General features: G+C 47.4%; 1 protein-coding gene and 7 non-coding genes across 8 annotated transcripts; 4 read left to right on the forward strand and 4 right to left on the reverse strand.

The window, feature by feature from the left end:
• Positions 1 to 804: 804 nt before the first annotated feature.
• LOC144138699 (uncharacterized) lies at positions 805 to 38,009 on the forward strand. Its single transcript, XM_077671100.1, has 6 exons — positions 805 to 992; positions 5,198 to 5,313; positions 10,595 to 10,723; positions 22,440 to 22,570; positions 31,832 to 31,983; positions 37,448 to 38,009. Exons 1-6 carry the CDS (start codon positions 974 to 976, stop codon positions 37,510 to 37,512), a joined length of 612 nt encoding a protein of 203 aa, XP_077527226.1. The 5' UTR covers positions 805 to 973; the 3' UTR covers positions 37,513 to 38,009.
• A 10,084-nt stretch (positions 38,010 to 48,093) lies between these two features.
• Positions 48,094 to 48,166, reverse strand: Trnaa-agc (transfer RNA alanine (anticodon AGC)). The gene has a single exon. It is a non-coding gene; the product is annotated as a tRNA-Ala (tRNA).
• A 169-nt stretch (positions 48,167 to 48,335) lies between these two features.
• On the forward strand, positions 48,336 to 48,408 carry Trnaa-agc (transfer RNA alanine (anticodon AGC)). Its single transcript has one exon. It is a non-coding gene; the product is annotated as a tRNA-Ala (tRNA).
• A 1,430-nt stretch (positions 48,409 to 49,838) lies between these two features.
• Positions 49,839 to 49,911, reverse strand: Trnaa-agc (transfer RNA alanine (anticodon AGC)). Its single transcript has one exon. It is a non-coding gene; the product is annotated as a tRNA-Ala (tRNA).
• An 8,104-nt stretch (positions 49,912 to 58,015) lies between these two features.
• Positions 58,016 to 58,088, reverse strand: Trnaa-agc (transfer RNA alanine (anticodon AGC)). Its single transcript has one exon. It is a non-coding gene; the product is annotated as a tRNA-Ala (tRNA).
• A 170-nt stretch (positions 58,089 to 58,258) lies between these two features.
• Positions 58,259 to 58,331, forward strand: Trnaa-agc (transfer RNA alanine (anticodon AGC)). The gene has a single exon. It is a non-coding gene; the product is annotated as a tRNA-Ala (tRNA).
• A 2,044-nt stretch (positions 58,332 to 60,375) lies between these two features.
• Positions 60,376 to 60,448, forward strand: Trnaa-agc (transfer RNA alanine (anticodon AGC)). The gene has a single exon. It is a non-coding gene; the product is annotated as a tRNA-Ala (tRNA).
• Positions 60,449 to 65,712: 5,264 nt separating this feature from the next.
• On the reverse strand, positions 65,713 to 65,785 carry Trnaa-agc (transfer RNA alanine (anticodon AGC)). The gene has a single exon. It is a non-coding gene; the product is annotated as a tRNA-Ala (tRNA).
• Positions 65,786 to 71,090: the final 5,305 nt, after the last annotated feature.

Genomic DNA, 71,090 nt, shown 5'->3' on the forward strand with positions numbered 1-71,090 from the left:
CGTTTGAGGACACAGACCCATCCTTCCCTATTGAGCCACAGCAGATCAAACCTGATGGCGTGAGATGGGGCGCGCACACACCTTCCAAAATAAAAAGAAAGAAAGAAGTGCAGTTACAAAAGCCGGCGAATTTAAACGTGCAACACAATCCTCCGAATCCTCCACTCGGAGTGGTTTTGCCTTGCCCGCAGGTGCGCCGTAGATAATACAATACCGAACAACAGCCGATGTACCAAGGAGGAGAGTTATCAGCCTGAGCTTACGGCGCGTACAATAAGCGCGTGCTTTTCATCGTAAACAATGAAAAGCATAGCCGACCTAAACATGAGTGCCGGCACGGCCGCTTTGCACGGCCGGCATGGTACTTCGTACTAGTTTCGGCGATCAACAACGACGACCAAATCCAAGAAATAACAACAAAAAACAGGTGACGTCACTTCCGTGGGGCGCTCCAGCCGGCCCCGATCGGGCTAGGCTGGAGCACCCCGGGGGAAAGGATCCCCGGGGTGCAGCAGCCTTTGCCAAATGAATTACGCGTGCAAATTCTCGATAAATATTCCAGAACGCACAAAGTGCACGTCTGGTTGTGCAAACCATAGAGTTTGTGCAGACGACACGTAAAACACTAAAAAAACGCAAATTTAAAAAAAAATATCTTTAAATTTTCTTTTCTTGAAATGTAGCTTATTACATTTAATGAGAACGTTTGGCCTTCATTAGCGCTAAGAGTTAAATTTTGGCTTCTAAAACTGAGCCTGCGTGTAGCGCCGCCTATGCTTCGTTGCAGATTTGCGTTGTCGCAGCCTTCCTTCTATCATCCTGGGAATTCGTCCGCCGCCATCGCGTCTCCTCGAGCCTCCCGTGCGAGCGTTTTCTTCGAGAGTTTTCACCGATCTTCGCCGATCTCGCTGGTTGCGGGTTGTTCGTGCCATCGTATCGTTTCGCCTAGCTTCAGCCGCGTCGGACTGTCAAAATGCCTCCCCGAGGAAGAGGTAGGTGGTGGCAAGCCTAGGGCTACGTTGTGGAGGTCCCGAGGCGTGCTGCCGCGTCCTTTTATTTCACCAGTCGTTTCTCGGGGCAAAAGTTGCACAACATCTCTGCCTAAGCCGGGCGGAAGCTGATCTGGCTGCAGTGCGTACTTTACTTAGCTCGGTAAAAACTTCAGCACTGCGCCGTGGTCGTGGTTTAGGAAAAGCTCGGTTACCGCGGCATATGTCGCCGCGCTAACAATGGAGACACGCACGGGAGGCAAAGAATTGAACGAGCGTTCACTCTTTCGTCAGTCGCTGGCGTCTTCCCGCCTTTGGGAAAGAAAACTTTCCAGCCGTCGGGCTTTTTTGGTGCCGTGACGTTGCCTTGCGTCTGGCGCAGCGGTGCGAGTTTGAATGCCCTCGAACCCCCGGCCGTTATATCGAGCTCCATATATATGGAGCGATATGTGTATACAAAACGTGATGCTTGTGTTAAGCAATGAATTCATCATTCACTAATCTCTGTGAAACTCGAGACATGTAGTAGTACTGACCGCAAGTCGCTCGATCGCTTTCGGTTCTACGTTCACAAGTAGACCCTCTTACGTCATCCCGCTACGCGTTGTGTGCAAATGTGGTAGGTTATGGGAAGCGATAGGGAAGTGTTTTGTGCTTCGTCGTTAAAATTGTACTTTTGGGCTAAGCGCACAGGCATTGCCTGGACTGTTCCCATCGCCGTCATAATGCGACGCTAATTAGACCGTTGCCGCTTGGATTTGAGGGATAATTTAAACTTTTGTAGCTTCTGAAAACCAGAGGTTTTCCATTGAAAGTGTCGTAATTACCCGAGCAAAAGGAAAAACAAATGTTTTAGGAATCACTACGGCGGGGCGTTAAAAAATTGCATTATTTTGTTCATTACATAGTAAAGAGGGTCTTTAGGTTGTACAATTTGTGGGGGAACTATTTAAAAAAATTGCCAGTACCAGCTACAAGTCATGTAGAGACCGCTGAATTCCAGGTAAAAGGAAGCTAAATTCCAAGAACAAGTCGCGTGCTACTATCAAACACACGTTAGCGTGCATATTTAGGTAGAGACTGAGAATAAATCGCTTAAACATGAAGAGAGTCGGTCATCGAAGGCCTATTGTGCGTGTGGTCAGAGCTTGTGGGAGGTAGCTTACCAGAATTGGTCGAAGGCCTGGACTTGTAAACGTTGACGTACCTGCCTGAAAAGCACGCAAACAGTGCATGTGACAGTTTTGCATAGCTAGCGTAATCGGTGTTGCATACACATCTCCCGTGCTCGCCATTTGTTGCAAGGAATGAGAGGTCGGGTGAAATTTTGGCTTTATTGTGAGATCGCGTAGCGGGTGTAATTCTTCCTTTCAAGGATAGCAAGTGTTCAGGTTAAGATTCAAAATATTGTTCTAGAGGGTTGAATTGCTTATTCACCATTGCACATTCGTGCATCGTCAGACCGCAAAAGCTTACCCAGCAGCTTGTTTGCTGCTAAACAATGGTCCACTGTTCCGTGATGTTTACAGAGCTTCTCTTAGTCTAGTCAACAATAGTGGTTGACAATGGCTAGTTGCTTTCCCGTTGCAGCAGTGTTAAAGCGTCACAGCTGTTTTTGTCAGTTTTCACGAAGACAGTGCAGACAGATTTATCCGTGCATGCAAATCAGAGGGTCCTGTCCTTCAGGGTATTTACCAATTAGGAATTTCTGTTTGTAGGCAGGTTTTATAGAACAACTTGGCCGTTTGGTTCTAGCTGAAGCTTCAGTGAAACTTGTGTGATGGTCCAAGCAAGTTCATAAATTGTCTGCTCGCATCCAACGTTTGCGCAGTCTTTTGGTCATTCTAAAACAAATAAATAAAAGAAGAGATACGACAAACATGCTGTGGGTATGGTGCTGAAGCACAGTCGGCGTGCAAGTTAAAAAGGTTTTGATAAGCCTTGTGCACAGCTGCATATCGACGTATACTATGCCCGTTGACAACTTAAGAACGGCACCGGAAGTTGCCGCTGTGCCTTATCACCGTAGCCGGATGTTTCTCCGCGCGGCGCAAGTAGGGCGTTACTGGGAATATTTTGAACGTGGCGTGAGACGTTCCCGTGATTTTTTGTACTTAATATGCTCATAAACGACTCCAGTGAGGACAAACAAACTGCGTGAGGCAAGGCAGACGATGTCACGCATTCATAGCAAACCCCATTGAAAACGCGCGCGCACTGACGTCACGGGTCCGGCGCTTTGGCGGAGTGATACACTACATGACGTGGTGCCGTTCTTGAGTTGTAACCGAGTATAGAGGGAAATCTCTTGCTGCAGCTGTGTGCCGTCATGGAAGCCGCCATAGCAGGCCGGAAGCCTTTCTCCTGTACTTGTCTTGACTTGCAACGTGCCTGCTTGTAGCCTGGGTGACAAAGGCAACAACAGGGCCAAAATTTTTTTTCTTGTTCAGGTTGCTTGGAGCTCTTGAACATTGCTGGCATATTTTTTTTGCAAGTTATAGTTTTATAATATAAAACAACTTTAACCAGTCATTATGGTTTATGTGGCCGCTGGCAACTGTTGAGCCAGTTTGCGAGCTAATCCAAGTAACGGAGAATGCTTCTTGTAGTCACATAAGGACATGCCCGTTGAGGTGTGGCTCCTGTGTACACTAGTGCCAGGTTTTCCTCTAGTATAGATCAGTGCGAAACTTCATGCTTGTGTCATGTGAAATATTATGCATGTGTACTGCCAGAGCTCATTATGGTAGGTCTGTTTAGAGTTAGAGCCGGTTTTACCTAACACAGTGACCTAAGTTGTATTGCGTAATGAGGGGTTATCAAAGGTAGCATCGCTATCTGCCCTGTTTGGATTAAGGGGTTCAAGTGTAATATGTGACAGTTAAACTGCAATGTATCTAAAGCTGGTCGTGCATTGATATGCAGTTGGGGGCAACTGTGTTTTTTATTACAGGCCAACGGCACTCAAAATTTCAACCTCCTGGAAACGTTATAGTCCGTATAGCCTGCCTAAAAAAATGGCATTTCACGGGGATACCAGTCATGTCCCAGTTGGTTTGGTGGTGCGTACTGTACGTTCAAAGTAAATTTGACCCAGGTTAAGTGCAGTTGGCCTTTAAGCCCCTTGAGAACAACACTCTGTTAACCAGCTTTTTCTGTTTGCTTTTGCAAGTCCACAAGTATTTTTATTATAAACAGCTGAGTTTCCCCGATGTCAGAAGTACGGTATCAAACTTTTTTTTCAATCTCTCGCTGCCGAAGACCTGTTTGGTGTTTACTATTTTAAAAACCCAGGCACAAACAGGTTAGGAATATATTTAAATGTAATCCTTTTATACCTGAAGTGGAGCGTTCAAATTTATTCAACGGAACAAGTACCATTGAAAGGAAGAAGGATGTTTTCTTCAAAGCGTTTGGAAAAAAATTTTGCAAAGAGTATTTTCATTGGGAAACTGCAGCTAATTGGAGTTTTGGGGCATTCTTTGCTTATCGTGGTCCGGCTACACTCGGGTACATTTTAAAAGATCTGCGCCTCATCCCGACAGCTGGCGGTTCCTCTGCGTGCTGGCACAGAGTGCATTACTGTGGGGGGTACTTTGAACGTGACGCCAATCGTTTCCACGATTTGGACTTAATCGACTTATAAATACAGCTATGATGAAAATGGACTACAAGAGCAAAAGTGGGAAAAGTTACGCATGTTGTTTTCAACCGGGTTGAATTGCTCTGGCGACCCGCCGTGGTGGCTCAGTGGCTAAAGCATGGTGCTGCTGAGCACGAGGGCGCGGGTTCGATTCTCGGCCGCGGCGGCCGCTCTTCTGATGGAAGTAAAATGCAAAAACTCCCGTGTGTACGAGATTTTGGCGCACTTGGTTAAAGATCCCCGGGTGGTGAAAGTAATCTGGAGCCCTCCATTACAGTGCGCCTTATTGCCTGCGTTGCATCGGTGCATTCAACCCTACAATCAGTCAATCAATCAATCGCTTTGGCGGAGTGATACACTACATGGGCCCTTCTTAGGCCCTTCTTAACATGTACAGGGGTGTAGTCGGCTCCACCACGCTGCCACATGAGTGTTCTCACCAGCAATCCTGTCCTACCCAAACTATGCACGTTTTTGCTCTCCTTTAAGGAAGCGAGGGCCTGTATAGCCAGCCTCTTCCTTCCCTTGTCCCTGAATGTGACGAGGATGCTCTCCTCCCCCTCAGGCCGTGGGAGCAGCAGCCGTGGAGGAGGAGGCCACAAGGGCCAGCGGAGACACTTCACCAACCTGGAGGAGCTGGAGAAGGAGAAGGAGAAGGAGGAGAGGACCCGCCTGTGGAAGGTGAGGAGAGGGAACACTCTCGTACCCGTCTGCCTGGAGCGAGCGGCTATCTCGCCTGACGTAGTGGCCTCGAAGTGCCACTCTGAACAACTAGACTGATTGCGCAGTTGTGTTCAGAATTACACCGACCGACATGAGTTCTTCTCTCCTCGCCTGCTTGAACTTGGCAGTGTTGGGGAGAATGGGCACAGTGCTTGTGCCGCCTGATTGAGGTCTGAGGCTGCGCTTTTTTTTCTTTTTACCCACCTATCTTGCTTGCATGTGCAAGCCGAAGCATTGATCAGTAAGGCTTCGGAACCTCGGACCTTACAGATCAAGCAGGGAGAGGCCGACTGTGTTCACCGGCAGAGTGGGATTTCAAAGGCCGTGAAACTCAAGACGCGTGCTCTTGGCTTGGGTGTGGCACACAGGCACTGCTGCTGCCTTTCCGTCTCGGCCCGCCTGAGCGTTCTTGTGATTTCGACGGTAGTGGAGTTGTCAGTGGCATTCGTTTTTGAGCGTTTTCAAAACCCTGCTTCTTGTGGCGAGTGTGGGGAAAGGAAATGTGTTGAATGTGGCTTACCTGCATTTTAAAGGAGCGCTGAAGTAGGTTCCCAATATTGTTATTTACAGTACCAATTTAAATCCTGGAATGTGTAGGCCATAGTTTCTCAAAGTGGGTTCCGCCGAACCTAGGGGTTCCGCGAGCCACTGATAAATTTTCCCTGGTTCCGCAGTCGCAAAGTCTTATATGGTGAACTTGAGGTGCGATCGATCTAAGGAACCTCCATTACTCACGCCCGAGTGTCAGTAAGCACATCTCGGCGCATAACAGAAACGCGCGAGCTGCGCTATAAATCTCGCCAGCAGCTTGTAGCCAGCCAGACTCCCAAAACGGGCCACGTGGTTAAACTATTGCACTTGAATCTCGGTCTTATATTTCCCCCATGCGCATTTTTCCTGTTTGGAGATAGGTGCCGCTAGCGTACGCATTCGCGTAAAGTCGACGGGAAAAAAACGATACCATTGCTTCCTTTTGAATTTATTGCACGTTAATGTAGCATGAACAGAATGAAAAATGGTGGGAGGGGGGGTTCCTTGGCACTTAACGGAACTTAGCAGGGTTCCCTGGGACCAACATCCTTGAGAACCCCTGGTGTAGGCAATGATCTGAGATTTTTTTTCTCTTGTTTTGGTCGGTTCTGCATGTTATGCTTATGTTATGCTTATTAGTTACTCACACAAACTGTTATTACTTGTAGTGTCTTATAACTAAACTAACTTACAGTGTATCACAAAATAGGGTGTGGCACCGTAGAAGCATATCCAAATACGCTTTTTTCTTGCCAAACAGAAGATGAAAACGTCAAGAGGCAAAAGATGCTTACTCAAAACCTTGAGATGCTTGGCTGAAACAAGCGCAGAAATGCCTGTCTTAATCACCTGATGGCGTTCCTATGGGACTTGATAATTCATGACCCGCGGGCTTAAAAAGCATCGGGTACTCATAAGAAAAGTTTTACAAGTGCATAGAGATGTTTGCTTCTTCTAGAAATGTATCACTTCTTTACTGAAATATACAATAAACGGGAAACGTATTTTGGTTTATGGAGTTTTCACCAGATGGCGCTAGCAGTCTAGCAAGCAAGACTTTTCTTTTTTTATTTCAGTACAGAAGTGACATATCTTTAAGATAAGCAAACTAGGCCATTCTGAACATTTATATGTATTTGTAAAGCTTTTTGTATTGGTGCACGATGGTTTTTTGTTGTACGTGAGTCATGAAGTAGTTACTCCCATTGGAATGTTAAAGGAGTACTGACACCAATTTTTGGCGTTAATATTATTGCAAAGTTCGCTTCCTTTACTTAACAGAATACCCTGGCTGAAATATGAGCGGCCTGCAATGCGAAGAACATACTTTAATTGGATCTCATTCATCGCGCCGACGGTACAGCACGCGGAGCGGCAGTCAGCAAATGGACATCAGTGTGACCTCATCCGGTTGTAGCCAAAAGAAGTGACGCGGACAATGCTCGTCAAAAGCTCGTGACGACCCGCCGCGGTGGCTCAGTGGCTAAGGCGTTGCGCTGCTGAGCACGAGGTCGCGGGTTCGATTCCCGGCCGCGGCGGCCGCTTTTCTGATGGAGGCAAAAAGCAAAAACGCCCGTGTGTGCGAGATTTCGGCGCACGATAAAGATCCCGAGGTGGTCAAAATTGATCCGGAGCCCTCCACTACGGCGCGCCTCATCGCCTGCGTTGCGTTGGCGCGTTAAACCCTACAATCAATCAATCAATCAAAAGCTCGTGACGTCACTTCACGCAGCGAGCGAGTGCTGGCGCATTCACAAGTGGTCGCACGTACCCCAACCTACAGGCATAACCACTGCCCAGAAAGGCGCTGTTTGCAAACACAAAGTTCCACACACTGGAAAGGAAGCGATAATAAAGCTCGGAATCGCGATAGAAGTCGCCATCAGGACTTTCATTGAAAGCGGTCATCGAATTTCCGCCGCAATGGTAGGCCTAGCACCTTCAGGCAGCTCAGCCGTTCAGCTCTGGCGGCGGCGCGGTCGAAACAACGCCCCCACCAGCCTCCGCAGTGTTTTGACGTCCTCACAAGGCGGTGTGGTCATGCCGGGATTCTGTCATACAGTCAAACCTCGATATATCGAACACGGGTATATCGAATAATTGCCTGTATCGAACACTTTCTATATCACGGGGAAAATCACATGCATTTTTAATTTTTTATTTCGAACTGGGACGGACATGAAATGGGTATATCGAACTCCGCCACCCCAGACTGCCCAGACCGCTCGCGCTTTGTTGACAGGCGGCGAGCTATCCCGCAGTACCCTGGAGGATAGTGGTGGTGCGATGTGCGTTCCCGACTGCTGCGCATCGGTTCCACCGAAGCAGAATTGAACGGTGCAAAAGAAGAATGCGAGCTTGAAGAAACCTGGGGCCAGCTGGAGCGCTTTGTTGGGGCTGAGCCACGAAGCATGATGTGCATTGATGACTTTGTTGGCGCTTGGCGGTCACGACAGCACCGGAACGACGGCGGAGTTGACGGACGTGGAGATCCTAGCGGAGGTTACTACTGAGCGCACAAACGAAGACGCAGCCGAGGTTGTACCCGCAAGCGCTGCTAGTGCCCCGCTTCCGACTTCGACCGAGGCTTCAGCGGTTTTGGCCCTACCGCATCGCTACTGCAGCGCTATAGAAGGCACCGGCCTGTCGCTAGTGGAACGTTTGGACTACGTTGAGGAAGTTGTGTATAACACGCCAGGCTACCCTGCTGTAGTACTTTAAGCCAAACGAATAAATACTTTGAAGCACCAAATAAGTATTTACGGCAAAATTCGTTCATTTATTGATTTGCACCAGTTTATGACTCGTTTTTTTACGTGATTTTATATATCGAATTATGGTTATATCGAACTATTTCGCGGGCACCGCGCTGTTCGATATATCGAGGTTTCACTGTATACGCCTTTTGGGATGAAAACGCGGGAATTTGAAAGAAACGATTTTCAGGATGTAATTAATTATCGCGCGCTGAATTGTTTAAAGTGCCGTTTCAGGTTCGCCAGACCATTACGCATCGATAAAAACAATAAAAGTGGAACATAAAATCTTCGTTTCAGTAGTACCTTTAACAAGCGAGTCCTCCTTAAGTTCCTGCAAAGGGGCGATTTCCGTATTCGATCAGAAAGGTTCTTCTGTCATTGTGCTCTACAGTAGGATGAAAAGGTGCTTGCACAAGTAGGTGCTCCCAAACATGGCAATGATATTCGCCCCTTTCCAACTGAATGCAGCATGCTTCATCCAGAGACTAGTAGAATTGCCGCACTCGCTTGTCCTGAAACGCTTACGTCATTGTGGCACTACGCTGCAGCTCGAGAAATTTCGTCATCGGCTTGCATTGAAGAGGGCAGTGAGAAAACTAGGCAGTCCTTGGCGGGGCTGCTTATGTATCCGATTTGCCTCTCAAATTCTTTCTGAGATTGCGTAGAAGTCTGGAAAGCTCAGAAAAGCCGTCTGTGCTAAGGCTATTGTGTTTTTTGGTGAAGTGGATTGTTTTTTTTTTTTCTTTATGCCGGAATTTGTAGGCTGCGTGTTTGAGACAGTGAGTGTAGGGCGTATTGTAGAGAATTCAGTGTGGGCTTTGGCTCGTTTTATAGGTTTTTATCTTCACGCATACGTAGCTGGTTCATCCAGTGGGCGTCGAAGCCTCATCACAGTTGAAATGAACACTGGCTAGGAGAACTCTACAAAGACAAAAGTGGCTTTGGATCCAGTACGAAATTGTTAAGCAAGGCCTGACACCCGACATTTTTGATGGTTTGAAGAGCGGCAAGTGTGAATAACAGTGAAAGTTTGCTAGGAAGGGAGGGGTGGTAACAGCTGTTTAACATGAAACAAGATACCAGCACAAGGCAGGGCCGTAGCTTGGCCCTATTGCATGTTGCAAGCTTCGAAACCCACTCTCTGCATTCTGCTCAGAATTTTTTCACTTTTAAAGGTAACGGGGACGTGCATTTAGAACTCGGGTAATGCTGGCAAATGGTTTACATCAGTGGCAATGATTGGGGTGTAACAAATAAAAAAGGGGTGGTTGCATTGCACGAGCCACATCTGTATTTCCCTGACCTACTTAGTGTAGTTCCGGCAGACCCAGTTGTGTCATATTGAGCCAAAACATGCACCAGTTAACATTTCACAATGTTTTCTTCCCTGAAATGTGCCCAAAGCCTCAGAAGAAAATGAGGGTGGTGTCGGGCAGCTGAGGTTGTTGTTGGCTGGATAACGGTGCGTACACTTGCGAGTGTAGTGGTCGACACAGCCCCTACTTGTGGCTGGGACCGCAGTGGTCTTTATTGGCCACCTGCATTATTTGCTTATGACGATCAGTTGTGCCTCTTGTATGCGTTGAAAATCTTGTCAAACGTGCAGGCACGAGCCGGTCTTTAATGCCGGCATGCTTCGGCGCTTGCCTTCTTGAGGATGCCTCCCCTTTTTGCTTTGTTTATGGAGCGTCATTTTCTCACATGTTTGTCTTTTGGTGTGGCGCGTCAGTGTAGAAGTGATGTTAAAAGTAACAGGCAGGAGCGGTTCACTAAAAGAGTAAAGTTTGCCAAGCTCTTAAAGTGTCCTGCTGAATCAAAACAGCTAAGGCTGCATGTAGCATTACGTGAAACAGAGTGAATGCCTTCCATCCTTGTTCTTTTTCTTCTTTTTGAGGGGTTGGGTTTTGCCTCAAAAGAAAACACTCTCAATGCGATTCTCTCGATGCCAGGCCCAGCGCGGCGAAGGAGACGACGACGAGAGCGGCTCTGGGAAAGGCAGCGGCAGCAGCAGCAGCAGCGACGACAGCTCGAGCGACGAGTCTGAGGACGAGGGAAAGAAGGGCGCCGGAGAGGACCAGGTGGGTTCCCACGGCCGCTTACGTCTCATGGGCATGGTTTTTAGTCCGTCACAGTTGGCCAAAGCATACTCTTATGCTAATACAGTAGAACCGCGTTGATACAATCTCGGTTCGTATGGTTAGTGCGCTTTCAATTGTGTACACTATAAATTACCCGCAGTACGTTTCTTACCAGATAGTACGTTTTCGTAGCTAGTACGTTTTTTTCCTCACATTTTTTTGGAACGTATCAACGAGGTTCTACCATACATACCAGAGGGAAATCTGGTGCTTGAGTCCTGATGAGCCACGGTTTGGCAAGTATGCCATTGTGCACCGGTTAGGAACGTTCCATGTGTGCTTGGCATGGCTCACAAACAGGCTTAAAAGTAGACGTCTGTGGCTGCAAAGGGGCAACAATATTAGTTAAAAAAAATATTTAAACTCAATGAATCATTAGAAATATGAGTTCCAGAAAGATTTTTTTTTTTTTTTTGTCGGGGACTATCTGGAAGCTTGATGCGAGTCTGAAACAGAGGAGAAATTTTACCTTGTTTTGTAAATTTTAACTTTGAGAACGAAAAGCAGCCATATGGCTAGCCAAGCCAAGCCAATGGAGAAATGTTGCTGGCTGCTATTGCAGCCCCCACAACAGCACGCGATTGCAGTGACAGATTTCCCTGTTAGTACACATTAATATGAAACGTAGTCAACCATAGTGCTTGTGTTTGTCGGCTTGGAACGTGCACTCTGGCTGTGTCATTGTGTTCTTCTGTGGCCAAACTTGTATGGGCATTTTCCACAAAGATCGCTTGTTAAAGCTTGCATCTCTGTGGAAGATTTTTGCTCCCTAGGTGGAGTGTTGTTTTCTTCTGTGGAGAGAAAGAAATTTTTAACGCCTAGGCGCAGCTTTTGTGACCTGAGCTTCGAACTTCCGCCCAAGCATCTTTGTCTAAGTTTGGCTTGGGCCGTAATTTTCTTCTAAGCTACTACTATGTAAGGACTGGTGGGATGGTTAGATCAGAATTGTAGACTGTCAAAGCTTTGGGACTCTCATTTGTGGGTGGTGTCCTTATTATTGGCAGCCGTTCAGAACCACACAGTGCAATTTAGTGTCGCCAACTATTTGTGAACTGCTAGTATTTCATCATTTATAAAGCTACTCTTATTCTCAGTGACGTTGCTGTAGCAAAAAAAAAACAACTAACATTTGTGTTTTTTTCTTAACCGAATACATTACTTCATTATTTCTGTCGCCTGCAACTTGGCTTGCGTTGACCACAGCTTCGAGGTAGGAGTTCCTAAGTGTTGCACAAGTAGGTACTCTTACTCATTTACTCGTTCATACCGAAAACGTGTGACAGCTAACACTTCCCCACACCATCACCAGCATCGCCAATCCAACAGTTTTAAAGCCGCCATAACTACTAATGTCGCACACTCATCTCTGAAACTCATCTCCGAAAGTGTTTGGACAACTGACTAAAACTAAAAATCATCCCTGCTTTGTAATCCTCTGCTCTATGGGTTCTTATCCTCGGGCTAACAGCATGGGCATTTTATTTAAATCTATGACTGCCCAATTTTTTTATGGCGAGATCTCACTTCTTACCTGGATTTTTTTGTGTGCTTGTTAGGGAGAAATTTTATGCTAGTAAAGCGCCATGATGCTGTGCAGGATGTGTAAACACCTTTTTCAAGATTAACTTATCGAGCAGAAAAGTTCTACACAAATCAAGCAAATTAGTACTTAAATAATGACAAAACCTACGAACTAGAATGTCCAATTGTTAGGGAGACCTTTTTAGTATGGTGTTCTTCAACACAATGAACCGCAGAGGCAGCTGGCAGCTACACCCTGCCAACATGGCCCAGCATCTGAAATAAGACGGAGCTACGCAGATGAAGAAATATGCACTGCACCTGTTGTCTAAAACGTACTTGAGACGATCTACACGTTTCTGTGTCTTGCCAAAGGATGGCTCAACATGCCCACAATAATCTTTTTACTCGAGTTGTCTCGGGAGTGGCAGGGAACGTGCGTGTATGGTTGTTCGAGTTACTTTGGGACGAGCAGTGAAAGGGCATAACAGAAATGCTTGTGCTGGCTGCAAATGTCCCCTCACTGACAAATCTTAAATGTGTGTTCGGCAAAGGAATGTGGTTACAAACTTGTACAGAGGGTCAAGACCAAGATTGGGGCTGGTGTGCAACTAGCTTCTGTGTGTTTGGGGTAACTGCCTTATTGTTTGTTAAAGGAGCCATGAAGACAAAATACAAGTTGCGTTTATTAGAAAGACTGCTTAGTCCTGATAACAATGATACCAATATCATCGCAATCTTCGAACAAATGACGGAGATGTTGAAGAAAACGTGTGAAGCAGTCGCGACCCCCTAGCCAATTTCCCGCAACTTTTCTATGACGTCACGGAACCTTGTTTGTGCGATTGGCGGCTACCTAACTGACCTGTCACGACGACACATGACTGGACGTCTGTAATGGGGCCTCTATAGTTCCATTTGACTGCATCACTTGAATGCTAACGTGCAGTTAACGCACTGAAAATTATGCTTTATTTCTGGCCCGTATGACGTCATTCTTGCTCATAACACGTCACTGTGGCGCAAAATTTGAAAGTTTTTAAATACTTCTTGCTTTTTTTTTTTTGTTAAAAAACATCTTTTGCGGCTGTAATGGAGCTGAGTGAGATACTGAATTCTAGTTCTTTTAAATTAAACGAAGTTGTAATTTCTCTTCATGGCTCCTTTAATAGCATTATCTGGGTTTCCAGGAGCACAAGACTAGACAGATTGTTTTCCTTATGTTCTAGTACCGTATTTACTCGCATAATCCTCGCACTTTTTTTCCGGAAAAGTCAATGCAAAGTTAGGGGTGCGAGAATTATGCGGGAAAAAAAAAATTCCGGTGCACAGGGTTGCCAATTTGCCTTATGCCAATCCCGCTAAATGTAGCGGTCGTTTTTTGTATAGGTAAGCTCAGTGTTGCCAACAGCAGCCATTTCTTTTTATTTTATTATTTACAACGTAAACATTCTCCCGTCGATCAGTGATCATGAAATTGCCGCCTTTGCTTTCTGGCGCGCGCCCTATCTCGTCGTCGTATGTGCGTGCCCTACTCCAGTAACGCACGTTGAAGTCGGTGACGCCGAAGTGCCTGCCTGCGGCACGTTTGCCGTGTTCGATAGCGTACTCTTTCGCTTTCAATTTGAAAGCGGCAGTGTAGCTGGCGTTCCTCCCCATGGCGAAGCGGCACCAAGCACAAAACAATTAGATCAAAAAGTTCTCAAAACGGCAGCGAGCTATCCACCACTGACGCGAGTGACTCACTGACTGAACAGCGGGACCACGACTGCGACACGACCAACACGACGACACGACAGCGGGCTGCGCGAACACCGACTAGTTGCGCGCACGCGAAACATGCGCGAAACCGTCTAAAGGACAGTGTGAGTAGCGTGTTAGGGCGCCTGTTAGGGAGTAGCCATGCAGGTTGTTAGGGCGCCTGGATGGCCTTGGATACCGAACGGAGAGGCGGCGGGGGAGGGCGCGCGTTGGAGAGCGCGTGCACCATGCGGGTTTCGCGAGCAGGCAACTTTCGCCGCTGCAAAGTTGGGGGTGCGAGGATTATGCGAGGAACCAAAAAATTCAAGTTTTGGTGGCTCACATTAGGGGTGCGAGGATTACGCGAGTGCGAGGATTACGCGAGTAAATACGGTAGGTAAAAGAAAAAGAAGAATGCAGGTTTAAAAAAGTAACCAATCTTGTGCGTCATTTGACTGTGTCAGCGTAAAGCTAGGCTTTGTTACACGGAGAGTGTTGACAGGGGCAGATTGAGGCAGCCAGGTTGTCGGGATGCAAAATACAAGCACAGAGGTGGAGTTGCCTAATTGCGGGGATAAGGCACTCCCGAAAAGCACCTGTCCTCTTGCCCTTTACCCACGCGTCACCGGTGTCTTGCAGGAAAGCCCGTAGCCACTAGAGGAGCAAGCCAGTGCATATTTGCAACAGTCGATCACAGCTGCTCATAATGAAATGCACCGAGAGGCAACCTAGCTCAAACTTGTTGCAAACAGTATAGTATTTGTATGTGTGTTCTTAGTGTGGGTTTCTTGTTTTTTTTTTTTTTTTTCTCTAGTGTTTTTTTTACCAGAGCATTTGTTGTTTCCGGCGTACATACCTCGGTAAAACTGGGTGCCACTCAGTCGCACTCGCACAGAAAAATGTATTTTTCCTCACGCATGCACTCACTCACACTCGCGCTCACTATGCGCCCTCCACCACTCGCATCCACTTGTGCTCACACTCACCACTCGCCATCGCCACTCGCACTCACTTGCACTCGCACTTGCCACCCATGCTCTCCCCTCGCAAGCGAATATGTGCAGCTGACCTTCCATGAGTCATGAAAACGAACAGTATCAGTGCATTACGGGGTCAGAAGTCCGTCCAAATCATATTCATAAATCAACATGCCACCGGAGAATTAATTACAGGGTGCCCCATAGCAGCAGCTCAGTTACGACATATTTCTGAAGCTAAAACCAATCTCGCCATTAACCAGCATCACAGCAAGCAGCCCCTGCACCGCATATCCAACAGCAAGTGCAAGCGCAAGAGTGGCAGTCACCGTGCTAAGCCCCGCAAATGGTGCGAGTGCACTGGAGTGCATTCGCGAGTGGTGAGCGGGGCTCACTGCGCATGGGGCTCGCACTCACTCGCACTCACACTCTGTCCAAAACGACGGGGAGGCTCACTCACCAATCACTCATGAGTGGTGAGTGGGGGGTGTGTGAGGCCACTCGCGAGTCAGCCTGCCGACCTATGCCCGGCATAGCATAATTTCATGAATGCAAGTTCATTGAAACAACTGCCTGTTTGCGTTTTCAAACTTTCAAATGTTTCCCAAATATTTTTCTGATATGGAGCGGAATCAAACACCACATTATTTGCTTTGAAATTCAGAAGTCCCGATTATTCGCATGCCGGTTATCATCAGTGCTTGTTGTTTGGAGTTGCATGGTAGGAGGAACTTTCTGGAAATAAGGTTTGTGATGGCGTGTATTATGCAGCTAGCACTCAAGTACTGTCAATGCCCATTACAATAGACCTTCTTCGTCCAGAAAGAAAATGTCTGCTGTATCCGCAGTATGCAGTATCCAAATAGGGAGGAGGGGGTATTGGCCGCGAGGCCCACCACTGGAGAGGCTGGCGCTGCGATCGTTTTGACGTCACTTGTAGGATCACCGTTCCTACCTTGCTGCACAGTTGGCTTGCAGTGCGTGACACTTAGCTTAGGACGCGCGTTCTAAAAGTATTTTCGTGTTAATTTCCGTCGTTTGAAGTTAATTCTCAGTGCGTCAAGCGCAGTTTGACGTCATGGAGATTTTATAACCGTATCAACTGTGGTACATTCTCCGCAAACAACTTGAGCGTGGTGGCGTACGTGTGCGACCGAAGCATAAACTGCGGCTCGTTTCCCCGATCAACAATGTAGACTACGATGATTGCCAAGCTAAGTTTCTACATTTCCCTTGTTTGCAACAAATGTGTAAAGCAAGAAATCATGAAGCGTTTACTGCTCGCAGAAACGCTCCGCGCACACACCGCCGTGCCTGCCCGCACGGCCGACGGAGCAGCTCGAACCGACGCAGGTTGCGGCAGCAACAACTCGTCGCCACTTTTTAAAATCACGCTAGTTGTGGAAAAGTAATTCGACAGCGGTGAATGTGGATGTTAGAGTGGTGAAAAATTGTTCTAGGTAGTGTCATCAACTGTGGTTTTCAAAGCGATGCTCAAATATCTGCCGCGATCTACGCCGACCGTCCCCGAAGGTCGGTCTCGGCACCGCCGGCCCGTTCACGCGCGGTGCGGCGAGCGGCCGAAGGATATGTGCCTGCGCGCAAGCATCGGCCGAGGCCGTGGCAAGTTCTTGATCATCGATCGCTTAAACGGACGCGGATACAAAGTTACGCATACAAGAAAGAGGGTGACAGTGAAGTGAAAAGTTGTATTAGGGACTCTCATTCGCAACTGTAACGATAGCGGCGAGGAAATATCTGCCGCGACGTTAAGCCTAAAGTTCCCAACATTCGATTACGTGCACCCGAAGCCGGCGGCGAGCGGTTCGAGAAGACCCTTTCGTCGCGCGCGCGCGTGTTGCGTTTGGGTTCCCCCATCACTTTGGGTGGGGCCCCCAACGCTCGGTTCTCCTATTTTAAAACTCCCAATTACCCGAATTCATGAACGACGTGTTTCGCCTCGTACACAGCCTCGCCTTCTGTGAGCAATCGTTAGGTTCATTGATGCTAGAGGAAGGCAGGCTCACTGTAAACATAAAAGAGCCCACGTTACAATTATACATTCCTACGCCTTAGTCCTAATGAAAACTAAATATAGCCATGTCCAAACCCGCTCGCAGGCGTTGAAAACTCGCGTTCGTATACTATTTATACATTGCGGACAAGTTGTCGCGAAAAGTAAACATATCAGCCGTGCAGAGTACAGGCTACGGCAGTGATCGTTAATCAAATCCGGGAATAACTATGTGCGCATCATAGCAGTACTTTTAAGCATGCGCGGTGAAGCAATCCGGTCACCGTTCTCACGTACCGTATAATGCGGAATATAGGTCGAGATTTTTTACAGAAAAATTTGCCGAAAAGTCACCCCTCGACCTATATTGCAGTCATTTGGCAGTTGTCATCTGGCGAACAGGCAGCCCATCGAGCCCATGCAAACCCCAAAGGCACCATCGCCATCGCCACCACCATCAATCGGACGCGACGCCATCTTTGTTTTGTTGCTTCTCTCGCTGTCGGCGAATGTGTGCGTGCTACCGTAAAATTCCGAGCAAGCGCCCCCCCTCAGCAAGTCGGAATTACTGGCAAAGTGGAGGGGGGGCGCTATCCCGGAACGGCACGAAAATTCAAGATGGCGGCGACAATTGTTTTTACGAAAAAAAAACGCAGTGCGCGTGGTTTTAAACTTTCATTAGTAAGATGAACTTTATTACGCAAAAGATGTTACTGTTAGTTACTTTGGAAACCATTGCAAAACTTAGCAGCAAAAAAAAAATTGTTCGCAGCACTCTGCTGCCCCAGTCTTCGGGTGCCACGGCTTGATCTTACTGCTGTTCGTCACTTTCGAAACCATCGAAAGACTCCTCAGGGTCTGTAGCAAAAAAAAAAAAAAAAGTTCGGCGCACTCGTCTTCGAGTCCGCCCCGGTCTTCTGGCACCACGGCTCCGACATCTGCCAGCCCGGCGTGCAGGTCGCCATCCTCGGAGCCATCGAGTGCGTTTGCAATGCCGCGCCCCTTGAAGCAGCGCGCCACTGTTTCCGGTACAGCAGCCCACGCCTCGGCAGCAAAATCAAGGACCTGCTGCCACGACGGCTTCTTAAAGTTGCCTTTTGGCGTCGTTTCGCCATCGCAGGGAGTTCGCGGCAGTCCGGAAGGCGCTTACTGCTTCCGCAGATTCCTCGGGTGTCCTCTGGCTCTCGTTCATGGCGCGGCGCATTGCAACGCCAAATCGCTGCTTCCACCTGCTTATGTAGTGGCTGGAAGCTACAAAGTTACCCAACTGCATGCTGCTTGCTATTTTCACAGCCTCTTCAGACAGCAGCCGGTTGCTAACGGCGCGTCCCGCGCTTCTTTCGCGCTCTAAGAACTCGAATAGCGCATCGTCCACGTACTCGCTGAACAGTGGGACGCCGTTGCTTAGCTTCCGTTGAAGTTTTGCTTTTCCGAAGTTTTGCTGAAGGAGATTGTCGAAATTCTTCACCCATTCCCGTATGCGCTTTCGGTCGAGCTTGAACTGTCGAGAGGTCTGGTGCACGTTTTTCCCGTGCTCTAGGTGCCATCGGATCACCTCGATTTTCTTTGCAACGGTGTAGGAATGCATGACCTACCACTGCCAAAACAAAGTAACAAATGGCGCATAGCGTTCGGTTGAAGCAGGATTGGATTGGATTGGATTCTTAGACTGGCTCCGGCAAGCCAGTGTTGCCTGCACGCGGTGCGTGATAACTGCGCGGAGGGAGGGGGGGCGCTTTCCCGGAACGGCGCGGAAATTTGAAATTAGCCCTGAAGTGGTGGGGGGGCGCTTGCACGGGTGGGGGCGCTTGCTCGGAATTTTACGGTATTTTCTTCTTGCTCAAAATGAGTTTAGGCACTTGGTGCCAGTTCACAGCAGCATTTAAAAGAAAAGGTGGGGGTTTTCCAAGGCCAATGACGTGTCCGCCTTGCGCCAGTTCGGTATCACCAAAAGAAGTGTTGCTAGCGGCGTCAGCTGAAGGGGCAGCTCTCGGTATGCAACACTCAGAAGACCTCGCTTCATGAGCGCTGCTCTGTGCACTTGTGGTGCTGTACAAAGGGGCAAATTTTGTCCGCTAGCGTCATGCGATGTCTATACGAATGGATACCCCACCCCAAGATGTTTGCTGACCGCCTGCACAGACTGGCTGTCGCTACGGTCTGCACACGAGTGTCCCATGCTTTGCGCTCGCTTCACGATGACATGGTTTTGCGAGTGTTTAAGAAGTGCTGCATAAGCAATTCCCTGGACTGCACCGAGGACGACCTGCTGTGTGGGCGACTGCGAACCAGAAGCAGTCGTCCGACGATACTTCAGGAGTTTTAAATGAGTAATCTGAGACGAAACAAGTTATAGTCTCAATAAAACAATGGTTGGTACCCACTTATTTTTTTTTAAATTTTTCGGCTACAAGGTAAGGGGGTCGACCTATATTCCGCCTCGACCTATATTCCGCATTATACGGTAGTCATTCATTTACCAGGCAAGGCGAGCAGTAGGCGCGGTGAGATCACAAGTGAGCGACGCGCTTCCGTTGCTGTTACAAGGTGTTTCCTTGCACACACAGTCTCGTACATGTCCCGTCGCAAGTATTTCATAATGAATTTACAGTGTACTTTTCTCGGCATCAGTTGCATCGTCCTTGGCGTTAGCTGGCTGCGTACGAGCTGTGGGGCGCGGCGGTGTCGCCGGGAAAAAGCGAGTCGCTGATTGCTCGCTCGGATTATTTGGGTTGCAGACAACTTTTTGGGGTAATTTGCATCAAATCCACAAGGAGCGGGGAGGGGGGGGGGGTACGGTGGCCACACACACACGCACACGCACACACACACACACACACACACACACACACACACACACACACGGCCGCTTGCGCACAGGAAATGGGTTGTAGCAGACGGCAACCCGACCCGGCGTCCAACAAGTGACGTCATTCGTAGGTGGCGTCACGGTATGTCCTCGGGGCCAATATGGGCATCAAATGGGAACCGTGACCAGTATTGCTCATAAATGCTACAGACAATCAATTCTTTCTACGTGCCTGCATCATCTGGGACACCATTCACACGAGGAGGAGATCTGAGCAACACTGTTTTTGAAGCTTAGTGCTGGCGCTTGGAAAAGGCCTAAGTAGAGATGCATGCTAAACTGGGCAAATAAAGCAAGAATGTAATTAGGAGGAATTACTAACCGGCTGTAAAGATCAGTTGTGGCCAGCAGAATTAGCTAAGGACTTCATGATGAGTTAGGCTTACCCGAGTCTCGTTTGTCAAGCAGTTCAAATCGCTGCCTAATGTTCGCCAAGTCTCTTGCATATTATGACTAGAAAAACAGCTGGTACAAAATATCCTAACAGCGTACATCAGTGAAACCAAAAGTTAGACCAGTTGGATGCTGCACGGCCAGTGTGCGATGGACTGCAGCTGTGTCCTTGCTTGAGGCAGTCCTTACCTTTTCATCGAACTGGGACGATGTATGTGTGGGAAGAAAAGAACGCCGAAGTTCACTGAACCTGACCTTTTTATTACACAAAATACTGCGCGATGAAGGAAGACTTGAGCTCAGACCACATCAAAAGAGCAGACCTGTATGCTGGGTGCGCTGCTTCACACATTTAAAAGTGCTTTTTTTTTGGGGGGGGGGGGGATCTCACCGGAGTCACATTTTGTGGTGGCATCCTTGTTGGTGACTGTGAAGGTGACCGTCTGCTTAGGCAGGCCATTCTTCTGGTGTTGTCGGCCTTTTCTTTGCCACTTCTGGCAGTGTTAATTATGCTCAGTTTATCCAACAGTGAAATTACTTTCCAGTCGCTTATGGCACGGAAAAAAACAGGCCACAGGCACTGACAAAGCTCTGCTGTGCCAGTGACCTGTTCTATGCTGACAATGCTGGCAAATATAGCAGTTTCTGCGTCAAAATTACATAAAAAGCATATGTGGTGTCAGCACCGCACAAGTCCATTATTCTTGCCCGAAATTTGGCCTGTTGTAGCCGATAGTCTGCTGCAGTTGGGTCTGTTACAAGCACAGTTGATCCTAATGGGAGACCAAGCAGACCGACAGAAGTAGTCTGTTCTTGCTGGATCCACTGTAACGAGCGTAGGCTGTATTGCGAGCAGTAGGAAGGCTTGCAAAATGAATTGGTTTACGTACAGAAGTTGGGAAGCAAGCTAATACCATGTGCAATCACCAAACCTACCAGGAATGACTTCTTTAAGCCGCCATGAGCAATTTCTGTTGACAGGGTTTAACACTTTGATGCTTGTGTATATGAAGTGGCCTAGTTGGACTCCTCAGTGATTTTAAAACTTTTGGTTACCAGAAGAGGCTTGCTGTTGAAAACTTTCCTGCAAACTTTTTATAACACCGGGCTCTAAGCCTGGATAACCTCTCGGCCTTTCCTTTCGCTTTTCTCCTCCTCCTCTCCATTGATTGTGCCTTCTTGTGCATGTGAAATTCATGTTTCCTTACTACCTGTCCACAAGTATTCACTTGCTTTTGGGGCTGCCAGCCATTTCTTACTGGTGTTTTTTTTTTTTTTTTTAGATTATGGTGTTAACATGCTGAAGCTGCAGCCAGACTATGAGGCGCACTGTAGTGCTCCGGATTAATTTCCTCCACCTAGAAGGTGATCTTTTAACATGCTCCTAAATCTCAACACACTGGCATTTTCGGTTTTTGCCTCTATCAGAAATGCAGCCGCCACGGCCAGGATCGAACCTGTGTCATTGGGCTCAGCAGAACAATGCCTTAGCCACCGAGGCATTTTTTTTTTCTTCTTTTTTTCATAATTGAGTGGGATGTTTGCAAAGCAGCAGCAGAAATTGGTGCCTGTCTACCCATGTCCCGAGCTAAGTTACAACAAAAGTGCGGCTGACAGCTGGGCATAAATCATAGTACGTTACTCGACGAAATCACTTGGCTGCAATAGAGAGCTCCGTCACCAGTGCTGCTGTGTACCGGCTAGAGGAAGAGAGTGTTGAGAAACTGTGCTGGAGGGTTTGTGCTGCCGTTGTAGAACCGCAGGCGGGACCTTGCATGATGATTGTAAAAAAAAAAAAGAGCAATCATCAAGCAACACTAGAATACAATGTCAGCAAATAAACACTCAGCATAAAACAGAGAAAGATGAATACAAGAGCCAAAGAAAACCAAAGAAAAAATATTACACGAAGAAGCAGGAACACTAAAAAACAGAGAATACAACTGCAACCTGTTTAAAAATGGGGATATGAATACCACATCAACAACAAGACATGATACTACAGTTACAATTCAATCAAACAGAATGGTCTAACAAGAAAGTCTTTAATTTGGATTTAAAAATGCAAAGTGAATTAGAACACGTTACACTGTTTGTTCCTGAAGTGTTTGTTTAAATTGGCCCCCCTCCCTGCGCGTGCAGTCCAAGGCGAAAGGAGTGGAGCACCTGATTGAGGTGCAGAACCCAAACCGGGTGGAGAAGAAGCCCAAGAAGGTGGCCCAGCTCGACGAGAAGGACCTCGCCGAGGCCCCGCAGCTGTCGCGCCGGGAGAGGTGAGGGGGGCATCCCTTCTTCTCCGCTTCTCTTCTGTTCTATCTGTCTGCTCCCTTTTGGGAGGTGCGTGCACTTCTACTTGGGCGGAGAGAATCTGCTGCTACGTGGGGCTCCCCTGGTTGAGGGCTGGCTCCTCCCGGTTCGAAACAACGCGAATACATGCATTTGCGTGCCAACACTGCCTTGCTTCCAAACGACGGTAATAATTGGGCAAACGACGGTAAATGACGGGGCACGGCGGCATCTCAACTTGGCTGGTGAGCTGTGCACACTTGAATTTATCGCGACCGCGCACTCACCAGTGTTGCGGAATGGGCATCCCCATTCCATTCCAATTCCATTCCGAGGAATTAAATCTTGCCGTGATTCCATTCCTTTCAATTCCTAGGAATTACAGAATTTAGCCCATTCCCACTCCTGGAATGGATGGGCAGTTCAATTCCATTCCTTTAATTCCTCAACGTAAAAACTGCCTCAGGCGCTCTATCGAATTATCGAGGAATGCAACATGAATGTGACGTTATAACAAATGCGTTGAAAACTGCATAAGTATGCAAAAGGTGTCACTCGTCATCGATTTGGGAGGTGGTAGCAGCTTGGTTACCTATCTGATATCTCGTGCAGAACAACCACCCTTTTGATGCAAAAATTTACCATACTTTCCTTAGGAAAGTAGAGAGAAGCGCGAAAGCTAAACGTGCGTCATCAAACTTTAGCTGAAAGTGCGTCCAACTCCAAATCTTCAAAGACCCAAATCACAAATGAAGAACAAACCCATGCGACGATTTTTCGCGCACTAAGTAAACAAATCTACGAACGATGTAAATGCACGCGGTTACGTGGTTTATGAGTTGAAGGTACTCTTGTACTCCTTCATGATCGACGCGTGTATTGTCTTATTTAGAAATGTTCTTGTTTTGTGATTTTCAAGTAGCCGTTTTGACACAATGGAAGCACGGTTTCAGAGAGAGAGAGAGAGAGAGAAATACTTTATTTGAGGTACCCTGTTTCACGCTTGCGCCGTGTGTCCAGAAATGTTATCAGAGCTTTTCGGTCGAGCAACCGGTCTATGGGAAATGCATTAGTTTTTTTTACAGAATGCCATCGGTCCCACTAAAACAGCTTTTGCTTTAAAAAAAGGGCAGTGTCACACTGCCCCTTTTTGCATAATAAGTAGCAGGATACCACCACATAATATAGTATTCGCATGTTAGCATGTTCTAACGGTATGTTCTTGTGTGACGCGAGATGAAGCAGCCATTACGTTGATGCCTGCTTTTTCCGTTTCCTTGCACAGTCTGTCGCGTTCTATTTTGCTATCTGCTTTGCGTACCGTCATACCAGTGTAATTAGTACATGTCGATAGCTCACAGGCATGTCGCGCGGAGCTTTCTCACATATGTACACGCATTCTATATGTTTACGAGAATGATTTCAAGTGAATTTGCAGCAGTGAGCACTAATGCTGCTGGGCAGCGTCACGTAACACCGTTAAGTTTTGAATTCACCGAAGGAAAATGGCCACCGCTTCCACGTTGACCAACATTTCGCTTGTTTATTGCACTGGCCTTACCTCAGCCCAATCCGTTCAATACAAGAAATTAATTAACACCCTCTCGCCCTCATTTAAAGTGACAGAACCATATCGTGACAGGAGCCCTGCAAAATAAAAAAGTATGGTCAGACAGTTTGTTTCCATGAATGTGCAACCAATATGCACGAGGACATGATGAAAATTTTGAAATGAGGCCTTCCTAGATGAATAGCTGGCGATTCTCCAACTGTCAAGCCGACGACTCAGGCTTCACTGATCAGATACGTTTGTACCCAGGCGAAAAGGCCACCTGCACAGAAACAGAGCAACCAAATCACGAACCAGTTTGGCACAACTGGAGGAGAGGGCTGCACTTTCGGATCGAAGTAAATCACGGTGTCGCACTGCTCAGAGCTGCAAAGACACTCGCAAACAAGGACGCTGCAGCCGGAACTGTGAAAAACAAACTCCCTTTGGCAATTGTGACTTCTGCATTGTCGTATTTAATATCTAATGTAATCGTACATCCCAGCCGCCGACTACCGTATCAGAGCGTGAAGGTAGAAAGCTCAGTAACACATCTGAAGCTCGCTTCTTACGCCAATGGCGGGTGCCGGGCCAGGCATGCACATGGAGCCCTCACCCACAATTTTCTTTTTCTGCCTTGGTTTTGATTTTTTGGGGGCCCCTGGGCCCCGCTGCAACAGACGGACGGAGGGTCGAGAGGTTGGCACCATATTCGTTGGAGATGCCTGCCGCGTCGGCTTACAAAGTAACGGAGGGTGGGAGGAGAACGCCAGGCAGACTCGTTGTTTCATGTTTCATGCGCAAACGCATTGTAATGGTAGCTGCAAGATTTCGCAGCATCAGCTTGCGGTGAGAAACACCGTGGCTTCGGATGCGCGCCGTTCGTATCATCCCCCCTCCCTGCTTCTCGATGCTATTCCCCGCCTGCTGGCCTGTGCACGCAGCGCGTGCCACTGAGACGGCGGTCTGCCATCGGCGCCACGGACAGTTGTACAGGGAAAGCTATGCCGCAAAAAGCCTCCCAAAGTATAAAGAGCCGACCTAACGTCGCCATCGGCAAGAAGCGCTTGCACAGCTCGAAGCTCATTTCCCACACGCTGCCTCAGGCTACGCGCATTTGGTTGCTCGAAATGCAGGGTATGCGTTCTTGTTTTCGTCGCTGGTGGTAGCTTTCAGATAGACCGACACAGCCGTCGCCACAGACTAATTAGGTAGCCGGAAGGGGCCAGCGATTGAACGCCGTCGTCTAAAAACCACCATTCCATTCACATTCCATTCCGGGCAAAATGCACTTAATTCCATTCCCATTCCATTCCAGTACCTCGAAAAGATGGAATGAATCCGGAATGATTCCAATTCCGGAGTGGTAACTCCGCAACACTGGCACTCACTTATTAAGATAGGATGATGCCGGTTCAAGGCTAAATGTGAAAACAATATTTTTGCTTTTGACTGGGAAGAATGGTAGAAAAAAAATGCGACGGCTGCTGCTCACAGTGCATACAAGATGGCGGAGCGGCAGCAAGGGCACATTCGTGCGGCGGGATTTCAACTGGATATGAATTGGCTGTAGGTCTGGCTTAGCCAGCCGGGCTTGTGCCTCGTGTAAGCACGGCCAGCCATGTCGTTATCACTGGCAAACAATGGCGTCTACTTACGAGTTTCTTTTTGTTTATGGGTGGTAGTATAGGGCCACTACACATGTTTTTGGCGAAAGTAAGCGCCCTGAATGTATAAGAAGTTGCGGATGGGTGGCATTTTGCATGCTTTGTTGTAATATAAATGTTCAGCCCAGCCCTACTGAGCGAAAATTTCGTTGAAGCGAAAGCAAGCCTGACAAATGGTTCGTTGTGGCGAGGACTTTGTTAAATTGACTTGTATGGCTAGCCGACGGGGAATTGGAAATATTTCATTGCAGTGGAAATTTCGCTGAAGCGGAGTTCTTTGTAGCGGGATTCAACTGCAGTATGAGGCAGAGATGGAAAAAGGTGGGAAAGAAGGAACAGAGCGACAATACGGCCTTGAAAGACACTCATAAGCAGAGAGCTCAGAGAGGGGGGGAGAGAGAGAGTGTCATGAAAGGAAGAAACTTGGATCGAGCAGGCGAGGAAAAGCGGGTGTCTGGTCACTGCCGTGGGGTTACATCGTGTGTTTTCACATTCGTCGGCTTGATGGGACCTTCACATTCACGGTCCGCCGGCCACCTGGACTTTGACTTGTCGCAGTTGGAGTGGTGGCGTTCTACTGCCGCACGGGCCGTTGAAGGTTAACTCCCACCCGCCAGTACCCGCCTGCTTGCTTGTGTCCGTTCAGCAAGTGGTCTGGCCTGCCTGCAGACCTTTGCACATCAAGCAGGGTGAAATGGTGGTTTTAAGAATACACAAATGTTGGGATGAGGTGGCGAAGTGGTGTAAAAGATCCCACCAGGGTCCGTCGTTTGAAGCGGATTGCGTGCATCCGACTGTTGCATAATCGGGGTTTCTAATGCATTGTTTCGATGGGGAGTTTGCCAGGACTGCGGTGATCCGTCGTAAGAAGTGGGTCGTCATAACACAGACGTATCACCAGTGTTCCGCCGTACCACTTTCACATGGATCATGAAGCTGTTGTGGCAACTGCCGCCATAACGCAGTTTCGGGTCGGAGCCCTCGTGGTCAGCAGCGACAGTGCAGCGTGATGTGTATGCTTCAAAAATCACTTTGGCCGGGCCCGTACCATTTGGTAGCGATGTTTTGGTCGCATTGTGAGGGTCTCTGCATTTGATTGTGACCTGAACAACAGCCAAGGCACACGCATGTCGCTGCTGACATGTCGGATCGGTGCCTGTTACGCTGCCCTCCACTCCCATACCTCGCTATCTCCTCGCCTTAAAATGTTGCATAGTCCTTCTTCGATGCATTGAGGAAGGTGAAATCATTGCTGATTAAATCAGCCATGCTTGATTTAGCGGTGCTTGTAATGCTTGGAAGGTCCATTGTCATATCGCTGGCCCAAAGAACTCTCTCAAAGAATGCCCCCAAGAACGTTGGGTCGCATTCCTTCACTTCTTTCTGCCATTTCTTGTCATGGTCACACAGTCCCACTCTAGCAGAGTCAAAGGTCACGGTTTTCATCATTTAGTGTGGTCAAATCGTTCTGTTAAAGTTTTCTTGGATGAACAAAAGAAGTTGACCACCGTAATGACCACCGCCATTAGCCCTGAGTCATGGCGGCAGGTACCCCTTTTGCATCATGTGATTTAATGATCCAGTAAGAACCCCCAAAAGCAGCGGAAGTCTCTCTTTCCTTATCTCTTTCTTTCTTTTTTTTTGATTGGATTGGAGAATTTTTGTTGAGCAATAAAGTCGGTAGCGTTCTTTGTCCAGAAAGGCAAAAGGCAGTGCAGTAGCCTGAGTGCTACCTTTAAAAAAAAAGTCTTCATGTGCAGTTAAAAAGTCGACTGACATAGCTTTTATATGAGGAAGACAGGCACTACCCATGAGAAATGGCCACAGTAGCGTCCACCTCCGCTGTTGTGCGGAGATGAAATTTGATCAAATGTGCAATTTTTGCCCTCAGTGTATATCATTCAAACGCATTTTTTCTTCACGAACTTCTAGCTCATATTATGTTCTCATTTTTTGTTTTTGAAAACTGAATAGTAAAAGATAATAAAACTCATAATGCAACTAAATGGAAAAAATTGACCAGTTTTGAAAAAGAAATGCAATTTTTTGTCTGGCGTATTCCTATAACTTACATCAAAACAATAAAACCGGGCATTGCCGTTAGTGTTTAGTTTGATGGATGGTTGATGCTGGAGTAGCTTTTTCCTTGAAGCATCACTGACGATTGGCTGTATTTTGAGCTGTCTGGATGGTGCAGATGTCCATGCAAGAAAGCTTGTTGAAACCTTGGTGAAATGATCATGGCTGGTGTTAAACCTAATTGGGCGAAGAGAAGCAGCGAGAGCTGCTGTTCCAAACTACCACCATTTCTTTCTCACTTTATTAGATGCGGAGCATCTCATGCTCGGGGCTGTGTCCCTCCCTCCCTTATCCGCCATCCGCACTTTACTGCGCATGCACGTCTCTTCAGCCCCGTCAGCATTTGGGCTGACGTCAGCGCAGTCCACTATAAAAAGAAATACAGTTAAACCTCGATATAATGAAGTCGTACTTGCGGGCGAAAATTTAGTCAAATCGAGAATTTCGTAAAATCGAGGTTTCGATTTTACAGTTAATTTAGCCTGTTATTGAGGTTTCAAAACCTTGCGCATCGCTCAAAAACAACTGCTATGTAGTTACCCCTCCACTTAAAGCGAAATTTGTACTAAAACTGGCCGCGAAAATTGTGTGAGTTAAGAGCTTCAACACTTAGGCAATGGAATTCGGATACCCGACACTAGTTCGTGTCGTCGTAAAACCGGTGCTTTTTCCGCAACGCCTCATTACATATGATAGAAGACTAGGTTTCCGCTTTTTCTTTTTTTCATTTCGGTCACTACTAAACGTCGCTATTAGTCAATTGAACCCGCGTCCATGCTCCGTGAACTTCACCTCGGCGAGGTGCTGGTTCGAAGTTACGCCTCTTTTCGTCCGTTCAGTGGCAGGCTTAGGCGTGGTGTTGGGGGGTGCGGCGGGCCAACAGCGGAAGAAGCTTTCGAAAGACTTTTTTCATGCACAAAGGCTCTGCAGTATGGGCGCGTGGTACAACCACGACGCTCGAGATAAAGCCATGATTGACAGTTGATTGGAGTACACACGGACCGCTTCACTTTGTGGAGCAGCGCTTACGTGCTCCTGCTAAAGCAGAAAACTTACATTAAATATCTTCTGGCCAAATTTGATTAAGCAATTACTTTTATGCCCACTGAGCCCTAAAGAAACCGATTTCTCCGCATCGCAGCTGTTTAATGAACACGTTTTGACCACGTTCGGAAAGCAATTTATTGCCACCAGCACTCGATGTTCAAGCCGTAGTGAAGAAGTCCGTAAGCAGTGCTTGGCGTTTCTTGACCAGGGTGGGCTTTACGTGACGCTCGTATGCTGACAGCGTTAACAAGGCTTGCTCTTAAACATTCGTGTGCGCCCGTGTGCCTCCGCAGAACGTCGATGGCACCCATCACTTCGGTGGCCTTCGGTTTCACCAACACTTCCTCAGGCTCTTGTTCGGAACACTTTTCTTTCTCTTGGAGTGCTCATGCTGCTTATAAGCCTCATCTAATGATGGACGAACAAAATGTGATGTGTTTATCAGCGAGCACAACCTAGAGCAGCAGCACGGCAGAACCGCGAGCAAGGACGCGTAGAAAAAAACACTTGAAGTAGGCTTCGGCAGCCTAAGCATAGAGGGCGCTGGCGGAGGCAACGATGGAGACGTCAAAATGGGGGCCGCACTATTAAACCGTCCATGACCGCTAACGGTTATTGAGCAGCTTCTTTCATCGCTTTTAGTTGTTGTCAACCGCATAATTCACCGCTTTTCTTTCATTTTAGCCTTTAAGAGTTAATGTGAGTACTGAATGTTTTCAATGTAGGCTCTGAGAAGCAAAATAAAATGTGCCTCGACCGGAACTTCGTTCTTCCTTTCTTGCCATGACTTCGTTAAATCGAAAGTGCCACACAAAATTACTTAGTAAAATCGAGATAAAAATACATGGATTTAGCAAAATTTTGATAGAAAACTTGAAAAAATTCGTTATATCGCGAATTTCGTTAAATCGAGGTTCGTTATTTCGAGGTTCAACTGTAGTTAGGTGGTGCCCGCTTTCGAACCCACGACTCTTTCCTCAACGGGAGGTACGTGGCGCTCTTCCCACTGTGCTACAAACCGAGACGGGAACATGTGCTACAAACACGCCTTATGTCCATCACTCATTCAAACAATGCCAAGAAGCTACTGATACAACGAAGGCACGCGAAGCTGAACGTCAACGGAAACGACGAACTGAGAACTAATGGGAACTTCAGTCGACCCCATGGCTGCTTCGCATATTACTCAGGGTTCCCCAACGGGAAGATGGTGAAATTTTTTTTCTCCACTTTTTCTTCTACATTTTCTGCAGTTGGTATAAATTTCTGGGTGATACTAATTCATGCAACACCACCGTCAAAGGGTTCTCCAAACTGTGACCCGCATTTCGGATGGCCTTGGAACTCTCCCGCACACTAGTGTGGGCGATACAAATGAGTGGGCCGTAACACCAGCTGGTGGCGGCGAAGCGGCAAAGAGGCTTCCTTTTCCACAGTCCGTCTTGGTGTAACTACAACACGGATGAACGGGTGAAGGCAGACAGAGCAGATACATCTTTGAAAAAAAAGAAAAACAGCATACAGTTTCCATATTAGCAGCGCAGGGGTAGGCAAGTGGAAGGCAGCAGCTGCACACATTGTACGGAGTGGAAACGGTCTAACAGCACTGGCAGTCTCTTTGCCATTTTTCCATGCTCATGCTTTCATTTGGGGAAAAGCTGTAGATCTTAAAAGAGGTCAATGAGGATCTGAAATGAGAATGCACTGATCCCGCAAAACAGGTCGGCCTAGCGGCATTGTCGATCCTTTTGCTATTGTCGATTAGTGGTGCTAGATCGTTGAATGTAAGTGGCGCTTCAGTGCAGATTTAAAGGAGGGGAAGGCAGCGCATTTGTAACTTTGTTTGGGCAGGTTACTGCTGCTGAGGTGAAGGTTGTTGGCATGCTTCTTTGGCAAATCGCCCCCAACATCTCATTATTGGGCGCCGTGGATGATTTTCAGGCATCCGTAGGGGGAAATCACCGCACCAAGGCTAGGCATGGATTTTCTGGCTCTTTAGTTGGACGTTACAAATATGTGACACTACACCTTGAGATTCGTATGACCATGATCTTACTGTAGTTGGGTGTTTGTTGGATCTTTGAACTGGGACCCTTTGTTAGAAAATATGACTGGCTCGTAAGGGGGTCATAAAGACAATATACAGCTTTGTCTAATTTAAAAGAGCTAGCATTTGGTAAGACACGCACAGCTCTGTTCAAGTTTTGAAAGCCTTGTATTAAACTCAAAAATCCAAAACTAATGAGAAACTTTCAAATTTCACTCTACACATTGTCAGTAGTGACTGAATGAAGGGAACACTGAAAACATAAGTTATGATAGAGTTGGATGAAACTAGAGATCGTGCTACAATTGCCCAGTCCTGTTTCTTGGTGTTGGCTGTCGTTGCTGGCTCACAAACAGCACAAGCAACATTTTGCGATGTCACAAGGGGATCATCAGGAAGTGGGTGGGGTGTTACCACTGCGCGGTCTTTTTTTTCTTGATCTCTAGCTTGGATGGTAGGAGCGTGTGGCAAAGTTTTTAATTTTTAGTGGGACAAGGCAGTCTTTCTAATGAGGCAAACTTGAACATAGCCTCCAAGGCCACTTTAAGCAAATAGATGTGGCGTTTGTCTTCGAAATTGCGTGGGCAGGCAGTGCCAGTATTGTTCCAGCTACATCTCTTACCCCGTACAAAGGAGCTCAAATTTCAGAGAAGGAGCTCTTCCCCATCCGGCAGTGTTGTTGTTGTGGGTGTCAGTGGGGAGCCCCACTTCACAGTCGCAACATAATAGGCCTCATAGTGTTTCCTCGCTGTCTGTGCTGGAATCCGCGTCTGTGACGGCAGTGGCATTTCTGCAATAACATTAAGATCTAATCCATGACATCCCTCTCTGCCCGCCTCTTCCTCGTCATTGATCGCAGGGAGGAGCTGGAGAAGCAGCGTGCGCGGCAGCACTACCAGAAGATGCACGCGGCGGGCAAGACGGAGGAGGCCCGTGCCGACCTGGCCCGCCTGGCCCTCATCCGCAAGCAGCGCGAGGAGCAGGCACGCCGCAAGGAGGAGGAGGCCAAGGGTACGTGAGCAAGGGGACTCTCTCTCCTCTTCCATCCTCCTGGAGGAGAAGGGTCGGGGAGAAAGATCAAGATGGATGTGCATGGGCCTTTTTATCTCGGTTGTGTGTATTGTCTCGGCAGAGCTTCGACACGCTAAAAAGGGTAGAACCACACTCACACTAGGAAGAGACACATTGCCAAAATAGGCACTTGTTCTACGTGCTGTCTATGTCTTTTCATGGTATCGGCAGTTTTTGCTCTTTTTCAAGTCTCAACTATGTGGAGGAGAAGGGGCCGGACACGCAAGAATGGATTTTGAGGGGAGAGATGTGGGAGAGGTGTGATTACGCAGAGCATTTGGTTATTCATCAGTTGATGCTCGCATCAGCTGCAAGGAGTTTTGAAAAAAAGTTCTCGAGTGGAGGTCTCCTATCCTCCTGAGACCCGGGATGCATTTGGGTCCACAGATTTTTTCTAAACTTGCAGAATAAGTAAGTGGAATTACGAAAGTGAAAAGTGTTACGTGTTTTTTCAATAGCTCTCGTAGTTTCATCTCAGCGAGATGCCCATATATTGGACGCTGGGGGCTGCCAGGTCTTTCTTTTTCCTCCGGCGCGCATGTAATGATGTACAGGAGATACTGCGCTGAAACTCATGTGCGAAGATGTTTGAACTTGAAAGGAACAGTATTTGATAAAACATTTCGCTCTTGTGCTCACTTCCTGTGGCCAATTTGAAAACATCTTCTGTCCTTTGTGGTGGAGAAAAAAAGTCGACATTTGGTGCGAAAGAACTTTGTTTTCATGTCGCAACCCTGTAGTCTGTAATAGGTAGCGTGAGCAGTGTCTGCCATTCTTGGGAAGTGGCTTGTGCCCTTTTATTCGGGCTTTCCACGAGATAGTCAAGCCATGCTTTAATCGACGATAGCACTGGGCTTTGTCCTCATTCTCTGTTTCGTCCTGCTTCCTCCCTGGAGTCGTGAGGACCTCAGCAACAGTTTGGCAAAACTTCGCAAAATTGCTTCAGCCATCTCATGACACATGAGGCCGGTCTTCTAAACAAAAAAAGACACGCGATGTCGCCCACAAGCCGCTAAATACCAACAGCACTCGTTTGCGTTTCGTAACAAGGCCATCGCAAAAGCTCAGTCAAAATCTCCGTGTTCAGTCCTGGCGTCCAACGTATTCGACACGCAAAATTAAAAGAAGCGCAGAAGAAAGTAAGCGGGCGAACAGTTTAAATTTCGTATTCTGCGTGTTTGCTGTTCCATAAAATTTTTGTAGAATCAAAGATATGCCTTGAGAGCAGGTAGAAATACGTGATAACAGTAGTATTTACATTTTCGGCCGGTGCCGTAGAACGCCGCACCGCCGAATGCCACCATTCTGGAAGAGTTTTGGTGGGAATGTGAACGACGTATTTTCACCAATGCTGCTTAGATGGCGCCAGCAGGTGTCCAACTTTTTGGACATTGGGGTTTTATGGGGATGACTGCCTTGTCATTGGAGTATTACCTCATTACCTATTGTCCAATATATTGGAGAAATCCTCATAGTCAGGTATCGGGAGGCTATACACGCCCACGTGAACAGTGAAGCCGGGGAAACCAGTTGGTGGCCGTCTTGCTCCAGGCAAGAGCAAGCACAGTTAACTATTTCGTTACGACGCCTATTCAAATCGATCACCGGTGATTGATGATTTATATTGCCTATTTCGATATGTTATAGTTGTTTCTCGTACACACTAATGCAACCAGTGGTTAGTCTAGGCACTGCACTTTTAGAAGCGGTTTAAATTTTCCTGCTTCGGCGATGTTGAGATTTCTGACGGCATTTGTTTGCGAGCTGAGGTGCGTGTGTTTTTGAGGAAGGGGGCGTGGCTGCTGCACTTGACAAAAAAGCACGTCGCTCGTGGTTAGGTTGCATTACCATAATACTTTTTTTTTTGTCAGTAGGCTCCTGGCAAGTCAAGTACCTAATAATGCTGTCAGCTTTGTAATCCGGCAGCGTTGAGAGGTGATAATTACTTGAAAATGACACCAGCTATTCACTAGTGATCTTTGGTTGGGGAAAAAGGACAGCTTTATTCTGCGAAAGCTTATTTCTGATGGTCCCCCACATGTCTAGCAAGTGTGCCTGGCATTTTCAGCCAGTTTCCAGCAGTTTCAGTTTCGTTTTTGCGTTGCGAAAATCTTATTTGGCGCTACTACATAGTTACCCAACTACAAATGGCGCCTTTGTTGCCCGCTACTGTTCCTCGAAACAAGCGTGCTGCTCGTGCTTCCACTTTACCCACGCCTTACTTCTGCGATAACAGCTTCCGCTGAAGGTCAAAAGATAACACCAAGCCATCGGGTATCAGTTCAGATGAGGAAAACGTTTCCAATTGGCCTTGAACCCCGCCAGCTGTTCACCAGCCAGTTTCGGTTTCATACGAGGGTATTTCCGGAGTCTAGTGTCGCTGCTTAGTAGAACTGTCTATTCTGAGAAAGTCTCCAACAGCCTTGTATTTGTTTCTTTTCGAAATTGTTAGGTGGTGCTGCAATTTAGTAGGCTCGTAGTGCTGAACTCGCTTCATAGCACGACGGCAGCTTGGTGAAAGCTTGCTCTGTACACGATTCTAGCACATCGTACCTTATTCCTGCAAGCCGGCTACCATAGCGTGTCAGAACATGATAATAAACTGCAAATGAAAGTTCTGACATAAGTGATCATCAGAACGTCAACAAGCATATACCAAAGAGTTTGGTTTTCAACTCCAAGCGGATTTTTTCGCAACGCTTGCTGACCTTCAATATTGTGCTCGTCATAATCACTGACAAGGTGTTTTTACATCACGTGGTGGCTAATTGGGGCCTTTAATAATGTCAAACCACCAGATTTATTCTAGAGAACCATCCAAAATAGCAAATTTGAAATAGTGGTTGGGCTTCACCACAAGGTACGGACACCACGCGGGCTAACACTTTCTTTTATATCTGACAAATTGTACCGCGCAACTCAATTTTTTTTTGTAGGACGGTTTTTTCGGAATGTTTACTTACAAAATGTATATTCTAAATCTTTTCTACTGCTAGTTGTTTATTATACAGAACTTTTTTTTATTTTTTTCGACACCTGGACAAAAACTTCGAAATATATAATTTTTTTCGCAATCATTATTTATGGAAACATCATTAAAACTGGTGTCGCTGGAAAGCACGTGGAATCATCTGCATTTCATGTCACTGCGATGTGTGCCTAACCAATATGTATAGCACAGAAAAATTGTTTTGTTAGACGCCTCAAAATTGGTCAATTTCCCGCGCTAACGAAAGAGTTAAAGCGCTGGAAATGTAATGAGTGAGATTTTGCGTATCCATTTCAGCATGACTCAGGGCAGTTGTAGTAGTCGATTTTTCCCAGATTTTTTTTTATGTTATTCAACCAAGAAATAGTACACAGTGCAGTTGTTTACGCAATACTATGTGAGCTGAAGTTGTTGGCGTATGTGCCTATTCGCTTGCAACATTCCCGACGTGAGGCACACTGTACACCAAATAAAGGGGTAAATGAAATTTCATTTTATCCAGGGCATCAGGGGCGTAGCCAGTGAGTGGGTGGGGTTTGGTGTCAGAACATTCGAAGAAATTTTCTGAACGGTGCATTCCTCCCTCTGTCTCCTGCATTTCAACCCTTTTTTGTTCCACACTGTTTGCACTCCGCATCGGTATATAAATATGGAAAAACAAAATAAGAAATTTTGATATGAAACTGAAATATGTTTGCGTGCAGGCTCTTTTGCCTTTTAGGATTTTATTTGCTGTATGGTCTATAAGGGAATAATGAAGCAACAAATCTTATAAGGGCTGCCTAATATCACCATACAGTCCATCAGTCAACTAAGTAAATAAAACAGGTACCGTTAAAAACTGAACAGTGCAGAAAAAATACAAAAGAATACAAAGTCGGACAAGTGGGCCAGCTTGCTTGTTACTGTGGTTCCTATCTGTCATTTACAAATTTATAAAACTTAGTCCTCGCAACCTGTGCTCGTATACCCCGCTATGTGAGTTTTCTAGTCAATTCCTTTGAAAATTGGCGAAGCCCAATCTTTATACTCAGGTTCGCAATCTTCTTTGACAAAGCGTAAATTTTACTGTTGAGTGGATCGCAGCCCCAGAATGAGGCACCAACTGAACAAATAATGCTTGCTTTTTCATGGCGTCGCCATTAGTTTTCACAGCTGCTGGCAGCTCGCTGGACAGCAGCACAGTGCAGCATTCTTCGCGGAACTTGCAACCATGCACTTTTAGTGTCACACATTGACTAGTGCGCCGACAACAGGCGAGAGGCTTTTCCAGAAGTCTTTCCAACAGGTGTGGCGATCATTGCCCAGTGGCCGAAGAAGTCTAGATTTAAGTGTAGATGTGCGCGGAAAAATGGTAGGAATGCATCGCCTTGTTGCAGCGTTGTTTGGCTTGTCGTGTCAAAGCAGTTGGCTTCAGGCGGCTTCAAGAACAGAACAGGCGCATTCTTAGGCATCAAGCCATCCTACGAACCTGCACATCGTCTTTTGTTTGTGGCGCACTGACAGAAACTTATTTATCTTTGTATTCACCGGATAAAAAGGTTCATAAAGAAAGTTTTCAGTTCCAACTGCGCCTGCACTGCTCGAATGAGATGGCACGGTGATTGGGACAAGCGATTCAAGGCTGCTGCGGGCGTACTTGCTGATCAAAAACGATTCCTGGCTTTGCACGATTCATGCCGCCGAAGGTGACACACAAGGTCACCGTAGGGTTCAGAAGTGTTTGAACACCAGAGGGGCGGAGAAACACCGCAGCTACTGCGTGGGCCGAAGTGGCCACCTTCCCGTTTTCTGCCAAGAGCAATATGGTGGCTGCCGGCTTCAACAGCGGGGGGCGCTGCTTCCACCCGTTCTTTCTCAACTTCATTCGGCCAGCTGTGATGTTTTAATTATGGGGGCATATTTTTAATTTGCTGGAAACACAGTCAGTTCAGTATTTAAAAGTTGAGTAAGAGCAATATGAAATTTTTGTTTTTGTGTGTTTACCAGAAGTTTTGAAAATGCAAATAAATAATGCTTGACCCTGAAAGTCTGCTCCCAAACAGACTTGTCTGCTCCAGAATGTGCCTTTTGGTGTGCTCCAAAACTGCTCCAAAACTCCGCTTTCACTGCTCCAAAGCTGCTCCAAAACAGCATCATTCCTGCTGCCTGAGCTGCTCCAAAAGGCTCAAGTCTGCGTCCACCTCTGCTATTTCGAACTCTCATTAATCCGAACTGATGTGGCATCCCCTTGGAGTTCGAATTAACAAGCTTTTGCTGTACTACGGCATTGTGATGTTGGCTGTGCTTATATATTGGCCAAAGTCTAGCATTTTAAACCTAATTGAACCTTGGAAGCTGTTTCTCATAGTAGAGACATAAACTGAAGCTTTTTGAGGGTAAAATTGTGAAAATTATTTTTTCTTTCTCTCGCAGCGAAAGAAGCGGAGCGGAAAGCCAAGGCAGAAAGCATCAACAAAGCCCTAGGGAAGAAGACGTGACCACGGCAGCGGCCGCTATCCTCAAAACTCTCGCCCATTTTTTTTTTTACACCGTTTTGAAGACGTTTGGAGGGGCGTATTTTTTTGTTTAGGATGCCTCCTGCTACCACCCGTCCCAGTGCGTGTCGTTCGTTCATTTGTTTTTTCTGCTGGTGGACTTCTGCTTGCATTTTTTGTTTTTGTCTAAGTTAAGTCACAGAAAAACGGCGACAAAACAGTGCCAGTGAGAGGCAAGACGCTTTTTGTTGCTGAAGAACTTTGGCCTTCATTTTTTAACCTGCGGAGCCGGCTTGACATCCTTATTTTTTTTTTTTTGAGAATTTCATAATGTAATGCTCCGAGTGTGCGCCAACTGAGCTGATGAGTGAGATAAGCTGTGTTACCTTTGAGACCCATGGGGCGGGGTTCTGTAAGTGCCCTAACAAAAAAGAAAAAATAAATGGAGCGTACAAGCCTCTTTTGCACAAGTCTGACAACTTGTGCAGTTGAACCCGGAATTTCGGTGTGGGTGTGTCTGTTTTGCGTTTAGAGACTTGAGTTTTTTGCTTAGAGGAAGGCACAAATGAATGCCCTTTAATTGCCTTACCACACCAAAGTCAGGAATGCATAGTAGTACAGGGTGTTGCGACGATAATTGGAACACTTTAAAAAATTTTCCTGAGTGAACTGCCGCTCTGTTCGCGCTCAAACTTGCCAGGAGGTCGCAATTTGTTGCCTATTTTGTTTGATACCGGCAGCAACGATGGTACTTACCTGTGTATTCTGAAAATAAATAAAAACGATTTTCACCTATGGCGGCTGATTTGGACGTGCGAGCCAGCGAAAGTTGATGTTGGAATGACTGAACCACCTGCAGAGTGAAACGCATGCTTGGGATTCACGTATGGAGCCAAATGGTGCAACAGACGATCAGAAAATGCACCTGGAAATGAGCTAACAGACGATCAGAAAACCCCGTTTTCGGGCTCGCACGTCCAAATCGCTGCCATTTTCCCATAGGCGAATATAGTTTTTATTTATTTTCAGAATACACAGGTAAGTACCGTCGTCGTTCCCGGTGTCAAACAGAATAGACCACAAAATACGACCTTCGTGTGAAGTTTGAGCGCGAACAAAGCGGCGGTTCGCTCAGGAATATTTTTTTAAAGTGTCCCAATTACCGTCGCAACACACTATGATCAGAGTTGTTTCAGCTAATTTACGCTTATTTCTTGGTTTGTTTGGGAGGGGTGTTTTTCTCTTGCACAATCCTGGCCTCTGATTTGCTCACGCCAGCACTGACGGAACAATTGCAAGCCCTTGGAGGTACGTTTAACCGTTAACTGTGAACAATCAAAAAGTTGAGTTCACCGCCAGGTAGACAGAAACCAAGATTTGAATATGGAGTTGGCATCATAAAGCAGTGGTTGAATTGTGTGGTAAATTCTGTTTTTCCTGTTGCAGGCAAGCTAAGGCCGATTAAATGGATGTGCTTAACTTCCGTTAAGTGTTTCTGAGCCTGCCCCAATATATTTTGCTCTGTTTGAGGTCGCTTCAAAAGATGGGCTTGTCACGAGTCAATTTATTGCCTGATTCTGTCGTGAGCAATTATGAGCAGTGATTTGATCATAAGCAATTTTGGCTGACTGCTGTATGCTTCACTTCCAGCCCAAACAATTTTAGGTAAGATATGATGTACTAAAATGTGGCTGCTGCTGCCATTACCCGTTTTGGCTGGCCAATACTTGCGCTACCTTCCGCAAAGTGCCACTTTTGGTGACCGCTCAAGAAAATGGCCGCTGCTGTAGAGAATAACGGAAAAACATGCGCAGTATGATGGGATTGGTACGTGGGTCTCCACAGTCGCAGCCCAGTGCACTACCGAGTTTGCCATCCCCACTTTAATTTTTTTTTATTGGTCTTTGCGACCTCCGCATGTTGCCAGTTGTAGAGCAGAAGTTGTCCCTTTGTAGCCCATGCCGACTTGGAGGATCAGGCCAGTATCGGGAGCTTTGGGGGCTAATGTGCTCCCTTTACAAAATTCACAAACGTGTGAATTCGAATTGTAAAAGTTGTGGAATCGTGCCTGCCGCGTGACACATGAACGTGGTGGGACACGAGTAGAATAGCTACACACCAGCCACCCAGACTCGTGCAAGGTAGGTTGTGACGTGTTCCAGCCTCCTGGCTGAGGTAATTACGCAGTAAGATGAAGAAACAGGCGCAAACACAGTGTATTTGAAAAGAAGTCACTCGAAGAAATTCATGCCAAAGGAAAAAATTAGACCCGTTCCACCCAGTGTGAAAGCTGTTGGAAGTGCAGAGCAGTAATTCGCTATAATGGGCTGTAGCGCAGTTATCCGCTCACTCCCACCACCCATCAAGCTCTTCGCCCCTGTCGCACTCCTCTCCCGATGAATTCAACGGAGGTTTGTCCAACAGGTTTCGAATTTCCCGCCTTCGCAGTGTTCGCACGCCCCCTGCCTGAGACTGCGCCAGCGGGAGTTCTGTTCTTTTTGTGCTTGCTTTTCCTCACACATGCCACCGTTGCACTGCCACTTTTGTTTGCTTACCATTGTAAAAACCAACCCAGCAAGCGTTCCTAGCGTAATGAACGCGGGCGCTGCCACTTAGTTATGTGTATTTTTCCTCAAATGTACCTGCATTTTCTTTGCACTAAACAACGAGGAGATGTATGACCAGTGCCAGCGGTCCACTAGTTTCGAACGCTTGTGGCTATATAAACCGCTTGGCTTTCGAAGCCTCTGGGTTATGCCGTGACGACAGCCGCTATGATGGAACGCCGTGTGGCTCTACTTGGGCCCAGCGAGCGAGCTATGATGACAACTCGAAAAATCCCACGAACACTGATTCCTGGGAAACCAGAGGTGTGCAAATGTTGCATACTTCATGGTAGGTGTTTGCTTTTTGATTCACTTCTCAGGGCAGTTTTACCATTCCAGGTGTTTGAATATTAAAAAATCATGGACCCCTCCGTCTTTCGATGGGCGCTGGTTGAACACGAACCTTTCTCGTGATGGATTCTTTGGTTGGCCGATCCCACACTGAGTATGTGTTAATCTGGAGGTACGCACCACTTTTCTAGAATACCCACAGCAACTCTTGGGGTGTGCATTCCGTAGGCCTAATGTTTGCATTTGGGGTGTACAGGGTGAATTGTTACCTGCTGCTTGGCTTGGCTCTTCCCATGATAAAATGTAGGTAAGAGGAGACGTTGGGGGGCGGGGGGGGGGTTGTTGGGTGCCTTACATGGGTGCTTTCCAATATAGTCGAGGGTATTGCCCATATTGCGTGCATAATGCTATTTCTCCGCAGAGCTTGCAGTGCTTGTCTAGATCCGGGTTCTTGTAGCGGAGAATTTTTAATTACCTAGATATTTATGGGCGAAAGAGTTGGTCGATCAACGTGGAACGACGACGCCATAGGTGGTATGTGGAACAAAGTCCGCGGTGCCAGTTCGTGAGGGAAAGCGCGAGAGGAGAGTCAAATGCGGTGGTAGATCAATGGCACCGTTTTTGTCACTATTTTAGAATGAACACAAATAGTTAAGCAAGAGTTACCAACCAATGAGGCGGCTAATCAGCAGGCCCGAGCGTGAGCACTTCTCTTGTTCGTACACAAGGAGCCCCCGAGGTACGCGCTCGCCTTGACACCGCGACATCACACAACATAACCGCGACCTCATCCGCAGAACACTACCCGCGCCCAACGCCAAACAATTTACGACAATGGAAGCACATATGTAGCGTAACAGGTCCACTCGTTCTCACACCGCACGAAACTACAGCACTCTTACCGCCCTCCCCCCCCTCTCTGCACAGTGTTGCGATGCCAAGACCGCCGCGGCACGCTTCAGTACTACCGGAGTCCTCGTAGTACCTTATGCGAGCGCCCCGTAGACCCTTGCCCTCCTTCCCCTCACCCACCCACTGGAGCCGGCCTTGGGTAAAAGTGCCCCATCAAAGGACGCGGCTGATATATGTTCAAAAGTAATTCAAAACACATGAATTCGCTCTGCACCTGTGACGGCGTTTTTACCACTTCCTTTATTCATATAAAAAGTTTTTATTCGCAAGTATTTCCTATATAAGGGCTAAATTTATTATTTATCGCTCTTGTTTCCTGTTTGGCTCTTGCCTCAGCTCGCTCCCTTTTGATGCAGTGGTTCTTTCGGGCTCGCCAAGTGATTGCCGTGGGAACCCAGCATTATTTATGTTGATCCGTATTATAATGTCAAACGATTTGCACTTGGAGCTAAGCTCGCCCGCATATTTATTCCGTAACCGACTTTTGTGCCTGACTTTAATGCCGAAGCGTGTCATAATGTCAAACAATTTGCTCTTGCAGCACTAAGTTATCCAAACATCTATAGTCGGTATTCAATGGCGTGGAATGCATGCAGGCAACCATGTGAGTGCGCCGCCATAGCTGTGGCCAAGCGTCTGTTGCTAGGCGACGTTGTGCGCACGGCCCACAGATGAGGCACCCCTCTTCGCCTCCATGCAACCGTGCGAGTGCGCCGTCACTCGTTACGTCGGGCTCCGCGGGGTGGCGGTACTTGTCCATGCTAAGCACGACTGTGAAGCACATGACGGTGTTTCACGTTACAAACTCTACCGAACGCAAGGTATTGCCTTGAGTTCAGTGTGAGTGCGATTAATAACATATCTGTTTACGCCACCGTTTAGAATCGGATTGGAGCGGAACAGATGACGCACACCGGTGTTTTTTTTTCTTCGGCGTGGGGCTGCAGTGGCCCAAGCCGCGCCGTGTCCGTGGCGCATCGGCCATGTCTGTGCCCGTTTCCAGCGTTGCCAAGCGAAGAAATTGACCGCTAAACTTTTCAACGAATACCACCTATACGCCTCGAGCTTCGCGATCGCTGGGCCGCCTGCCGCCGCTTTTCCGCGGCGTTGACGGGATTTGCGCTGCGTGGCTGATAGGAACTCGTGCAGTGTTTTGGTTCTGTTTCGCTTCTTTTCGCCTTTACGCGCCCTAAAAAAACTTGTTATGGTGACGTCTATAGGCAGAGAGTACGTTTAGGTCACTTAAAAAGCAGCTGTGTCTTGGTAGAGTACGCGATCGCCTGCAAGAGCTACACGGGGACGCGGTGCTGCGCGCTTCGTCGCCGCTCTTCCGGGCGTCGGCGACGGTAGCAGCATATCACCCCTGTCACCGCCAAAACATCAGGCACAAATGAATTCTACTGCCGCCTCGTTTAGACCTATACTGGCACAATGAGAGGTTGGCTTCATTTTGTGGTGTGGACAACGAAGGCGGCTTCGTTTCGAATATATACGTCGCAGAAAAACATGTTGCGGGGATGTGATTACCCAATCCCGGACAATAACTTATGCCTTTTATAAGAATATAAACCATGCGAAAATGTAAAGTATATTCCAAGCCTGTGCGACGTTAAATATGTGTTCACACACGCCATATAGCAAGAACCAAGGAAATGAAACCACAGAAAAATAAATGCTGTGCCAATGCGGAATTTATAAACATAATAGCTCTAACGGAAATGAAAAAAAAAAAAAAACAGTGCAGCTTCTGGCATGCTAAAGACGTTCCTCTAAACTTATAAGTCAGGTAGGTTTCACTAGAGCAACTATACGCGAAATGCACTGCTATTTCGCGAGAAATCGGTGGGGGGGGGGGGGGGGGGGGGGGGGTGCGGGGAGGGGGACGCCGTGTACAAATGTGGAGTCGGAATCAAGCAATGTACGTTTTAGTAATCAGTATTCCCACGCATGAAGCTCGCGTTCACTTTCCTTTTGTTTTTCTACTTCAACGAAGAGCTGATCGTACGGCGGACGCATTTTTGGAAATATACAGGGTAGGCTGTTCAACAAGCGATGAAATGTGTCGTTGGAAGAGTGTGGTATGTGATAAGGCCCTCTGATTTCAGTTTCTGGTTTATTCTGCAGGCTCCCTGTGCCATATGACGATATTTCGAAGAAGCATTTAGTCGCGGACGCGGATTATATTCTAAGCCCCTCTCCGCGCTGCTCGCAGAGGATATATGTAGCAGATGAAGGTCTGCGGGCGCGCACCTCACGACAAGACGACTCTGTCGTGTGCTGATCCCCGAGTATAATTATGCATTGTCCATCGTACTTTTGTTGAATATTCCCGAAATTAACATAGACTGGCTTGTAAATGGTGGTGATCAATATCTGAGGTATAATATTGGCAAACGTAACCGGTGTGCTGTCAGGTATGAGTGCTCCGCTGATTATGTAAGCGCACAAAACCGATTTAAATCGTAGTGTATAGCCGTAGCTGAACATCTGAGGAACCGGTGGTTACGGAGACACGGCTAGTAAATTCAGGTCGGTGTAACTACAATCGGCTCCATCATACGCCGGTTCGGCGACGCTGGCCTGTGACACACACCTGGCGCTTATACAGACCGAAAATCGCGTCGGAAACATTTACACTCTCGTAAACACACCCCATTTGCGAACAGAGTGACTGCTCCACACAAACATGAATTTCAAACGCCCACAAATGGTAAATCTCAGTCGTGAACGTGCCGCAAAAGCAGCGGCGGCACTGGGGAGCGGGGCGCGGACTCCCGCGCCTGCTTTCGAAACGGGCCGCTAGGGGGATTTCAGTGGCGCCCCTACAGGCCGCGCTCGAGGCGTATACCACACTAAAATCGCGTCAGAAACATTTGCAGTGTCGTAAACACACCTCATTTGCGAACAGAGTGACTGTTCCACAAAAGCATAGATTTCAAACGCCCGCAAACGGTAAATCTCAGTCGTGAACGTGCCGCAAAAGCAGCGGCGGCACTGGGGAGCGGGACGCCGACTCCCGCGCTTGCTTTCGAAACGGGCCGCTAGGGGGATTTCAGTGGCGCCCCTACTAAGGTCCCTAAAATTACTAAGGTAGCGCCATCTTTAGATCTCGCCGCCTTTCGCCCTCGCCCGCGCTCCTCTCTTACTTCGTTTTTTGCCATTTTCTTTTTCGGCGGCGAACGCCGCGCGCCATTGGCCAAGGGAAAAGTCACGTGGTTTTGTTTTTTTTGCTCCGCCGCCTGGTCGCCTCGCCGATGCCTCGCCGGCTGGGACATTGCGCAACGCCGCCGCTGCGACGCCATTGCTGGCTTCCGAGCCACCGTCGCCACCGTGCTTCAGTACCGGAATTAGCTGCTCGCTTCGAAAAAATGTCGCACCGGTGTCGTTTTAGGTTGCTTCTCGGTGTCGATGTGTTGTGCCTTAGGCAGCGCGAATATCGTCAGGCAGGGCACAAGACTTCGTTATTCCGTCCGGGAAACGCGACGCAGAAAGGAGAAAAGTTTGGTTGCATAGATTTGAACGGGCATACTTCAGGCCGACGCTACCATCACTCTTTTGCGAGGTAAGTTTCTGAATGCTTGTTCTTGCTCTGTTAAATTCTGCGCGAGCTTGAGCGGTCACTTACGAAGAAATGCGTATTCCCTTCGCGACCGTCGTCCACGCTTTGTTCTGAGTAGGCATTGCGCGCAGCGCCGAGTTCGTCCCGTCGTAAGCTTTGGTTTGGATAAGAGGCCGTGTATTTGTCATGTGCGCGCTTAACTTCCAGCATCAATATCAGCGGCGTAGCATGTTCAGTCAGTTGTCGTAAGGGTTTCGTGACGCGAGAATTGTTCACCTGAATTCATGCTTGTTTTGGCCGACGGCAGCTTGCGTCTGACCATGTATTGTGTGCGTTCCGAGTGCGTGTACGCTCTTTTTGGCGTGAAGTCATGTTTTGTGTGTTAGCTACCCGGGTGGTATTATAATCCCGTTGTTGTGACATCGGAGTGATTTGCTGCGTAATATGGGCTTGGTCGGTGCGGCGCAAATTGAGGCTGTTGCGAGAAAAAAAAAATTGCGGCTAGGTAAAACAATTTAAGGTCAGCTAATATAGTGACCGCGCCGTTGACGTACGTTTGATGCGCAATTTCTGTTATCGCTTTATTAAATTCGCGCACGTTTGAATGAGCACTTCAAATGCATATTCGCACCGTAACGGCTGTACGCCCTTTCTTCCGTGTATGCACAGAGGAACGTTAATTACGACTTACGTTTGCATTACACGTGATGCCGTACATTTGCAGTGTGCGCGCTTACTTCATCTTAGTAGTCAATGGCGCAGCGTATCCAGTCATTGCGATTTGAACCAAAACACACTGGGCGACTATATTATTTTCAGCAGACGTATTTTTGTCCAGCAAAGCGCTTGCTAAACGGGTTTAGTGTAGCGAGTTGAGCGGACGCGGCACTGAGCAGATGCGCGAACACGAATTGACCATACGGTAGAACAGTCACTAACTCCCTTCTGCAATGCATTATTGCCTATATTTGCGGAGTGTTTGTGGCGCATCTCAAACTCGGTGGCGACATTTCTTTTCCCTTCTCAATAGGATTATTTCACGTATCAATTTGAGCAACGGATATTGGAGAAGCTTGGCGTTAAAAAAACTAAACCCAAATGCCACTCCCAACATTTTTTCTCACGGGAAGCCACGTCAGCAGCACAAGCCACCTGCACGACGTCATTACGGACGTTTGTTCCAATAAAATATCTATTTGCTGGCACCAATTCATTTTTGTGATTTATTGTTTTCTCTTGATAATCATCGTGACATTGGTCCTCTTTCGAATTTCTTTCGGGCGTATCCCTGTGTTAGTGCAATGTACAAATCTGCCAGAATATATCCCAGCACAAAACAATTCTGTCCAGGCGCCTCCATTAATAACGGCTGTAAACGACCGCGCCCGGTGAAAAAACGTATTGCATGATTAATTAACTGTAGTAACTAGTTACATAATTTGTACCTAGAGGGACTGTAAGTTCAGTTTACCCGATCGATTGATCGCAGTCTTCTCTGGCGCGTATTCCCAGAATTACAAGTCTGCGTTTTTCACTAGGTTCGCACATGAACGTACGGCCGCGAGTGTAGTTTAGTGTATCCGGCTGCGAAGTCGGGGAAGCAGGGGCTTTTCACGTCGCTGTACGTGCACACACGCACAACAGCATGTGTATGTTTTTAGTCTACTCACAGCAGCCTATAACGACATGAAGGTGAAGGAAACATTTCTACAAAAACGGCAAAGCACTCTAAACTGCGCGTAATTAAGGTAGGCTGTAGGTCGTTAGTAAGAGTGAACGCCGCTGAGGATACACAATTATCGCAAGAAAGGCGAGTGCAAGGACGCCAGCGCAGCGCTCGAACTACGGCATTTGCGAATGAAGCGCACTGTATACTGCCGCGAACCGTGCGCAAGACCTCTGTGCAGTGATTGCACGACCACAGTCACGCGAATGCAAGAACGGAACTCCTACCGTAACAGAGCAGTTTGAAATGTCCACGCTCGATCCTTTCGCATTCACGAGCTATCCTGAGGTGTTACAGAATGCCGCACACGTAAACAAAAACCGCGCTGTGCGTATGCGCCAGCGGCATCCGCCTCGCAAATATCCCCTTGTAGACAAAAATATAAAACAAAACACTATCACTCAGTGCCTGTTGGTAAAACGGGGCTCTAGAAATCCTATAAATGCTACCAAAGAGCGATTTCGGCGCGAAAACAAGAGCAAACTGCAGCGAGCGCCCTGAAGCGTAGCAAGGGCGTCTGCTCTCAAGTGGCCAACAAATATGGCGGCCCCGCCGCGGAGTTAAAGGGACGGCGGCGCCGCGGGTGAGGGGAGAGAAAAAAGAGGAGGGCAGCGGAGAAGGAGGGAGCAGTTGGCGCTACCTTTGTTCTTTCAGGGACCTTAGCCCCTACAGGCCGCGCTCGAGGCGTATACTCTGCCGTTTGCGTGAATGGCTTTTCCGCATAGCTGGGGTGTTGCGCGAAAAGCCAACGTTACAACTTGTTCTCCCCGTATTCAAAAATCAAATGTACCGGTAATGCAGCCGTTACAGCAAGGTTTAGCAAAAAGGAGAGAATAAGTGGGGGGAGGGAAAGGGAGGAGTGTTATGGGGAGAGCTGGGCGGACTCCTTAAACGCCCTTGGGGGCCCCTGGGGTCCGTGCACCCACATGTGAGAATTACTGCCTCAGTAGACCGCTCAGTTTCTGAACTTCATGCGACTCTTGTTTCCCGTGGCCAATTTGCATAAAAAGAGGTGTGCAGTTAGGGAAAAACCACACGAAGCAACTGCTGATATTGAAATTGCTCCCGGGTTTCATGGTTATCGCAGGGTATCATAATAGACGCTGTTTCGCATATTTTTATTTTCTACCTTAGCTAAATTATACCACGCGTTCCCAGGATACGCAAGCATCGTGGCGGGCCGTCACTCGAGAAAAGGGGGAAGCAAAAAGAAAAGAGTGAAACGCAACTGGCACTACCTCCAGCCGCAACTGGCTCCACGAGCATACAGACCAGCCGCTTTAGGAATGTGTTCAAGGACAGTTGGCAAGGGAGGGAAAGGGGTGTGCATGGCGTTCACTATCGGAGGATGGAGAATGGGGGGGGGGAGGGGGAATATGGTCCCCCCGGGCCTACCTTTTGGTACGTCTCTGACAGAAATAGCCTTGCAAGTAAAAAAATCGTATAGGTCCAAACACAAAAGAGACAAAGTTAGACAAAATGAAACATCGTGGAGGTGCTGGGTATCGATCCCAGTACCTCTCGCATGCTAAGCGAGCGCTCTACCATCTGAGCTACACCCCCGACGAAGACACGAGGCAGACGTAGGTTGTTTTATCGCTCCCGTTTTACTGTCGTCTTTGTCTTAAACTCGGAATAAATCCGGTAGTGCGCCTCACAAAGGTTTCGCAATGATGCCCAGGGGACTTGGCAATGTGCCTTCTTGTCCACACCGTTGTGGCCTCTCCGCGTCGGGGGTGTAGCTCAGATGGTAGAGCGCTCGCTTAGCATGCGAGAGGTACTGGGATCGATACCCAGCACCTCCACAGTTGTTTTTTGTTTGTTATTGGCAGGGGAGGCTGCTTTTGTATAGTATTTTTATTTTATTGGCGCGAGCGCTGTGATGATATAGCGCTAGAAACCTATTTGTGGCCATTTTACTGTTACGTTTACTAAAATATCAATGCTACGGGTGTGATTTGCTCGAAAACAGCTGCCATGCGTGTGTATATGACTACCTAAATAGAGCAACCTAAGTACAAGACAATTCAAATAGTGAAAAAGGGTTTAAAATAATTCATCACCGTTTTGAAGATTTCGCTGTCCACACCACACATCCAAAGCTACTAAATTTGGCTGGCCGAACCATGGACAATTAGGGGGAAAGCCAACCATGCCGCTCTCTGCCCTGGCACGGTCAACAGCGCGTTGGCCCAGCCCTAGGGATTAACATTGGCCTAGGTTGGGCCGACTCATGTTCGCAAATGTTGGGCCGACCTCAGTACGCTTTCGAACGATACTGTAAATAATAGTCTGAGTTTTGATTTTATTTAAATGTTGTAAGAGAAATAACATTATGTTCTGGGAACATACGGGTTGCACCGAGTGTGCAGCATTTTTACTTTCTTTAAGAACAACAGTGGTACAGATAACACCCCGATCACGTACAGTTTGTCCTCACTTTCATAGCACCAGAACTTATATTGATAATCTTGCCAGAGCCAGTTGATATATCAACCGTTTCTTTTACAACGCACATGCAAAAATTTAAGGTAGCTGTTTTATGAATTAGGAGAAAAAGTTATAGCATGTAAAGTTACAGACCTATTTTTATATTACCGCATATTTTTATAGGCTCTGTCTCGTGCCCCGCACGGAGTATGAGACGCTGCATAATATGTATTATTTCACTATAATAATTAAGTCAATAGTAATTATATTATTATTGCTGTAGTAATAGCAATAACAGAAAGATGGCAACGCTGCGTGAAAAGTTCGTCTATAACACGCATTCTTTCCTCGACTCGACCTAATGAGCTGATAAAGGGGACTAGCTAATAAAATGCAAAAAGTATTCTGCTGAAAGTCTTTACAGCTGCATGTTATCAAATTTTTCTTAAACGCGCATACAGAAGGTGTTCCTACCGGGGTGCGGCCTTGACTGGAAGGGCGCGGCTATTATAGCGCTGAGACAGGCTCTTGGTTCATATAATTTGCTTTACAGCTTATTTAGTCGCATACGAATGGCGAGTTTTCTTCAGGGGATACTTATACAGCGGCCAAAGCTGGAGCACACTAACACAATGGGCTAGTGCTTGCTTCCACACAGAAAATAAGGAAAACACAGTGTTCTTTTATTTCTGTGGTCGCGGTTTGTGCCACATGCAGCAGAAGAAAGCGTCGTAGAAGTGGAAGTGCGCAGATGGGGTTGTTTCGTTGGTTTTGAGGGGCAAGATACAATACAAAAATGACGTCCTGGAGGTGCTGGGTATCGATCCCAGTACCTCTCGCATGCTAAGCGAGCGCTCTACCATCTGAGCTACACCCCTGGCGGAGACGGGCCGCGGACCTACGACGTTTTATTGTTCCCCTTTTACTGTCTTCCTTGCCTCCGACTTAGAATGAATCCGGTTACGCGTCAAACAAAGATTACGCAATGATGGGACTTGGCAATGTGCCTTGGTTCTTTCTTGTTGCCTTCGCAATGCTCGCCGTGCGTGACGGTTAAGGAGGTGGCCACGGAGATAGGTAAGCGAGAGGCGACCGAAGAGAGAGCTAACGAGCGGCGCCTTAGGGAGACCCTCCGTGGCCTCATCGAGCCTGACGAGGAACGGCCGGGAGATTTCCGAGAAGGCATCCGTCTAACCAAAGAACAGCTCCGAAGTGAGCTGGAGCGGCGATACTGGGGCGCCCTAGTCCGCAGCCGCGAGGGTCGAGCGCGAGGGCATCGCCTGCAAAACAGCAGCGAGGCCTGCCACATCGGTGGAATTGCGCAGGGGCAGAAGGAAGTGGTGGCGGCCTTTTGCGACTAAGAACTTTTTCCGGTAAAGGCCGACGCCAGACTGCGTGCCCCCCGAGGTTCTCTCTCCCTTGCCCACGGTTCCCGACGACACAAAAGACCTAATTAATTCGCCTATAACCGCGCGGGATGTAGACCGCGAAAAAAAAAAAAAAAAAAAACTCCCAAAGAACAAGTCTCCGGGCCCTGACGGCATCATCGACGAATTCTATCAACTGAGGTATAAGCTTGGGCATGTTGGTATAGCATTCTCCGAACAGCGCAAAGGGACGAGGACGAGGCGTAGACGGGACACAGCGCAGACTAACAACAGATGTTTATTGCACAACATTACTTAAATACAGAATTCTGTCGCAACAAAAGAGAAAGAGGGAAGATGAAAAAAAAAAAAAGAAACAGAAATTTTAAGCCATCACTGCAGCTCACGTGCTGTCACCAGATAAACAGGCAATTTCTTTATCGGTTGCAACAAAGATAATCGCAAAAAAGTTTGTTGCAAGCTTTGCAACAAAGTTAATGAGGGCCGCGTCAAGTCTGGCACGTGTAGCACCAAGCATCGCACGCCGTTCGTGGCCTGCTCGGATGGAGTGGTTTATTCGATACCGCTGAACAAATGCAAGAAAAAGTAGATCGGACAGAATGGAAGTTGTGTCAATGACAGATTGCGTGAGCATCGCAATAACGTAAAAAAGGATAACGGAAATTTAGGCGCACATTGAAAAGATTGTGGTTGTTATCCTGACCTCAAAAAATTCTGCATACTTTATAAAGGTAACAATCAAATGACATGGGAAATCGTTGAAGCGTACGAGATATATTCTAACAACGACAAGTGTGCCAGCTACCCTTCGGTGTTGTTAACCGACAAAGAAATTGCCTTTTTATCTGGTGACAGCACCTGAGCTGCAGTGATGGCTTGAAATTTCTGTTTCTTTCATCTTTCCTCTTTCTCTTTTGTTGAGACAGAATTCTGTATTTAAGTAATGTTGTGCAATAAACATCTTTTGTTAGTCTGCGCTGTGTCCCGTCTACGCCTCGTCCTCGTCCCTTTGCGCTGTTCCGAGAATGCTGTCAGGCGTTACGAAAAGAGTTGGGCCCCGTTTAGCGACCGTTTTTGAAAAATTCAGGCTGGACGGCCGGCTCTTTCCCTCTATGCTCGACGCGTCGAGATTGCTCTCCGAGGGGTGGTTGGTGATCATCAAACCTGTGGGTTGAAAGGTCGTTGAATAAGCACCAATTTACATCGAATGAGGACCGCCTGTGAGGCCGCAGATATGGGCGTGTTGCTTATTGGGGTGCTCCAACTAGACCTTCGAGAAGCTTTCTATCAAGTCGAACGCACATTTCTCTTCACCCTATTTCGACACTATGGGACAGGGGAAACAATGATGGAGTTGCTAGAAACTTCTGACGCCGACTTCACAAGTTTGATGTTGCGGGGAGCACTCGGACCACCCATAGAAGTTAGCTGGTCGGTTCGCCAGGGATGTCCAATGTCTCCGTACTTGTTCGCGCTCTATCTGGAACCGCTCTGTCGAATGATCGCCACTTCCAACTCGATCAGGGTTCTCGGGAACGAAGAACTGCGTGTGCTGGTGTATGCGGACGACATCGCCGTCGTCTGCACATCACAGACCCAGGTGAGCGAGGTGGCGGAGCTCCCGCGTTGCTTCTGCCGCTTCTCTGGAGCGGAACTAAACCTTTCCAAGTCGGGCGGCTTTTGGCTGGGCGAGTGGGAATTCAAGCCCCCCATATTTTGTGGCGGTAGCTGGAAGTATGCAATACACCGCTACCCGGGAGTAAACATGGCCCTAGGGGAAGCCAATGCAGCCAGATGGCGACCTAGGCTAACGGCCGCGGAGGCCAAGTTGCAACCACCCTGGAGAACGCGTCACATCGCCTTGGTCGCCAGACCTCACGCCTGCAATTCGTCGTAGTATACCCGGCTACCCTATACGCGGCGCGACTCGCCCCCATCTGCACTAAGTTGCAGCAACAGTGCGTGGTCTTCGTCTGCCGCTCCTTGTACGAGCCTATATAAGACGCACACATCTTTTTTGGAGTCTAGATGCCGGGGCCTGGGCCTTGTCCACGTGGAGATTAAACTTACAGTCCAGCGTTTTATTTGATTCCGAGATCAGAGCGACCGTTCTCTCCGTGGAGCGCTCCAGTCTATTTGCTCTGCCCACATAGCAGAGTGGGTGGTCACAACTTTCCAACTGCATCATGGTGCTCGAGTCGCCCCTTTCTATAGAGACATCGGTGCCGCTATCACAGTACTGGAAAAGCAGTCCTCGTGGAACAACCTTCTAAAGGTTAAGCCCATCGGCTATACCGCGACCTTCTCGCAAAGCTCCTTCCCCCACCCTTCTACCGACAACCACCATTCGAGGCGGCTAAGCAGGGTGTACCAAATCGGATTACCGATTCCGACTGGGTCCAAAAACTTTTCCTACCCGTACCACTTTGGGGTGCTACCGGTGGGATCACGGCAGAAAGAGCGTGGCTTCTTTCTGCCTTGCGGTGCGGGCTGTTTCTTGTGCGGGAGGCTGGAGACGGCGGAGCACATGTTCCTATAGGATGCAACACCACGCGTTATTTCTGGGATGAGGTACAGTGTTTTCTGGGCGTCCACTGTGACATTGACTGGGCGGGTGTCCGCTACCTGGACGTTCCGACAGAGCACTTGGAGCTCTGCGAATGCGTCGTAACACTGGGCCTACACTCGCTATGGCGTGCGCGAGTGGATGCGGTGGAGTGTGCTGTGCTCCCACCCCGAAGCCAGCGTGGAGGCATTTCGTCCAGAAGATGGAGTGGATGGTGAGTGTGCTCGGCGCACCCGACTGGGACCCTGAACTGGGCCAGGCCCTTGCGCACTGCTGGCGGGAGACGGTAGCCTTTAAAACAAAGGAGACAGAACGCTTTAAGTGGTTAGGAAGCCAGTGACCGGCCAGGCTGCAACGGAACACAACCCCCTTTTCTTCCCGTAAATGTGCTCTCTATATTGTACGAGTGTGATTTCTTATAATCAGCCAAACACGCCAGTATGGAATGTGTCGCCAACCATGTAACAAAATGTAGCGGAGGGCACAGTAAGGTGCTTTCCCTGCACACTGCATATTTATTATGTAAATTAACCTGTTTTTGTTCGCAGAAAAAAAAAAAAAGGGGGGTGTAGCTCAATTGGTAGAGAGCTGGCTTAGTGTATGAGATGTACTGGGACCGATACCTAGCACCTCCATAGTCGTTTTTTTTCAATCCCTTGCAAGGAAGGCTACTTTTGTGTAGTAATATTTTTATGGCGCGAGAGGAGTGATGCCCACATAGCGAGAGAAACTTATTTGGGGTCTTTTTACGGTCATGTTTGCTAATATACTGACGCTATGGGTGCGATGTGCTGAAAAGGTACCATGTGGGTCATATGGCGACCTAAATACAAGACGATTCAGAAGGGAAAAGTATGTTAAAATCAATTCCTACCGCTTTGAGGGTTTCCTTGTCTACACCACACGTCCTAAGCGATCAAATTTGCCTGGCCAAACCATGGGCCATTAGGCGGCAGCCAAACCGGCCACCCTCAGGATACGAGGGCAAAAATTGTTGGGACAACCGTGGGAATTGACATTGGCCTAAATTGGGCCGACCTAAGGCCGCAAATATTAAGCCTACCTCAGTGAGCTTTTCAAAGTTACTGTAATTACTGGCGTTAGTTTTGAGTCTGTGCGAGGAATAGCTGCAGTGCTGGTGGAACATACTGGTGACACGGAACTGTAGAGCATTTTTACATCCTTCACAAGGGACAGGTCTTGTGGTGCAGACAGCATTCAAATCACACGTGTGAAGTTTGTTCTCACTCAAATAGCACCGAAATTAACCTGTATGTTTAACCTTGCCAGAACCAGTTGATATATCAACTGGTTTTTTTGAACGCAGATGCAGAAATCTGAGGTAAATGTGTTGCATGCAAGAGGAAATAAAAATAGCATGTCAAGTTACAAACCTGAGTACCGCTTTTTTTCGAAAGGTTTACATAAAACAATTGAGAAAAGCTAGTTAAATTTGCAGTATGTCTAACTTGTCGCCAATATCAGCACATTCTTTTTTTCGAGGTAAATTCATTGAATCAGGTGCTTTGTATGAAAAACAAATCATTCTAAGCGCTTTTGAAAATAAAAACTAGTCGTTGTTACCTTTATAGATTTCTCTAAAGCTTTCGATCCCTTTAGTCATGATACCTGACTTCGAAAAAGTACATCTGCACGTCATACAAGGCACCCAATTTGAACTCCTCAAATCTCACCTGCGTCATCGCCTGCAATTCGCTAAATTAGGGTAACATATTTATCCACATTCAAATTATTACGGCTGGAATCCCACTGCAGGGTAGTATTTTAGGACCTCTACATTTTATTTTATATATCGTTCTGAGGCGCTTGGAGAGGTTTGGCGAGCAAGAGGAATATGAAGACAGAGTTAAAGCTATGCACATGGAAGGCCACGGATCTATGTGCCGGGGGGGCATGGTAATTATGCTGCACGTAGGAGAGGTCTTCGTTGATACTACGCACAACCACTGAGAGGAATACAAACAGAGACATTCCCACAGAAATCCAAGGTGGCGTTTACGGTCACTTGCAGATTTGGTAGGGACTGTTTTAAATGCAACGACAAAACACCCTCTTCCATGCAGTATGGAACTGCCCAGTAATTGGGAAGACCTGAAAAACATGGGAGGCCTCCTTGTGCAGAGAGGCCTTAGAAGACTAGCGCCAAGTGGTCGACAGGACCTGGACCGGAGCGCAATCTTCTGGGGCCCTGGAAAGAGGACTCCACCAAAGTTTCTCCGTTTAATCTCCTCGTCAACCTCTATAAAGTTTTACTGAACTGAACCGATGTTCCGCGTGAGCCGGAAAAATACAAATAATCCTGTTTGTATAGACAGCAATCCGAGATTTGTAATTTCTGCCGGCGATGGAATCGTGTTTTTCACAGGTAGTTCGATCCAATCTCTGGTTCCTATTATTACAATGAATTAATTGCTCTTGCTAAACTTGAGCATTGCAATGAAGCAAACTCACTACTAATGCAGAGTTTGTGAATTACCTCAGCAGCAGCAAGGGCTTTCCACTGGCTGCCGTCCCAGTGGCTACCGTACCATGTTGGCATCAAAAGCACCGATCAGATGACACAAAATGCTGTCATTTATTTCTACTGTGATGGATTCCCGTGACCACCGGATCCTCTTCATACGGGCAGTTGTCTACCTTTTTAAATCTCCACGTGCTTACTATTATCAACGACTGGTCAATCAGGGACTAACGAGGCATGCAACTCCATTATACTCAGCGAAAACTACAGCTTGGCGGTTCAAACTGGGCCTCGTGCGATCGCCTCTGTGCACGTCATGCGTGGTGGTAGAAGAAATGCACCACGACGTAACGTGCTGCCCTCAGCATTGTGCTAGGCGAATTACATTGTTCTTGCGGATGCGCAAGAAAATAAATGCGTGTTAACACCACGCCCCCCCTCTTCCACCACTTTTTGAGGGCGGTGGAAGAGGGGGGGGGGGGGCAAAATACCATACAAAAAAAAAGTCGTGGAGGCAGCCGGTCTTGAGCAGTGGAACGCGGTAAATTTAAATCGACTTGATCAAACCTCCAGCGTGTTTACCTTGGCAGGAGCGTGACGGGAGGGGAACAGCATGAGAGGTGAGCAGGAAAGTGAAGGGAGTCATGTACTTGGCAAATGTCGACGAAAGACTATCGTCTTTTGTCGACATTTGCAAAGGAAGGAGTAGATACGCGGCCAATTTTTTTTCATATAAACCAATTTGAATTCACAAACATTTTATGTATAACGATTAACTTTATTATTTATCGTTTTCCTTTCATGTTTGGCTGTTGCCCCAGCTCAAGCCTTTAGTACAGTGGTTCTATACCACCGCTGTGCAGGGAAACCTTTGTGGCATGCAGAAGTAATGGGGGACCCCACGATGGTTTTTGTCCATCCGCCTCATAATGCCAAACAATTTGCACTTGCAGCTTCAGTCGCCCGCATACTTATTGAATGCTCGCCTTTTGATAAAGACTTATGTTGATGCGTGCCATAGAGACAAACAATTTGCTCTTGCAGATAAAAGTTACCCGAACACCCACACCCTGACATCTAGTGTCTGGTTTTTCCGCATAGCCGATGTGTCGCGCAAAAAGCCAACGTTAAAACTTGTTCCCCTCGGATAAAAAAAAAAATCAAATGTACAGGTAATGCAGCAATGCCACCCTTTTCAATTGCCAGCAAGGTTTGGAAAAAAGGAGAAAATAATGGGGGGAGGGGGAGAGAGGAGCGTTTCAGGGAGAGCTTGGCTGACCGCTGAAACGCCCTTGGGGACCCCTGGTGTCCGTGCGCCCCCATTCGAGAATTACTGACTCACTAGATCGCTCAATTTCTCTACTCCATTGAGACTCTTCTTCCCCGTGGGAAAGTTTGCATGAAAAGGGATGACAGTTAAGGAGAAACCAGACGAGACAAATTGGGATATTTAAAGGGCTTCCGGTTGTCATGGTTGTTGCAGCGTTTCATAATAGACACTGTTTCGGGTATTTTAATTTTCTACCATATCAAAACTATAACAACCGTTCTGAGGATACGCATGCATCATGGTGGTCGTCACTCGAGGAAAGAATGAAGCAAAAGGAAAATAGAAACGCTACTTGCATTACCTCCGGCTGCAACTAGATCTATGAGTATACAGACTAGCTGCTTTAGGAGTGTGTGCAGAGAAAGTTGGCAAGGGAGAGAAGGGGGTGTGCATGGTGTTGGAGGAGGATCTGGGATGGGGCAGGGGGAAGAATAGGGTCTCCCCGGGCCGACCCCTTGGTATGTCTCTGACAGAAGTTACCTTGCTTCTGGCAAGTAAAAAAAATTCACAGCATATCCACGGGGTGAATGATGATGAGTGGGCGAAGCTCCTGAGGGGAAATCATCGGTAAAACCGTGACTCTTCAGTGAAAGTTCGCCCACTACATCTGTGTCCGAACGTAACGTCTAGAAAGTCTCGCTTAAACCGCGCGTCGGCACCTTGGGGCTGAGCTCGCCTGATGCGTTTTGCAGACGCCTCACGAGCTCTCACTGCATCGGGGTCTGCCTGCCGATACGCGCGCTTTCTCGCCGCATCCCGTTCTCTGACGTTTTGGAGATCCTCTTCGCGCCGCAGCCGTGCCGTTTCGCGTACGGCAGGGTCCTCGCGCCGTTGCCGTGACGCTTGGGCCTCTCGTTCTCGAACGCTGGGATCTTGGCGGCGTCGTCGCGCAGCCAGACGACACGCTTCGGCCTCCCGCTCTCGTACGGCAGGATCTTGGCGGCGGCGTCGCGCAGCTTCACGGAGCGCTTCTGCCTCGCGGGCTCGCACATCTGCAGCCTTATCCATCGGGCGACTCCGAGCGCGCGCCAACAGCGAACGGATTTTATTACAACGCTCCCCGCCATCTAGTAAACAATCCAAGAACTAAACTAGAGGTGGCTACATACATACGTCGAGGATGGACAGACCCACGCCTTAAGGAGCTTCGCCCCTAAAAAGAATCGCAGAGGTGAAAACACAAAAGAGACCAAAATAGACAAAACAAGAGACGTCGTGGAGGTGCTGGGTATCGATCCCAGTACCTCTCGCATGCTAAGCGAGCGCTCTACCATCTGAGCTACACCCCCGACAGAGAGTAGCAGCAGACGTACGCGGTTTCATCGCTCTCATTTTACAGGCGTCCTTGTCTTAAACTCGGAATAAATCCGGTTGTGCGCCTCACAAAGGTTGTGCAATGATGCTCAGGGGACTTGGCGATGTGCCTTCTTGTCCACACCGTTGTCGCCTCTTCTGCGTCGGGGGTGTAGCTCAGATGGTAGAGCGCTCGCTTAGCATGCGAGAGGTACTGGGATCGATACCCAGCACCTCCACATCTTTTTTCTGTGTGTTTTCTTGAAAGGGAGGATAGTTTTGTATGGTATTTAGTTTTTATGGCGCAAGCGCAGCGGTGGCCATATAGCGCGAGAAACCTATTTGCGGTTTTTTGCTGCCGCCCAACACTAAGGCTTGACACTGGCCTAGGTTGGGCAGACCCACTGCCGCAAATGTTGGGACGACCTCAGTGCGCCTTTGAACGATACTGTAAATACTGGCGTGAGTTTTGATTATATGTAAACATTGTACGAGAAATAGCATCATTATGTTCTTAATTTTCTGACACCGAAGTGTGCAGCATTTTTACTTTCTTTAAGAACAACAGGTATTGTGGTACAGATAGCACCCCGATCACGTAAAGTTTGGCCTCACTTTAATAGCACCCCAACTTACATTGATAACCTTGTCAGAACCATGGTTCTGACGAGGTTGATCTAGGGACGGTTGATATTGCAAACGGTAGCAAAAGAAAGGTTGATGTAACAACTGTGTGCAGTTGCAATATCAGCCGTTTCTTCTACAACGCAGATGCAAAAATCTAAATAAGGTAACTGTGTTGAAAGATTTTGTTACTTTTGAACTTGAAATAATTGCACAAGGGGGCGCCGCTACCGCTTTTTGTATTTCATGGTCAAAACCCTTTTTTCAGGGCATATTTTTCTATTTGCTATAGATCGTATTTGTTGAAAAGTTTAGCGGTCAATTTCTCCGCTTGGAAACATTGGAAATGGCCACAGACATGGCCGATGCGCCACGGACATGGACAAGTGCCGCCACCCCGCGGAGCCCGACGTAACGAGTGACGGCGCACTCACATGGTTGCATGGAGGAGAAGAGAGGTGCCTGATCTGGGGGCCGTGCGCAGAAGGTCGCCTATAGGCGACCTTCTGCGTGTGTTGCTATAGCAACACACGCTTGGCCACAGATATGGCGGCGCACTCGCATGGTTGCCTGCATGCATTCCACGCCATTGAATACCGGCCATAGCTAAAAACAAGCAGCCTTATGTTTTAAAAGAACGATGCAAATATCACTTATTTTTGGTTTCCTCGCCGGAAATATGCCTAATATGTTCTTTTTGTTCAACAATGTCGACAAGCCTGAACATTGCTACCAGATTCAGGAGATCAGAAGTGCTTTGACTATATAAATGTCTCGTTCAAGAATTATAATAACTTTTGACCAGGCGGCTTAATCGATAGACAGACGGACAGACACACAGACCAAAATTTTCGTGTTTAGGTAGCCCGAGAAAGACTATCGTCATTAAAACCGCCAAAGAACTGAGAATACGTCCGCCCTCCGAGGGAGCAAGAGGCGGCCAGTGATATGAATGCGCAAGATGGAAAGGCAACGTGAAAAGTGCCTCTGTAACACGTTGTCTTCCCCGACTAGACGGAATAAGCCGATAAAGCGCACTAGCCGATGAAACGCAAGGGATAAGCAGCTGCAGGTCTTTAACAGCAGAATATTGTCGAAACACTCTTAAACGCGTACAGCATTGAAACTTGCTCTTGGTTTGGATCATTTGCTTTAACAGCTTTTTTATTCGCATACGAATGGTGGGCTTGCCTCAAGGGTTACTTTTACAGCGACCGAAGTTCCAGCACAACAAGGTAATCGATTAATACGGGTTTCTATGCAGAAAACAAGCAAAAAACTGTTTTTTTCTATTTCTGTAGTCGCTGTTTGCGTACCACGAAGCAAAAGAAAGCATCGCAGAAGTGAAGTTCCCCAATTGTCCTTGTTTTGTGGGCTTTGAGGGGCGGGGCAAGACACAATGCCAAAAAGGACGTCGTGGAGGTGCTGGGTATCGATCCCAGTACCTCTCGCATGCTAAGCGAGCGGTCTACCGTCTGAGCTACACCCGCGACAGAGAGAAGCAGCAGACGTACGTGGTTTTATCGCTCCAGCTTTACTGCCGTCCTTGTCTCCGAGTCAGAATGAATCCGGTTGTGCGCCTCACAAAGGTTGTGCAATGATGCCCAAGGGACTTGGCAAAGTGCCGTCTTCTCGACGCCGTTGTCGCCTCTTCGTGTCGGGGGTGTAGCTCAGATGGTAGAGCGCTCGCTTAGCATGCGAGAGGTACTGGGATCGATACCCAGCACCTCCACGACTTCCTGTTTTTGTTTAATGGCTTTCCACTGCGCAATTTTTGAACGGTTGCGTGCGCATTCGGCCAGTTAAAGTCCGCGTTTAGAAAACATTTTCTACCCTCGTTTCAACACTGAAGGTAAATTTACAATTATCTGATGATTATGCCTTTTCTCGTGTTTTCCCCCTGGCGCGCTGTACTCCTTAGTTCATTCGCTTTGCCTTATTCCTTTCCTTTCCGCCCTTTTCCCCTGAAGTGTGCTACCGAAGAAGTTTTCTTCCATTCTTTTATTTTCCTGCGTAAAAGTTTCTGATACCGCGGGAGATTCTGTTTTTCGATATTTCTTTAGTACCATGCTTCAGAAGGCAGATTACTCTTTTTGACGCATTTGATTGTGTAGAGCCCTCACTAAATGCCCCCTGGGGTCTCTAAGTTGTTTCAAACTAATGAATAAGTAGTTGCAGAGCAACTCTAAATTGGAACGCAAGGGCGCCGAGGCTGAAGACGCCGAGGAGCTGATCACACCTGGTCCGCGGAACCACCCAACAAACCGGTCTGTTCTCTAACCACGACTTCGGCCTGTAATCTCGTGCATAGCATAAATATAGCCAATTTACCCCCTTACCGAAATAAAATGGCTTCGTCCCGCATAAATAAGAAAGTTGAAGAAAGTAGCGAAGGCTTTTAAAAGAAAATTAGTGCTAATACGTATTTACAAGTTTGTAAATGTAGTGAGTGGTTGCTTGGAGAAAAAATTAAAAATGAAAGCTTCCAGGAGAATTGTCATAGTTATTGTTTGTGCCTAATAAAATGAGTAAAAACAAGCAATTGAACTACTGAGAGCCGGCATCCACTCTGCCCCCAATACCACAAGGCAATTACTAAACTAAAGAAGTGGGTCAAATCTACCCAGGACGTGATTCACCCTCATCAAACAAGACGCCACTACCACTACCTTACTTTCTCAGCCATTAGTTCAAACAAGTAGCTCGTTTACTTGTTAGAGACATTGTTTACCCATGTGTCTATAGTAAAAGATAGAAGTGAGTTATCAGATCACATTTGGGAAACCTCGGTTGTCCCCTCTGCAATGAAAGTGCGAGTTTCGCTGTGTCTAGCTGTCATGCGTACATCGACCTTTGCCTTCTCCCCGTTTTTTGCAACTGTACGCGCAGCATGCGCCACCACTAAATTTAACACTACTGTGTGTGGCCGCAAGTGTGCTCAATGGTTACACCGTCTTCTTCGATTTTCGGTGTTAATATTATTACGAGTTCACTTCCGTTACTGAGCAGGACACCCCGGCTGAAGTATGAACAGTCTGCTACACGTGGAACCTGTTTTCTCTTGATCTCGTTTATTGCGCCGACGGAAAAGCAGGGGGAGGGGCACGCAGCAAATAAGCACTAGCGTGGCGTCATACCGTGACAAGGAATAGAGGTGATGTTGCGGACTAAGCCAAGTGGCTCCGATGTTTGGCAGAAATTTGTGACATCACGTCACAAGCCCGGCTCGGCGACCAGGCGCTGGCAGCATTCACAATTTGAGGAATGTAGCCAGAGCTATACGTGTAACTGCTCGTCCGAATGGCATTCTTACCGTAAATGATATGTCCCACATGCGGGAAAGGCGATGGTAATAAAGCCTATGTACGTAATAGAAGTCGTCATCCGCATTTTAGTGAAAGCGATCTTCAAATATCCACCGCGATGATAGGCCTAACCACCAGCGGCTGCTCTGGCTCGGCGGCGAGGCGGTCAAAACAACTCCTCCGTCGGGCCTTACAGTGTACTGACACTCTTGCAAAACGGTGAGGTCGTGGCGTGGTCTGTTTTGCACGCCCTCCAGGCTCGAAGCAATGGAAACCGAAACTGACAATTTTCAGGTCGTTCTATTTAATTAATTATCACGCGCCTAAGTATTTAAAGCACTGTCTCAGGATTAGTGGGCATTTAGGCATCGTTAAAAACGATAAAAATGACATTTTGTCTCAGTAATCCTTGAAGACACTGACGCCTGTAACGATTCCCCTTGCAATCCACCAGCTTCTACTCCCTGCCCATGGGCGTCGGCAAGATGTCTCTATTGGGGCAAGTGGCGTTTGTGCACCCCCTGCCGGCACCCATGACATTGCTGCTGGCATTAAGCAAATTACAAATACGAACAGGAGAAATGTGATCGTGGACATGAAAATTTCGCTGTGATTTTTTACCTCTGCACTCGACATCCTGCCACGTCTGTGTAGGTTCGAACCATTTTATGCACATGTAGCAGGCTGTACACAATATGCTTTCTTGCACCGTTTTTGGCCGAAAAGGGTCTAAGAATCTTGTCCCGTGGCGAACACCTTTGAAAGGTGTTTCGGCTAAAAATGGGTGGAGGGATAAAAGAGCGTGTTCGTGTAAACAAAAAAAAATGGTGTAAGGTTGTTCAACACCCTAAAATAAGGGTGTGGGCAGTTGAGCTTCGCGTGACGGGGGGGATGAGCCGAGAACAGCATGATATAAAGACACATTCAACACGCAGAAGACACACTTGGCCCTCAAATGAATTGAACAAGAAAACCAATGGGATTCATTGGTACAGCGAGTGCTTAATTACTCAGAAATACATTGGCGTTTTTTGCTTTTATATCCAGCAGAGGAAAGCCCTCCGGTAGAGTCGGTGGGTTTGGCGCAAAAACCAGATATTTTGGCGCTAATTTTCGAAATCTGTATTTTAATAGATGCATGCTAAAATCAGCATGTTGATTTGCAAAAACTTTTTATTCTTGAGAGAGTTATTATGTTCAGTATGTCACAAAATTGAAATAAAAACCAAACACCTATTCCGCATCACCGCAACAAGGGTCTTCATTATTTCAACACACTGTTTCCCAAAAAGGTGTAGAGCTACAAATTAGGGTGTTGGAAACAAAGAAAAGGGTGTAAGGAAAAGGGTGTAAGAAAAGACCGCCTACTGAGAAGAAGGGTGTAATAGACCTCAAACTTTCGAGGTATTTTATACCTGTGTAAACGAGAGGACAGAACATTTTCTACATAGGGTGTTATGTTTTGTACCTCACTATGGTTAACACAATATAAATTGGCATAATTTGTTGCTAATTAAGCGGTTTAAGCTTGAACTAGGCTCGGGGGCGTTTGCAGAAAAATACAGAAAAAGACCTGCGCCCCCTGTGAAGAGTGCACCACCGCAGATAAGCTATTATAACAGTGAAGCCGGCTTTGGGGCCTGTTCGAGTGTGATCACAGAATGCGCAAGCGTATGCGCACCACCTCTTACTAGTATTCCATTTCAAAGGTTCTAGTCTTTTTGATATCCTAAAACGCAAAAAAAATCTGGCGCAGTTTTCACTAGTAGTGCAAGGCTGGAGAAATAGCATAGCGGGGGGTTGACCTAGCTTGCTTCCCCCTTGGATCCGCTGTCAGTGTGGGGGAAACACTAGAACAGCTTTGTAAAATACGGTTAAACTTGGCCTCACCACTCAGCACTTGTCCTATCTTAGGAAGATCATCGCAAAGCCTAGCAAACATAGCAAAACTTAGCAACACCGGAAGAGACTGAGTCGACCTCCAGCTCCACTGTTCTTTTATTGTAACGGAACACCTATATGACACCGTTTCAACACCCTACAGAAAGCGAAGCGTGTTGCACTCGGGCAACACCATTTTCGCCACACAACTATTGTATTTTTTTTAGGGTTCAAACGGAAGTTTCACGTACCGGAGCTAAGCTTGGGGCATGAGGCGCACCGTATATGCAAACGAGCGATCATTGCAGACGAACAATTTTTTTTTGCTTTTGAACATTTCTTACGAGTAGAGAAGGCTATGAGGGGATATCTTGTTGCTTACAGTGCAATTATACATGCATGCGTGGCCCTATTTAATGAACAACTGAACACCTTTTCGACACCCTTTCAACACCCTAAGAAAAACCAAGGGTGTTGAAATTGATTAACACCCTTTTTTCACACAAAAAGGGTCCAGAGCTAGGAAAGGGGTGTTCACTTTCAAGAAAAAGGGTGTAATGGCCCCCCAACACCCTTTTTCCACTTATGGCACACCCTTTTTGGACAAAAAAGCTTTTAAAGGTTGGTGTGTCTGGTCCATACCGTGCGCGCCTATAATTGTAGCCCATGTCGCCGAAATTCCTTTTCTTTGTAGACACGTGGAGCACCTAACAAAGCCTTGTCGCCTACCCATTGACGCATCCGAGCCGTCGAGTTTCCAGGCTCAGACGCGTGACGAACTGAGACTTCGCCCAGTAGCTTTGAGCAGTGCAACGGTCGCAGACAGAGCGTGTGGTGCCCTCTTACTATGTCTGACCCCTTGACTGGCTGTCAGCTCCCGTCCGCTTCGGGCTTTCTCATGGCGGTAATCGCGCTCGTCAAAATGTCAACGGTCCCTCTCCGCCGGTTTTCTAAACGACCGAAAGGAAATGCTCTTCAAATCCTAGCATCGCTTTTAACTATATTGGGGGGACCGACGCATTCGTATAACCCCTCTGCGGGCCCGCTCGTCCAGTGAACACAATAGCGCGGCGAACAAAAAGAAGCTTCCGCGGTTTCTCCTGACACCCCTCGCGCCCAAAGCAGCTCGACCGGCGTGAAAACAAACACAACATAGGTAAACACGCCTATACCCATCTAATGACATCTAGTTGCCGGGCAGTTTTAATTAATGAAGTGTGGTGCCCGAACTCAACACCTGACGGCTTGGCCACCACGACGGACCCACTACACTCTAATATTATACCAGCCACATGATCTTATAGAACTACCGACACACCGGCCAGTAAGACCTCACCCTACAACCGCCAACGAAGAATACCAGTCTGCGAGGTATCAAAGTAACACGTACAACAGCGGCGCCATCCCGTTCCACTTCTCCCCTAGCCGTTTCCACCATAACTTCTTTTAGTGCCACACCCCAGCCACTACCCCGTTGAATTCTTCTGCCCACTCGCCTCACCTACATCTGGCAGTGGGAATGCGAGCTAATTAGCTCGGGCCTGCAGGACTGATCCAGCGGGACACCCGAGCAGCGAAATCACGCGGCTGCCGGGACTAAGGAGGCCTCCCATCTGCACTAAATTTAGAAGAAAATAAAGTATTACTCCTCCTCCAAACCGCTGCGCCACGACGTCGGCGCGTTACGACATTACGTCTTATATCACGGGCACAACAAAAGAACAAAACGAAAGATTGCCCACGCAGGAAATGGTAAACGGACGCATCAGCGTTTGCAATCTGCCCGCTTGGCGGAGAACAAAAAACGTCGTGGAGGTGCTGGGTATCGATCCCAGTACCTCTCGCATGCTAAGCGAGCGCTCTACCATCTGAGCCACACCCCCGACAGGTCCGTTCTCGCGAAGAAGGTAACAAGAACCCCGGCGAGTTGCTAAGCCCGGTAGGTATCATTGCACAACCTTAATTTGTTCGGCGAGCGACCGGATTCTATTTGGGTCGCTGCCAAGGGTGACAGTTTAACGGGAGCAATAACACCACGTCGTTCTGGAACTTGTCCTTGTCACAATATTTTTTAAAAAAGTATTTTTTTGTCTCCAAAAAGACGCACAAACACAGTCGACTATTTGTATTTCGAGGTCTCTTAAGTAGAAGTTTCAGCCAATTAAAGTGATAAGGTGGTCCTTGCAATTTTGCCTGCAGTCCAATAGAATAAAATGCTCCAGAATTTGAAGCTAGCACTCATTATGTCGGTTAATTGGAAGCTATTTTGATTGCGAAGCATGGAGGTAAAATTCAAAATTTTCAAGCCCTAAAACAGCGCTTTGTTCTCTACGGATGTAGGCCGCATCGCAACTGAGGGCAGCACAAGGTTGCTAAAGCGGCAGAGCACGTGAGAATTGTGCCACCGTACGCATTTGTCTCTTTTGAGGTCCTCAACCTTCTTTGGTATACGCTCAGGGACGCGTGAGCAGTTTGTGTGGGTCATGTTTCAGACTTCGATTTTAGCTTTGTCTCAACTATCATGGCAACCCGTATGGTACACTCGACTTAAAGGGAAGATGAAGCGGTTTTAGAATTAAAAGAAAAGTTGACTAGCAGCAAGTACACATTGAATTGTTCATGTGTACGAAATATTTTCGCAATACATGCAATAGAAGCGGCGCAATGAGCAAACAAAAGTGGCCCGATGCCCCGCCCCCATCTCGCCGCGCGATGCCGGAAGACCGAAGAGCGCGGGCGAAAACCGGCTGAAAAACGTCATACCTGGACTTCCGGCTGGATCGGCCGGCTCCGTCATGCTCTTTTCGCCGTGTTTCCTTGTGAATGATACTTGTTGTTGTTGTGGTTGATAGCACTCATTTGTACAATTTTCGTGTTCAAAAAGTATGCACGAACGCCAAACGAGGCATACGTTATCATGCCGTATTCCTAAGCAGAATAATGCCAGGCCGGGATGCTTGATAACATACGGAAGCGACAGCCGAGGTGCTGTGCTTGATGACAGAGAATATACTACACTACGTTAAATACTTTGTAAACCGCTCCAATGCGTTTTTTTTTTGATGCGACGGACGTGAATGTTCACATTAGATTCTAGATTTAGGAAGGATGGGGAATACTGCTGTACCTTGAGCGGGGGTGTTTCGTTCCATTCCAGAAACCAAGTCACATTTGTTCAGGAAATACTTGTTCCCTTAAACGCGTCGGTTTTCTTTCTCTATGGGCTCAGGACAGTGTTCAAAAAAATAATTTTTTTGGCGAAACTAAAACAAGGGGCCAATCCTGATAGAAGTTCTCTCCCGGCTAAGAGGAAACAGTATTCCTACAAAGTAAAAGAACCAAGACAACCAGATTACTTATTTTGCAAGTATACATGTCACGAAGTGATGTTTGTCTGGAATTTAAAAAAAAAAAAACACCACTCCGAACCACCACCGTGCCATAATTTGTGTTGACTGCGGGGGCCTAATTTTTTGCCCGAGATTCCGTGTGGCTGCATATCATAGAGAGTGCTGCATATTATAACCATGCAAGCACTTGCTGTCACTGAACCTCAAGTGTGCTCCAGTGATAGTTGGTGATATATATAATGATGATACTAAAAAAATTAGGAGCGAAGAGTAAATATACGGCCTGTGTCCGACTAGCGCGGTAAATGCTTCAATCTAGAAATGCTGAAACAGGCCAACGAGTCATTATCACAAAAGTTTGGTGATTGTTACCTAAAGTAACGTAACTACAATGTAACTGCCTTGTCCGAGTGGTCTGTTAATTATAACGAGGGGGCCGTAATATTGTAGCAGAATGCGCAACGCACAAGCGAAAATCAAGCCCTACTACAGCCAATAATGCTGAGCAGGCACTAGTATGCTGCAGTGTTTCCAGAATAAATGCATGTGAAGCAGTAAGACGCCACTCATCGAAGTGCAGCTAGCAATCGCGGAGGCGCCGTTGCGCCGCTGCCGAAATGGCGCGCGCATGTGGGTCTGTGTACGGGGATGAGTAACGGGGCTGGGGTGGGCGACAACGAACAAAGGAAATGCGGAAGCAGAGTCTGCTTGTTGGTTTATGCGTGTACTGGCAAGATGTGTCTCGCATATACGTTTACAGCGCATGAATGCTATTTTTTCGCGCAGTGCACGTACGTGCTTTTCGTTGGTAGATTGTTTATAAAACGCCCATTAATCTTCGGCATAAATGGTTTTGTGTATAATAAGAAACAGTTAAGGCAGTACCTAATATTAACATAAGGTATAAAATCCCCCAATGCTGGTTGCTTAATTCAAAACTATTTTGATGGAACCCACTAGTCGACGTCACAGTCACTGCTTTGGGGTTCTCTGTCGTGTAAAGCAAATTTAAGCTTCAAGATAATTGAACCAACAGCACGGGAAATTATAAAACAAACTTCCAGTAATGTGCGAAGATTAAACTGCAAGCTAAATTGCCGCAAAGGCAACCGTGCGATCGTTCGCAATGCTTCCGACAACCCGCGCGGCCGAAGGGTGTCCTCCTTTGACGTCATGACGGGCGCAACCAATCAGGGGCGTCAAAAGACGAAAAGCGCGCGTCTTTCAAACGGGGCCGCGCTTTTTTCAAGATAAATGCCACTTGGACTCACGTACGATAAATTTCAATGTGGTATTCGGAATCAGCGCGCAAGAAACTATATAACTGTTAATCTAACTCAAATTTTTTGGAAAGCGCTTCAGCTTCCCTTTAACGACCGAAGTCGAGATTCTAAACTAAATCCAGAAGGTAGGCATGCATGTTGTGGATGAATAACGATGGTGTTCTTGCATGCGTATTGTTAAGTGGGAGTTCGGGTAATTGTAAGAGTTTTGTGCTCCAGTTTGACTTCGTAGTAGCGGTAGTCGGTGGTAAATCTACCCCCTTCCGCTGTGCTTTGTTTAGTCTTAATGGTCGCAAAATTCAGGGATGAGAAAAGAACTGCTCTAGTGGCGTTTTATTGGTACGGTAACTTGGGTTCTTTGCTGTGTTCAATAAAGTTCCAATTAAAATTTCGGAAGATGAGCTGGTACAAAATGTTTAGTTGGGCGTATTGGTGGGACGTAGTTGAATGCACAAGACGGGCGCTGACTCGCATTAAGCATGGTATTGCAAAGGAGCACAAATATATAGCCTACACATACGATCCGGTGTGTGAATACACACAAAAAAACTTGAAGCATCAAATGAAACCTGAATGAAGGCATCAGAGCCGCTTACATGACCCGGTCAAATCTAAAACCGCCTTCTCCTCCTTGTACAGCGTCAGGGAATGCTGGCTTACACACTTGTCCGGATTCTTGTTGAAATGATAAGCTTCCACAACTCCTCGTGTCAGCTGGCTCTGATGAGCAAACGAAACGTCGCATTTATCAAAGCGCGGCGTACAACCACACTATCTCTCGGCAGTGTGCTGATAGGTTGGAGGATTTCCCCTTCGTTAAGTTATTCTGGTGTTCCCGCAGGCACGTCTTCGCGCAGGCACGCGCTCCTGGAGAGCCGTGCTTCGCTAGCGCGAGGAGATTGAATTGGATCAAATTTGAATTGGATTGAATTGAAATGGAGTGGATTGGACTAAATTGAATTGTATTGGATTGGATTTGAAATCGTTTTAGCAGCAGTAAATCCTCTCACTGGTGATTTACGGTAAAAACAATCCCCGGTGCTTCGCCCACTCGCCATGATTCACTTCGTGGAGATGCGTGAATTTTTTGTATAGCGCAGTGCGCCGATGAGCGTTTTAAAGGGACACTGAAGTGATTTGTAAACATTGCGGGATTACTAGCGCAAATTGTAGTTCGGAGTCCGTAGGCCTTGTTTCGACCACTCTGGCCGCGTTTACGCGAATTTATTTAGTAGAAAAATCAATTCGAAAATGCTGTCCTCCTCTCTTTACGCTCGCCCATTTTCTGTGGCGTTTTCGTGTGACGTCAGCAGGAGATGAGCTGGAAAATGGCTGCGCTACTGCACGGTTCGCCGACCAGCCGACCTACCGATCGAGTCAGTCGGCCCAGAGTTTCGTCCGCCGGCCGCCGACGGGTCGTCGCTATTCGCTCGCTCAATTTAAACTAAGCCACAACACCTTTGTGAATGAAAGAATGTGCCTTTCTTTACTTTGTTAGTTTGTACACTGTGTCAAACTCAGTGTCCGGGTCGCTCCACACAAGCGCTGCACAAGTGCACGTGTGACGCTTAGCTGACTTTACGCTAGTAGGAAAATCTAAGGCCAATTCAAGGCGGGAGAAGAGTCAGCGAAGTCAATATAGGTACTATGAAAATAAAATCAACTGAAACTTTTACCGTACAGCGCAAAACTAGGGAGCAGGAAGCATTTTTCGCGCTGGGTAAACAAGCACAGCGGTCAGCACCACGACCGCACATCTGCGAACGCTTTTCCTTCAAAGAAATGCAATTGCTAGACGTGAGATATTGTGGAAGTTTGGGGGACGCTTACTGCAGGAGCGCTATACAACAAATAGTCACATAAAGTACTTGAAATGCTTAAAATAAATAAAAAGTGTAAACTGATTATACATTATAGACCTTATATATCCAGCCCGGTCAGTGCCGGCTCGTGGCCTAGTGGTTTGAGGCGCTGGGAATTACTGTTTTGAAAGTCGCAGGTTCAAATCCCCAAGAGTACATGTTTTTTTTTTTAAGTTGATTTTTTCGTATGCGGCCGATGTTTTCTGGACTGAGTTCACCCTTTTTGGGCCGTAACGTTCACTGCTCCACGAGCGAGATCGCAGAACGCGCGCATACTGGCAAAGACGCGCTAGCGAGTTCTCGTTGGCGTGCTGTTGCCACAAGCACCGACTGCTTGCGGGCAGTGGGTGCTTGGCCTGGTGCGAACTAGCTTTTTACGAACAGACATGAGTGAGGCAAGCTCCGAATATGCGGGAAAAGCGCATGGCATTTGAGAGTCTGCGGTGACGCGGAGGGCGTTCATCCACTGCGTAGGCCTCGTCTAGTGATTTCTACGATTCCAAGCCGCCCTGGGAGGTTTATCTTAGACATTTGACAGCCGACAACATGGCAGAAGCGCGGTACGGCGCTTACTGAGATATCGAGAATGGCCATCCAACAACGCCATCGGATGTCAAGCATGTTGTTTTACAGAACCGAAACCGAAACCGAAACTTGTTTGATTGCTAACCTTGGGCATCGTCCAATCACGGT

The sequence above is a fragment of the Haemaphysalis longicornis genome, unplaced genomic scaffold (assembly GCF_048455015.1).
Source record: "Haemaphysalis longicornis isolate Haplotype H1 unplaced genomic scaffold, Haemaphysalis longicornis Haplotype H1 scaffold_5, whole genome shotgun sequence".
Classification (NCBI taxonomy): domain Eukaryota; kingdom Metazoa; phylum Arthropoda; class Arachnida; order Ixodida; family Ixodidae; genus Haemaphysalis; species Haemaphysalis longicornis.

Coding starts and splice junctions, on each gene's coding strand:
- LOC144138699 (XM_077671100.1), top strand. Junction 22,571..31,831: donor CAGCTGTCGCGCCGGGAGAG/GTGAGGGGGGCA, acceptor CATTGATCGCAG/GGAGGAGCTGGAGAAGCAGC. Junction 31,984..37,447: donor CAAGGAGGAGGAGGCCAAGG/GTACGTGAGCAA, acceptor TTTCTCTCGCAG/CGAAAGAAGCGGAGCGGAAA.